General features: G+C 39.1%; 2 protein-coding genes across 8 annotated transcripts; both read left to right on the forward strand.

Annotated features, from left to right (window-relative positions):
- The first annotated feature begins 6617 nt into the window (after window positions 1-6617).
- Window positions 6618-29093, forward strand: il23r (interleukin 23 receptor). 7 transcript variants are annotated; one of them, XR_005281670.1, is made up of 19 exons: window positions 7084-7305; window positions 7394-7491; window positions 7572-7672; window positions 7790-7919; window positions 9403-9584; window positions 11615-11738; window positions 11828-11988; window positions 13589-13725; window positions 13806-13977; window positions 14054-14133; window positions 16417-16609; window positions 16695-16877; window positions 17334-17432; window positions 17528-17680; window positions 23768-23908; window positions 24072-24159; window positions 26704-26794; window positions 27593-28346; window positions 28480-29093. XR_005281670.1 is itself a non-coding variant. In XM_038295317.1 (18 exons), exons 3-18 carry the CDS (start codon window positions 7612-7614, stop codon window positions 28220-28222), a joined length of 2625 nt encoding a protein of 874 aa, XP_038151245.1. In that variant the 5' UTR covers window positions 6702-6719; window positions 7422-7491; window positions 7572-7611; the 3' UTR covers window positions 28223-29093. The 7 variants fall into 7 exon arrangements, 5 of the variants coding, with proteins under 5 accessions (XP_038151246.1, XP_038151245.1, XP_038151247.1 ...); XR_005281671.1 differs by having other exon boundaries at window positions 28483-29093; XM_038295317.1 differs by lacking the exon at window positions 7084-7305 and adding an exon at window positions 6702-6719 and having other exon boundaries at window positions 7422-7491; window positions 27593-29093.
- A 5299-nt stretch (window positions 29094-34392) lies between these two features.
- On the forward strand, window positions 34393-56844 carry il12rb2 (interleukin 12 receptor, beta 2a). Its single transcript, XM_038295325.1, has 16 exons — window positions 34393-34568; window positions 34703-34830; window positions 37901-38179; window positions 38560-38683; window positions 38771-38964; window positions 39226-39371; window positions 39834-39978; window positions 43337-43407; window positions 46870-47071; window positions 47215-47406; window positions 50221-50322; window positions 50471-50623; window positions 51483-51614; window positions 52585-52681; window positions 55267-55354; window positions 55440-56844. The coding sequence occupies exons 2-16, from the start codon at window positions 34764-34766 to the stop codon at window positions 55890-55892; spliced, it is 2445 nt and encodes an 814-aa protein (XP_038151253.1). The 5' UTR covers window positions 34393-34568; window positions 34703-34763; the 3' UTR covers window positions 55893-56844.
- Window positions 56845-72089: the final 15245 nt, after the last annotated feature.

A 72089-nucleotide genomic window follows, 5' to 3' on the forward strand; every position in this document is an offset into this window, starting at 1 on the left:
TTTTTGTATTTTCCAAAAATGAGCTCAAACATATATTTATTAAATGCTTTCCCATTGTTGAGAACACATGAGTACCACAATACAACAATATTTATATTGATAGGTAGTTAGACAGATGCCTTTTAGTGCATTATATATATATAAGGCCCAAAAACCTTAGTGTATAAAACAATAACAGCCGATTCCAATGCCGAAATCGATATATCATGCATCCCTAGAAGTACAATTTCAATTCCATCCATCCATCCAGAAATATATGGATATGCTGCATTTTAAATATAGAATATCATATTTTTTTCTTGTTAACTTTCTGATAAAACTTTTATTATTAGCTATATTTTATTGCATGTTGCATATCAACCACCTATTCACCTTTTAAATCTGCAGCTCTCCCCACTTGTCTTGGTGCACTCTTTAAAGAGATGAATGAACCTCTTTAATAATATAATGATGACAGAAAAAATGTTTAAGATATGTTAAAGCTCTGCAGCGTGATTCTGTCTGTACAATAAGAAAACGTGTATTAATTTTAACCTGTAACAGGCAGTCAAAGTCCTCTGCTTTTTAACAATTCATATATCGAAGTAGTTGCCGATTAAATTCACTGTGTGGTGCTGTATTTCTCTCCTCCTCCACATAGCTACTATGTGTTCAGCTAATAGCGACTGCAGATAATATTATGTCTCCAAGCGCCAGATGCGATGATGTTACACCGAGAGGCGGGACATGGGAGCAGCACAAGAGAGGAAAAACAACACTGACTCAAAACGCTCTGAACACAAATAGCTGCAGCCACCCTCAGTTACCTTTGGCTAAAGTAAATGAGTGAGGGGAAAAAAGTGGAAATTATTGGTGGGGACTGTCCCCAGGAGGCCAAAGTTGGTGGGGATATGTCCAAACCAGTCCTTCAAAAAGTTACGCCTGAGGTCTACACCCTCAACTGCAGCTTCCACTGCCTTCCTTCCACCAATTACCAGTTTTGGGCCCCTCCAGTAGATCCTATAGTGTCCCCTCCTGAAAGTCCTCCTCTTTTTGGAATCAGTATTCACTCACAAACAAAAAACTTATGTTCCCACATTCATCCTCTCCCCTTCAGAGACTCCAGTCCTGATGATCTGCTGACCCCGTCATCTTGTCATTATTTACTAAATAAGCCTTTTAAGAAACTTCACTGTGTCTGAGATTGGGCCTGCTTAAGAGTCAAATCCAGAATCATGTCACTTCCAAGCTTACCAGCAATATTTTGATATGGCAAATTCTGTGACAAGCATCTCCTTCTAAAGGTCCAATAAAACCTTTTCCTGTCTGCTTTTGCCGCTGCCAGACTCTGTCCCGCCTGTCTACACACCTTTGGCGATTCCAAAGTCAAACTGGACTCAAAGGTCTCCTCGCTCATCTACAAACTCAGCCGCTACACAGATGCAGATATCTCCTCCAAGCTTCATTCATCAAGTAAGCCAAGCCCTCTGGATTTAGGTACTATAGAGGCTGAGGCCTGGGATGAGTTGTGTAGCTGACCTTTTAAGGCCTTAGCTTTAAATTCTACCTGGGAGAGACAATTTAAAATCCTTCATAGGCTATATATCACACCTGAGATGAGACATACAATGTTTCCAGCGTTATCAAATCTTTATAACAAATGTCAGTCTGCTGTTGGTTCTTTGTTTCATTGCTTGTGGATTTGTCCTCATATTCTGCAATTCTGGGAAACTGTTATACACAAGTTACATTTAATATTTAGGTACCAACTGCCTGAACCAATGGTCTGAATGATGAACTGCCAGATAACTTTCGTAACAAAGAGCTTCTGCGTATATTGTTACACTCTGCTCGAAAGTGTATTATGGTGTCGTGGATTTCTGTTAGAGTTCCTTCTATAAACCAGTAGACACAGACTGTAATAAGTATTATTCCAATGGAGGCCTTTTCTACGGTGTTGAAAGACAAACCATTTCTTTATTACCGGACATGGGACCCTTTTTTGGACTCTTTGGGTGCATCTGCAGCTCAAAGAATGAGACTGGGTTTATTAGATTTAGCTTGGCAACAAGAGGACCATTTGTAGTTTTATGTTTGTTTTTTCTGCTTTTGGGCTCCCTTTATTTATTTATTTTTATTTTATTTTATTTTTTTATTCTTATATATGTGTATATCCTTCTCTTATGTATGTAGAGTGTTTAATTGTTGATGTTTTCCTGCTTTGCAAAAAAGTAAAAAAAAAATAAAAAATTAAGCCAAGCCCTCATTCATCACTTCATCCACTTTCAATTTTTATCAAACCTAAACTAACTTCTTCTCTCTTCTTAGTTGTTGCTGGAAGCTGCCTGACCCACTGATGACCCTCTGTTTCCAAGATTACCTTTTTATTAGAACTGTTGTAGTTGGTTAAGGGTTAAATCAGGAACTCTCAATATGAGAGTTGTTTAGTTTCCATAACCTAAGAGACATTTTGCTGAATCAAATTTAAATATTACATTTTTACAGTTATAATATTTTTTGTTATAAAATCTGAGCTGTTTTTATGCAATCAGTTGATCTTTAGTAAATGCAGAAAATGCAATCCCATAAGACAGATGAAGGGAATTTCCTCCAAGGGGAAGATTTGATCTGCCCTCAGGACAAAAATGGATAAAGCATAATGAGCTGACCCTGATTAGATCTGCAGAAAAGGATGTGGCAACAATTTTATTCCACCAAAGTTACCACACACTGTGAGACAAATAGTCGGCTCATTTTTTCTTACCTCAAACGTTGTGCCAAATGAGTAACTATTTCATAAACTAAATCCAAACATTAAAGTAACAGCTTTAAAGGAGTCCAGCCACATGTTGTTATTACTTGACGTAATTCTATACCACTAATTCACTTTAATCAAATACAAAAGATTAAATTATGGCATCCTGCTGGCTTTTATTTTATTTCTTCGTATACACTTAATTTTGTGCATATTTATTAGTAATCAATCAGTAAGCATTTTGAGCATTTTCCATAATAGTTATAGAGGTTACATATGCATGAAATGAGTAACAATGAAGTAAAGGAGCCAGGCAACTCCAAGGTAAAATATAAAGAGGAAAAATATAAAAAAGTGAAAGACTAAAAGAAAATATGGAATGCCAAGACGGATAAGACATGAGTAGTGCTCTAAAACCGATATGAAGGGTTGTCTTGCATTAATTTAGCTTTCAATCCCCTTTGCTCTGTTTCTGCACAGCCTGATTTTTCTGCACCTAACAAAATTTTTTCTTCTGGAAAAGAATGTCGGACATGCAAAATCCCTGGAGCCATCTTATGATTTGGTCCATGAATACCACCATGATCTACACACTGAACAAGAGAGAAAAATACTATCACTCTTGGGTGACACAAAGAGACACTGAAAGTTTTGGAAACAACTGTTTTATACACGATGTGTGGTGTTTGCACAGCTTAACACCAAAATTTAAAAATCCCTTAAAAATTTCTTCCATTTATGTTTTTATCTGCTTGTTTTTTGTTTGTTTTTCTATCAGAGAATAAACCTATGTACATAAAAAATGCAGTTAACTCTGTAGGACAGGAGCCTATCCAGATAAGTCATGCAAATCAAGAATTAAAAAAATATATTTTTTTTTATTTAACTCTTACAAGCTACATACATACACGATTGCTCCCTAACCTGTAGAATAAAAAAGTAACCTTTAAAACAATCGATATGAAACATGATGGATGCTACACCAAGGGTCTAACTTTGTAATGAAATTACAGATCAAAAAACTGGTAAGGAGTTAAATCATAGAGTGACCAAGCAAAATTACTCCAAATAGACTTTGTAATAGATACAGTAGAACATTATTTCTGCACTAAAAATCTAAAAAGTAAATGTTCAAAATGCTAAAGCTTAACCATACTTGGGTGATGAACCAGAAAAACTATAGGAATCATGCAAACATTGCCTAATTTAAATACAGTTAACTGATTCCCAACCAGCACCAGCAGATCCTTTTTGAAGTCAACTCCACTATCTATAATTTCTATTTGGTATAGATATTTCAACCTGGCGAGACTCACACAGAAAAAAACCTGCAATTAGAAAATATTCAATTTATTTATGCAGGTAGCACAATCACATTCTTAAACATATTTACATATTTCTATCGAAGAAAAAACAGCTGATTGAGAGGGCTCGTTGACTCCCTGCAATCCCTCACACTGCGTATGCAGTGTGAGGTAGAAGCTAGCGACCAATCCAAAATTTTTACACTAGTTGTTGTTAATGTACACACACAGCCCACCTCCATTAGTGGTACTGCTGAGTTCGCTGTTTCTGTTGGTGCGGTATAATGTGAGCCCCTCCAGGCTAACAGCATAGTCCGGTATGGATGAATGCAGCCACGACTTGGTCAGGATGATGCAGCAGCAGTTCCTAATCTGCTTTTTCGAAGAGAGTTCGAGTTGAAGATGATCAATTTTGTTATCCAGTAAGCGGATGTTGGAGAGCAGGATTGATGGGATTGATGATCTGTGGGGATTCTATCTTAGCTTCCCTGTTAGCCCCTCTCCACAACCCCTCTTTCGTGGTCTTGCACACTGCTTCATCATACACCTACTTCAACAAACCCAATGGTATTCAGATAAGGCAAGCAGCACTGCGAGGATCATAATTCAGTCTGACTGACTTTGTCAGAAACTCCAGAAATACCAGAAGAATTAGGTCGATACATTGACAATCGTTGAGATCAAAAACTACCTGACAAACAGACCGCAGCTTTTGGGACTGAAGAGTCTATGTACTGTCTAATTAGGTTGTAAGTAGCACAGAAGCACCATGGGGGAGGGTACTCTCACCATTTGTTTTTACTCTGTTTACCTCTGACTTCCAGTACCAGACAGAGTCCTGTCATCTGGAGAAATACTGGAATGACTCTGCAGTCATTGGTGCATCAAAGATGGACAAGAAGCTGATTACAGAAAGACAATTAACTGCTTTGTGGCATAGCATGTAAAATATAATTTGATCTTGAATGTCAATAAAATAAGGGAGAGGATTGTAGATTCCAGAAGAAACAGGAACAAGTTGAATCCTGTTAACATCATGATAGAATAATTAGAGGTGGTTAAAGAGTATAAATACCTTGGTGTTCACTTTGACAACAAACTAGACTGGAAACACAACTGTGAAGCCGCCTACAAGAAGGGACAGAACAGACTGGACTAAGGAAGCATAGGTTCTTCAGTGCTTGCAGCAAGATGCTGCATATCTTCTATCAGTCTGTTGTGGAGACCCTACTTTTAAGGGTAGATCTAAAACTTTCCTTTTTTATAAAGCTTATAGTTAGAGTGGCTCAAGTTATCCTGAGCTATCTCTATAGTTATGCTGCTATAGGCTTAGACTGCTGGAGGACATAGGGACCCCTACTTTATCATTCTGCTTCATTCTATCTCTATTCTCCCACTCTGCAAAATCTGTTAGTTCAATCTCTAACGTTCTGCTCTCTCTGCTTTTTCTCATAGTAGCTTCATCTGGTCTGTTGCTGTTTGGCTGTGACTCCATTTTGGATAGAAATATCAGCTGTGCTGCTGCCATCAACACCTTTTGTTATAGATGTTGGAGATCGGGGCTGTTTTTCAGTGTAGTCCTGTTTTTCTGACTGTGACTAACTGGATGTGCTCTCTTCATCCTCTGACATGGGGGCTGGCTTGTAGCTCATCTGCTAAGCTGTGTGTTTCCAGGACAGGGCCGCCTTTTACAGGTGCCTTTTGTATCTATGCTTCTTTTTCTATGTCTGCTTCTGTCTCCTTGAACCCCAGTCCGACTCAGCAGATGGCCACTCACACTGAGCCTGGTTCTGCTGGAGGTTTCTTCCTGTTAAAAGGGAGTTTTTCCTCTGCACTGTTGCTACAAGCATGCTTAGTGTGAGGGATTGCTGAAGAGTCAATGAATCTATGCAATCAACTGGTTGCCCTTGGATTGAAAACTAAAGTGCCTTGAGATGACGTGTTGCGAATTGATGCTATGTAAATAAACTGAACTGAAATGGAGTGTGATCTCTTGTAATGACTTGTAAAAGCTCAGTAATCTTATACAGAAGTCAGGCTCTGTTCTAGTAAATCCTGGTGATGAATTTACAAGAGGAATCCTTCATAAAATGAAGAATATTGCATGTTGCAAGCATGAGTATTCTCTTCACATATGCTGTTAGACATCTTCAGGTTGTCTTCAGTCAAGGCTTCCCATGTGTGATACTGATAACCTAACACCTTCCATACTTTAGTAATAAAAGCAAAGTAGAACAATGAGAAAAATCATTCCTGCAATTTGATTAAAATTGAAAAGATGCTAATTTCATTACTAATTTGAAAGGTACTAGGATGCCATCAAGAAACAAATTAATTCAATAATTTTACCTTTAGAAAGTAGCACATTTGCATGTTCTTCAACTGACTCTAACCTTTAGCATTTTTAACAGGGATAAATTACAGCCCACAACTTTGAGGTCCGTTTTATCTTTATGTGCAGACGTTCTGCTCATATTTTGGGTTTTCCTTGCAGTGCACTTGAGGTTAGAGGTGGAAAAAAATAGTAAAATTCACAAAAACAAGTGTAAGTTAAAAAAAAAAAGACTCACTATCACTTAAACAGTAGACAGACTGGCAAAACGACAAGCTACCAACATCAGCAAAGAGCTCGGCTGGAAAAGAACTATGATATCTCAAGTGAAGCCAACAAGACTTTCTATGTAAGTACGACTTGTGATTTAGATTTTTTTTCTTTTTGGGGATGCTTTCCTAAAGCCCAATTAATTCAGATTGTATGTGTATGCATTTAATATGACAGTGATCTTTGTGCATGCTGATAAGCCACTTTTCTGCTTAAGTTTAGAATCTTCTGTAGAAAAAAAAAAAAGCATTAGAACAGTAAGTCTTAACAGATACCAGAGAAGCTGGGTAGCAGTAAAGCATGGATCAGCAGGTTATTTGAACATAAAAAAAAAAGTCAATACTCTAGATTTTACGCTCAGTAATCAGCTAAAAGCAGCATGTTCATGTGAGCAGTAAGCGCTTTACGTCAACTCAGCCTTTGTGGTGATGAAAAACAAGCAACTCAAGTAGGGCGCACAAGTACTGAGACAAATGTTCAAAGTTTCTGCTCTGCCAGAATACCACCTAACTAGGTCAATGGCCTCTTTAAGATGTGACACTCTTGCAACAAAGATCAGTTTAGGCAGGCAAGTGGAGCTAAGCAGGTGTGAGGAAATGTTGCGCAAGAGAACGATGCTAAAAAACTTTGTCTTTGGATGGTGTCCTGATAAGAATGTCATTCTGGTAAGTTTATCTTGTTCCATCTCTTTAGTAAGATACGGAAAAATTCTAATCAGCTGAAAATGACGAATTATTAACAATGATCTTTAAGGAGATATAGACACTATTGCTATCAACAGGAAAAGGTGCAGTGAGAAAATGTTCTTGCTCTTCATTTGGCTGCCTTAAATCTGGACACAGATGGATGAGGTACAATCATTTTCTTCATGCCCCGAAGCCTTCAGGGTTCTTAAGCCGTGATCTTGATAACAGCATTTTCCTTCCCCCAGCTGCTGCATGGGTCCTCTGGTTTCAGAGAGATGAGCTGAGATGAATCTCTTGTTATCCAGTTGGAGATGCATTGTCATGCTGCTCTGTTTTTCCATCAGCGGTGAGTCCTACGCTCACATATCTGTCTGTGTGTTCTTTTCTTTTCTTTTTGATAGTCATACAACAAACTCAGTTAAGTTTCTGGATTTGAGAAATGGTTGCTGTGTCTCTTACACAGGCTTTCCTCTTCTCCCTGCCGACTGTATGGATATTATCCCTCTGGGTTATCTGACAGCGGAGCCAGGCACGCTGTTCCTCATGGGTTCAAATCTGACTGTCTACTGCCACGTCTTTAAATGTGAACCCAGGTAAGGACATTTGACTTCAATATCTCTATGGAAAATAATAAGAAACAGCACTTCTTCAGAAATGTCACACAGGCTCTCTGTTCTAGACCGTAGGACCCACTGTCGTTCATCTTATAGGTGTATCTTAGTTGCAACACACCCAACTTGGGTTGTTCCTAAGAATAAACTCGCTTTTTGGTTTATGATGACTTGTAAGTAGTGTTGCACCGATACCAGTATCGGACAGATACTGCCCTAAAATGGTGGTACCGGTATCTGCGAGTACCAAAAAATAGGGCACCAATACCATTCTGAGAGCCATAAGTTTATTCAACTATTGTCACCAATTCCAGATAGGCAATAAAAAGTTCTACTGGATTCACTTTGTATTAGATTTTTTCCTGCTTCACAAAGGTAGGCAGCAGCTCGACAAAGCCATGATGGCAATTATTTTACATTATTATGGTATCGGTATCGGCCGGTACTGCACAGCCAGGTATCGGGTATCGGTATCGGGGCCAAAAAATGGCATCGGCGCAACACTACTTGTAAGACTTAAACTAGTGTTACTGGTCAAGCAAAGAAATCAGACCTTATTTTACCTCCATAGGCCAGGACCTAAACCCATCACCATCCTGAGTGTCATTAGTTTAATCATTAATAGGACACTAACTCAGAGGTGGGTAGAAACTCATTACATTTACTTCAGTAATTTTTGGGAGAAGATAAAAATAGGAAAAAGTATCACCACTTTTATTTGCATAGATTTTTCTGGCTACTCTAACTAATGAGGGTTACTTCATTTGATGAAATAAAAAAAAACTTGTTTTAAACAAATTTCCATGAAGGAAAAACACTTTTTCTTTTTTTGTACTGAATGTACAAGTGAAAATACTGTAAAGAGTAGTACTATTTAAACTATTCTAACATACTGTAAGTATTGATTTTGTGAGTTTTTAACTCAAAAAACTATTATGCAGAGCGTTTATTCCAACGTTGTTATTGTGTAATTACTATATGTTTATTTTTTTTTATCTCACTCTTTGAAACACCAGCATTTCTGTATTACTTTAAATTTTGTTTAAACGTAACATCATTTTGTAAAGTATTTAAACAGTTGTTATAACATAATTAGTTAGTAGATCAATTACTTCCATCCTTTTTACCAAATATCTTTTAATTCTTACATGAGTAACTTCTTTAAAGGTGAATTTTTACTTTTATTTAAGTAAGAATATGATGATGAAGTAGTACTACTCTCACTTGTGTATAATTTTTAGATACTCTATTCACTTCCACACTAACTTCAATAGTACTGTCAATATTTAAAATCCCCAAACTCACTTTTTTTTTTTTTATTAAAGTGCTATTTGGATGCTTCCTGACAACTTTCAGGCCTGTGAATAAAGACATATCATCCATCCATTATCCATGTTTGGATAAAAAAGATGCATGGTTGGGTTTTATTACAAGAGAAGGTTGATTTAAACATTTCATCTTTCAGATGCACACTGTACCTGGAGCTGAACAATCGGGGAGTAACTCTGTCCAGAAATGTGAACTGCACCACCACAGTATTCTATCTGCGTGAGGTGTGGACGCAGCGGTCAAAGGTGGTCTGCACCATGGACTGCAAAAAGCAGTCTGTTCGGGAAGTTGTCAGTGGTCTGGACTTAAAGGCTGGATGTACGTACCTCTACACATTTATCGAAAAAATTATGCTTTTAGACTTTTTTCTAATACCTGTAATTATGATGCTGTTCCTGTTACAGCTGACATGATTTTCAAGATTAGAAAATTACATCAGAGCAATAAAAAATATATTTTTTTATGGGGTTAATGAAAAGCATATTTTCAAAAGGTACTTTTAGTGTCAAGTCAAATTTATTGAATATGACTATATATATATACATATATATATATATATAAAGTGGAATAATAACTGTTAAATAGCATTTTCCAACTATTTATTAAGTCATTGCAATACCTGATGATTTACATTCAGGAGAAGTTCAGTTCAAAGTTCAAATTAATACCAAGAGCTTAGATTACAACTGCTGCAAACTTAGATCTTTTTTTTTCCCTGTTTTTAAACAAGTTTGTCTTCCAAATGAGGGATGATCCCTAATTGATATTCAGTGTTTGTCTACAGGAACAAATAGGACACAGGATTATAGATGTGACTCAAAACAGAACATGTGCAGCATCTAAAAGATGGATCTAAGATCTGAGAAATAAATTTAAAAAACAGATGTAATGTTTATCTTTTTCTTTATCCAAGACTTCAGGTAGTACTGCAATGAGAAATCACTTTATTTTGGAGTTTTTCATGGATTAGAGAAACAGAAAAGGGAAAATAACTTTGAACAAACAAACAGCCAAAGACATAATTATTTTTAGAAAACCTATCAAAGTACAGATGAAGAAATCTACAGTATATTGCAGTATGTTCCTGCTTGATGAAAGTCTTATAAAAAAAAGATGGCTCACTTAGAATGCGCAACAACTTTCGGTTCTGGCATATAAGACAACCTTTATATGTAGGCTGAGGTTGGTTGGAGGCGATGGCCTCATTTTGCTGGAGGTTTCTCTTCCATTGAACGGAACGGTTCCTCTCCGCTTCCCCCTTGTCAGAATGGGGGATTGCTGAAAACCAATGACTTAGTGCAGACAGCTGGGCTTCCCTTACATAACCCAAACTATTTAGCCTTATCTGATCAGCTGCATTTGATTGTGCTGCATTACAATTAAAATGGATATGGTTGGCTTGTTACTGACCCTGATTAAACGCTGTATGTGGGTTACAGCTGTATGTGGGTTCTACACAACATGTCTGTTGTGTAGAATGTCTTCAGATGACACTTGCTGCCTGTTGATGCTGTATAAACTGAACTAAAGGGCTACATTTTGTTTGATTTTTTTTACATCAATTACTGCATCATTGGATTTTTGTTGTTAATCACTAGTGTTGGACCGATATAAGTATCGGGCAGGGCCCAGTTACTGATATCGGTCCAGTATCTGCACTAGAATGATGGTATCGGATACCATTTTGAGAGCCAAAAGTTTATTCAACTATTGCCACCCATTAGGGTGGGTAGGCAATAAAAAGTTCTACTGGATTAACTTTGTATTAGTCTTTTTCCTGCTTCAAAGGTAGGCAGCAGCTTGATAAAGCCATGATGGCAATTATTTTACATCCAAGTAGTATGCAGTTCTTCATTTTTATACACACACCAAAAAATGGCTTCAGCGCAACACTAGAAATCCCCCAATTAGCACTTTATTGATCTTTGCAAAGGTGTGAAAGAATAGAATATCAGCCATCTCAGCTCATTGTTCTGCCCTGTTCTGCCCGGACAGGGTTTTCATTCTCCACTTTAAATTCATGCAAAGAGCTGGGAGCTGATAGCTGCTGAATAAGCTTCAACCTGAGGGAATCTCACTCCTGTTCAGGCAAACAGGTGTCCATAAGGAAAACCTCAACACTCTAAATTGCAGGTGTGAGTCTATCTAAGCAAGGGATGCTGTGCAATAAATAGAATAAAAGGAGTAAAAATAGAGGAAGAGATGAAACGGTGGGAAATTATGAGTATTTTCCATTGCTCTCTTTATTTAGAGCTTATATTTGAAATGATTTTAATCCTGCAAAATAAGAAACTGATTATTTGTCCTTGTTTCCAAATGATTCAAAATGCTCCTTATTATCCTTACAGTTCCTCCTGATAAGCCTACAGATATTAGCTGTGAAACGACAAAGAGCTGGGACTCCATAAACTGCTCACTGAGGAGAGGACGAGACACATACCTCCATACTCTATTCAACATTTCAGTCCAAAGGTATGGAGTTGTAGCTCTGGGTTTTGTTGATTTCTAAGTCAGCATTTTTGCTAATGACCACATTTTACATTTTCTTTTTCTGTCTTTAGAGAGAATGAAACAATTTTCAATGTAACCCAGAATGGTGAGGAAATCAGCATACCACGATCAATCATGGATGAAAACACTGAATACACGCTGACCGCCACTGCTTACAACCACTTTGGAGCATCTCGCTCAGACCCCTTCATCTTTTCTGTGAAGGACATAGGTAACCCCTCAGCATGAACTCTAAGAATAAGAGCGCATTAATGCACCTTTTTCTTTATTCAACTATCTTTATTCTGATGTGGAGGGTTTAATCATCTGTGGAGTGTTTTCGGGTATTTTATCTTCTGATTGACTAATTTGACTTTCAGTAAAATGTGTCACAATGGAGCAATTTCCCTTCTCTTTCTTCTCTCTGCCCACTGCATTGTTTGAACTTTTGAGAGTTCAGTGACACAGGAGCTGTTTGATAGATCACAGACTCAGTCTTCAAACAACTTTATATGTCATTGGGTTTTATTCAGACTTTATATGAATTTTTAACACAAAGTGCTGCAAAAGTTTGGAAAGAAAACGATGCAGGGCTTTTAAATATTCATACAACTAACATCTTAAAGGAAAAGTCCTCAGCAAGGAATAATCAATGGATCATTATTTATACTTAAAACTAATACGTTTGCGGTGATTTAATGAATTTAGAGTTAATCAGTGAAATAATAATTTTTGTTGCGATCACTGAGTCTGGAAGCGGCCATTTTTGCCCAAATATAGTAACCCCTCCCTCCTGCCATCTTCCTGCAGTGACGTCACGGTGCGGTAAGCCTAGCGCCATTCTCCCCGCTTTACAAGCTAAATCAATGGGAACTACTAGACACATCTGCAATCAACAACAATTATTGAAGATTTCCAGAGGACTTCACCATTGAAATTCACCAGAGCTATAATTAAAGTGACAATGCCCACGTGCATGATAGTTAGAAAAAAAGAGTTATTTCCCCTTTCCCATTCGTGATTCTCCACGGACGGGTTGGTCGTTGGATCGCCAACTTGAAGAGGGAGGATTTGCCATCGAACTTCTGGCCAGAGAAAAAACAGGTAATATGTAGCCAACATTTGGAAGAAGAATGTTTTCAAGATGACTTGGATAATAGCGCGTTGTGACAAACACCAGATACAGCACTAGGACTTGATCAACAGCCGATACCGCACCGTGACGTCACAAACCAGTAGGTGGCAGTAGTGTTCTTTGACAAACATGGATGCCTCCAGTAAAGCACATTCACATGAAAATTACTCTTAATTAAAAATACATTTATTTAAAAGCATGTAATAACCTCATATTTAAAGTACTTTCAGAATTCTGAAAGTGAATTATGAATATGAGCGGACTTTTCCTTTAAAATGGGTCTGTGCATTTATATTGGGTAGAAAATTGATAGGGTTATATGCTAAACAGCTTAAGCTTAGTTAGAATACATGTAAAGGTTTTAAATATTAATGATCAGTTTGAATCTGGCCATAAGTTTCCTTTGCCCAATGGAAGGTTACGCCTACTCATAGTTTGAAGTCTTTTGCAGCATTTAAAAGGTTTGTTCCTTTCAGATACCCCGCCCAAATAGAAAGATCCTATCACATAATGTTTCCATGTTGCATCAAAAGAACAATATGCTGATTGATTCAGCTTCTTTTCTACACACAGAGAGTTTTACATGTGTGCAAAAGATAGTAGGTTTCTCCTCAGATAGCCTTCTACAACTTTTAGATCTTTCTTTTTTCAGCACCGTTGATTTTTCAGATGATGTTATCATTGTTTTGTATTTTAGTGATACCAGAGACCCCTCGTATAGTGAGGATGGAGTTTATGAATGACTCCACATCAGCAGAGCTACAGTGGGAATCTTCTGAGTCTTCAATGGACTTCATCTTCCAAATCAGGCTCCTTGCAAATAACAGCACCTCGGTAAAGTGACGTCAGGACAGCCATGTTGGCTTTATAGTATGAATTTGATCAGGCAATAACCACAAATGTGACTCTTTCAGGAGTACAGAGAGGTAGCAGAGTTTAGCGAGGGTCTGATACGACTGGAGAACCTACGACCTCTGACTGAATATCAGTTCCAGATCAAAACCTGCGCCTCAAAATCAAGACAGGCGCAAAGATCTCTCTGCAGCAAATGGAGCCCTTCTGTGAGGAAGAAGAGTCCAGGGAAAGGCAAGCGCATAACTCGGACTTAGGACTCATGTAATATCAAGCAAAGAGTCGTCATTCTTATGTGTTTTTCCATCAGGGCCATCTCAGCAGCTACATGTGTGGAGAATGATAGGAAAACAGACCAATGGGCTGAAGAATGTGACCGTTTTCTGGAAGGTAATACCATGATTGTCTTTCCTGGAAACTGGTGATATTTTGTGCTAATGGTCCTTAAAACATTTCTTTATCCCTTTAACAAGACTACAAATAGTAATTATTATCAGAGGTGTCAAAAGTACTAATGTTTATTACTACAGTAGAAGTATAAACCTACTGTTTAAAACACTTTTGTTGAAGTTAGAGAATCAACTAAAGGTTTTTACTCAAGTAAATGTGTAAAAGTACCATTTTTAAAACTATTTAAAGTATAAATGTAAAAGTTTGCAGGAAAAATGTTAAGGACAGAAGCTTTACTGCACTTCCCTATTAAAGGAACACTTTTCTATAATTCTGGATGGTAATTTCCTTAAACTTAGTTTTATAACTAATGGTAACAGTGTCAAATTTAACTTTTCATCATCTTGAAAAACTGTTTATTTTGGTTTGTGGTGAACAGCATGTTGGGGCAGCACTGAGTCCAACCACAAAGAAATTTATTGTCTGGATGAAACTAATTATTTAGATGTTTTTTAAATTTTTATTAAATACCAACAGGCCATAACGAAAATGAGCTTAAATGAAACAACACTAATTAGTCTATTGCATCGGTATATTTCATGTTTCTTGTGCAGAGAGATGTTGCTTTGCTTTGGATATCTATCCTAAAATCTCTGTGCAATTAGTTTCTTCAGCTGGAAAACATCTTCATACATGCAAGTGATATTGCATTACAGTAAACAACTTCCGTGGAATTAGTTTTCAGTTGATGAGAAATGGGACAATAGTAGAAAAATTTAAAGGCTATTTTATCTCTATTGATATTCATTTCGGTGCTTTTTTCCAGAATCCATTCCCAGGCATTTAAACTGAATTAACCCTTTTCTCCCTGTGCATTCACAGACATGGAGAAAAATAAAGTGAGGACAGAAAACTTTATTTACTGCCATGTGTAAAGTTTCTCTTAAGGACTGAGAGCTGTGCTCAAGCCTTAAATTGATAAAACGGAGGGGTTGAATGAGCTCACATTATTATACTCAGCTAAATAATAATGACTCCAGTAAGGTATAGATTATTACAATGAAATAATATTGTTATATTGCGCAATATTATCCTGACGTTTTTAAAAGTGACAGGGTTAAAACATTATAGTAAAGTTACATATGCATGATCAGATTTTTTGTTTTTGTTTTTTGTTAGTGTCCTGTCTGGCAATGTGGCAATAAGAATAATTGTCTTGAACAGATTTTGCTTTCAAAAGTGGAGCAGTACGGCTATCACCATGGTGTTCTGCTTGATTTATGCATGTAAATAGCTTTATCATAATTATGCAGGGGGTGTTACAAATTTATGGACAATGCAAGTAGAACAGGAAAGGAAACCAGGAAAAAGGGAAAAGATGAAAGAAAGAGGAGATAAAAGGGAAACACAGATAAAACATCTTGTCTGCTTCATCACCTGCAAAGAGATGTAAAAAAAGAACAGCACAACCAATGGATATAGTGAGAGATACAATAAAGTAACACCTAGATTCTATCACTGAAGTATAAATGGTATTAGGTATAAGTATTAGGAACAACTTTGATTATTATCCTGAATTTTTAAAAGAAACAGGGTTAAAACATTATAAATAAAGACATTTTTGTTGATCAGGTCCATAGCTGAACCCCGAAAGTTTGTAGTAAGAAAACCAGACCCTTAAGCTTGTTTATAAGATCTTATGATTTTGTATGGAAATAACTTTCTCCCAAGAAGGTTGTTTATCTCTCCAGCTTTGCATTTCGGTTTAATAAACGATTCTGAGCAGTTATGAGTTGCAGTGAGTGTTGCTGAAAGTAGGAAGGGTTTCAATTTTTTTGTTTTAATTCAAATTTAATATCTACTTTTTAAGTAGGAAGCGCTTTCATCAACATATGCTCAGAATATTTCTAGGTTTTGAATCTGTGGTAACATTGCCTGTTTTTATTCTATATGTGAATATATTTATATTGTGATGTGAAGCAGTTTGATATTCCGATAAAACTCATTCTTCAATATTTTATGAAATGTCCTCCATGTTTTTTTTTTTGCTCCACCTTCGTGGACCAAAGAGGTATCTAGACTTTTAATGTGAAGCAGAAATAAATCGGTTTGTAAAATATGAATTGATTTTTTCATTAAGTCTTAGATGCATCTTACCTTTTGAGATTCTGATGTTACATTTAATCTTTTCAAATATCACTAACAAAAAAATCAGAGCAATTCGATGAAATAAGAAAACCTGAATTAAACGAGTAAATGATTAATAAAAGCCTCCCTTCCTAGCCTCCGTCATTTGAGGATTACAGTGGCGAGTTGAAGATATACATCATCCATCTGGATAAAAGCCATAAAGAGTGTGCTGCTGTCTCCAACCATTGTTCAGTTCAGGCACCAGAGGGGCTTCGAGCTCTGAGCATCTCGGCTATAACCTCCTATGGGGCGTCTCCACCTGCAGTTGTAGACCTAAGACATGCAGGTAACAGAGATCGCAGCAAAGAGACTCAAATCATTCTTTCATTTTTGAAGTCTGTGGGAATCTCTAAAATGTTTTAATCATTTAGGTGCTTCTGGAGCCTCTTTGGGAAAGGTGGCGTCTACGGCAGACGGTAGCTCTGTTCATGTCTCCTGGTCTTCAACAGTTGGAAAGGATCTTCTGTATTTTATAGTAGAGTGGAAGAGCGAGCCTGCTGATGTGTTGCAGTGGAAAAAGGTGGACAAACATGTAAAAGACACAACAATCACAGGTAGAGTCGCCTGTTTATTTAATTTGCTGCTAAAACAAGTCAAAAAGATCAACTTTTTTATATAGATAGAGAGGAGGGGAGAGGACCTAAAATATTTACTCCAGTTAGAGTATAACTACTCTACTCTAACTGTAGTATAACTACATTAAAGTATATATAACCAAAATGTTTGCACCTCTGAGTAAGTATAACTAGTTAAGACCCATCTTTTTTATTTATGTTTATGCTCTTATCCCACCCCCACACCAGTGGGACTCATAACCCAACCCTTTTGAAAACTTTTTGAATTTTACTAGTAAGCAGAAAAACAGGTGTGGGCTCCATAAGATGTTGAACAGCGCCCCCGTGTGTTCATTATTTAAAAAAATTAATCCCACCACAGCTGTAAGGAACAAAGCTAATATTTAATGTACATAATTCAGTGGGGGGGTTGTTCACCTTCATGTTGTGTTTCAGGTTTGATGGCGGGTGTGATGTACAACCTCTCTTTGTATTCTGTGACCAGCAGAGGCGTCAGTGATCCAGCATCCAGACTGATCTACTCCAAAGAACTGAGTAAAAAAAATCAGCTTTTTCCTTCTTTTCTTCACAGCCTGTGCTACATTAACATCCAACGTCTGACTGTTCTGTCTCTGCGTTAATTGTTCCAGAACCACTTGCAGCTCCCATGTTCCACATGGAAGAAAAGAACGGACAGATTCTGGTCAGCTGGGACGAGCTGCCCTTACACCAGCAAAGGGGCTTCATCACCAAGTACACATTCTATTGGCAGACACCGGACTCCAACAGCAGAGAGCTCAGTGGTAAGCACTGAAAATACAGATATATTTACAAAGGCTTTTCATGCTTTGCTTGTCCCAAATAGACTTTCCTGCTTTCATTAAGCAGCACTTCTTGGATTTTACATTCTGTCACATGCCCAATTTAGTGTGGGATAGAAAAATAAGTCAATATCTTACCTTGAAAAAAATGTCATCCCTTCTGTTAAACATAGTAGAGGCTGTATCATACTGTGGAAATGTCAGAAAAGCTCTTCAAAGTTGAAGAGAAGATGGTTGGATGAAAACCTTAACAATGGATCTCCTGACAGAATAACAACTAAACTGTCAAGGTTGGTTGTGGTTTGGAGGACCCAAATGCAGAGGCAGAGGTGAATACTTGTAGTTTTAATGAAAATGGTTAACAAAGGCAGTCCAAAAATCCAACTAAAAATGTAACAGACCAGAACCAGGGAGACTTCAAGGGAAAACACGTAGAAGGAGCCGGGGAGAGACGAGGGGAGACGACTACAGCGATGACATGACCAGCAACAACAAGGAACCAACAAAGAGTGAGAGCAGAGGGAGAGCATATATAGCTGACAGAGACAAAGGGAGGGCTAACGAGGGAGCCAAGGGGAAAGGAACACACACACACACAACAGGGCAACAGAGGACAACATGAGAACTAACAAATCAAGAAATTACAACAAAATAGGAATTAAACCAATAAAAACAAGGAGCAAAGTAAAGCATAACATAACTTAACCAAAACCATGACATAAACGTGCAGCCAGAGCTATAGATCAAAGCATGATTATGTATTGCTGTGGCCTAGTCAAAGTCTAGTGCAGCTGGTATGGCCTGACCATTTCTGATCCCGTTAGAGAGTTAGAGCTATTTTACAAAGATATACGGATGAAAGCTGCAGTGGAAGGAATTGATTTAGGAAGATGGAATCTAATGTAAATGAAACTTTAGTTTATTAGATGTAAAACAGCTAAAAAAAAAACACAAAACCTATGGCTTTTTCCTTCTGCTTCCTGATATGCACCAATTTTTAAACTGTCACATTGATGACAAATAAAGGATGATGTTTCTGACTGTGAAACTTGGAGAAGCTAAAGGGGTTCTTACACTTGTTGGAAGGCAGCTGATGTATTTCATCGTCATTTGGAGAACCAACTAGATAAAGTACAGCAGTATCTTTTCAAATTTTCCCCACTTTACTTGATTGGCCCTTGGCTGATCCTTGGCTGGTCCTTGGCTGGTCCTTGGCTGCTCTCCTACAATAAATTTTCAAACATCTAAAATATTCTTTTTGTCATTATTTGGACATTAAAATCTAAAGAGAAGCATCCTCTCCTGGTCAGACCCATTAATTCAGTGAAAGGGTGGCTGGAAGTTGGAGGGGATTTTGTTGCCATTCGGCTGGCTTTTAAATGGAAGGGCCATTTTGAATGGCTACTACTTTAACAGCAGCTTCATGCATTTACAGGTTCATATTTATCAGTGACTTTGACCAGAAGAGTTATTGATCTGCTCCTAGTAGTCTTATGGCTTCATAACGTTTGTTAATGTCACAAAGGTTTGTATCTCACACATAGGACTTAGTCCTAATCACAGCCGCAAAATGTATGTTTGCAGTAAGCAAATCCATAACCAAGGTGTATTTTTAGCAAGTCAGTTAGGCTTTCATGGTGCTCTATGTCTCTTTAAGAATCCTACAATCATAGATCGTCACTTCTAGCTTCCTTTGTTGACTGTATCATCTGATCTCCCTGTTGCTGTCAAGGAAAACTCCAACTTGTATCCGTTCCTTCACCTTTTTCAGGGCCTCTTTGTGCTTGCACTTATAAACCTGAACCATGTTCTGAACCATCATTTTGAATCAGCTTTCTCCGATCTCTCTTCAGGTGTGATGTATTGTTCTATAACTTCCTCTGACAAACCTACATGACATCTCTTTTATCTTGTTCAGTCACATGGTTTTGGTATTTCAACCTAGTCGCACATTCTTTCTCTTTTTGCAGAGTTGCTACTTTGTTTTAAACTGTGGACATCTTTTTTTTAAGCTTCAGCAAGTATAGACATTTTCAGCGTTGTTATAGTATAGTTGTTACCGGGTTAAAATCCCTGTCAAATCTAATTTTACAGCCACTTCTTCTTTGTCCTTTTTTCAGATAATAAATTTAAACGTTTATATATCATGTTTCCTTTTCCAAACTCTTCCAGACCTGGAAATCTCTCAAATTAAACTGTATTCTTTAAAAGTCTGCAAGAGGAAACACTTTTAGTCTTTAATACTTTGGCTGGATTATTAAAAGCGAAGTGTTTTATAGCTTGTATTTACATGAATTTCAGCACGTTGGTCACATTAATTATTTTTGCACTTGAGAATCATTTTTCTTTGTTTGTCAGACTATTTTTAACTTCAAGAGCTACAAATATCTATTTCTGCAAGTACAACATGCAACGCCTACCTTGCACTATTGTCTATGGGAAACATTTACAAACCTAATTCAGTCTGCAATGAGCATCCTTTAGAAAAAAGACATACCTTAATATGTGGTTTTGCATCTGACAACTGAGCAAACGGAGCCATCAAAGAGTTTTGTGAGATGCGGGGAAGAAAATAGAGAGCCTCAGTGCATAGCATCCTCCAAACAAAGCTTTTAGCTCAAACACAACAGCTCTGTGCGAAAGCATGCAGCACTTTTCTTTACATTTTTTCATTACATCATCAGTGAGAGAATTTCTTTTTAACTTTAAAACCTGAGAAAAGTAACAATTCATTTTATTTCAGTCCCTTTTTAAACAGTGACATGAGGGATTCATCATTCCATTACAAAAATAGCAGAAGGTAGAGCTCCCCCATAATCTGATCCTTTAACCCCCTGAGGCCTGTTGATCCAAGTGTATGTTAATCTCAAAGGGCCAAACCTCTGTGTTTATTTACTAAATGCTGGTTAGCACACAATCAGTGCTGACATGGTAACCTTCTTATGTCATCAGTGACCATTAACTGTTACTAATTGCAATATACCTACATTTCAATTGAGTTTATTTATATAGTATCAATTCACAGCACGTCATCTCAAGGCACAGTTCACCAGATCATCCTGTCAAATTGATTCAAAGTTTTCTATTTAAGGAAAACCAGTTGATTGCATCGACTCATTGACTACAAGGCAATCCCTTACACTAAGAATGCTTGTAGCGACAGTGGAGAGAAAAAACTCCCTTTGAACAGGAAGTAACCTCCAGCAGAACCAGGCTCAGTGTGAGCGGCCATCTGCTGAGGCCAACTGGGGTTCAAGGAGACAGAAGCAGAGATACAAAAAGCAGCTGTAAAAGGCCTGTACAGGAAACACACAGCCAGGCAGACGAGCTCCGAGCCAAACTCAATGTCAGAGGATGCAAAGCACATCCAGTTAGTCACAGTCAGAGAAACAGGACTAGACTGAAAAACAGGCCAATCTCCAACATCTATAAACATTTTTCTGTACTTGGGGGCAAATAATTGTTTTATATGCATATTAGGGGTTAGGTTACGTCAGAAAGAAAGAGCCCTGCTCTGATCTCCTGTTAGCATTAGAAAGATCCCTCTGCTTGTTGGCTGCTTCAGTTGATAACCGTTAGTTAATGATTACTGCAAAATACATTTAAAGCTATGCATTTTATGTAATGTTGCACACACTATTATCGTAAAAAGGGCAGCAGTGCGGTTTAGAATTAGAAAGAATATAAAAATAGCTCAAATGTTAATATGTGACAAACAATGTCCAATCCTGAAGTTAATCCGAGTCTCTCATTCACATTCAAGCTCGATGTTGATTTGAAAGTGGGAGGAAACACAACATTGTAGTGAGCTTCCTGCTGATTTTCTCACTCAGCATCAGTTCTGCCTTTCTTGTTCTCCTTTAACAGCATTTTCTTGCATGTTTGTACTTTATCTCTGTTTCCAAGGCTTACTATAACACCTGCGAGCAGACACGTGTGGTAAACTATACATGCAACGGTATGCATTTGCTTCTCAGCACGAACCACACTTACATAATGGAAAGGGTGCAAGCGGCATTCCATTGATACTCCCCTCCTTCAAAGTTTCACAGCATCAGCAGGGTATTTCTAGCTCTGGCTTCCCGTAACAAAAAGAAATTCATATTCACCTTAAATGATCATTAATTTCTTCATGCTAATTGTTTATCTAAAAATGAAAATAGCATCAGAGCCGATACCTGCTCAGGAAACAGACATAACAATCAGATATTCACAAATCCTGTTTTTATAAAGTCCTGCAGTTTCCCATGTTTTTCTATGTGAGGAATTTGTGTGGTTGATGTTGGGAAGAAACTTGAGAGTCAAAGTTGACTTCATTTTCACAGCTTCTTTAGAGTTTTCTAGAAACCAGAAACAGGAAGAAGGTGGCCTCGTGCACACATGTGTTAGAAGAGGCTGTTACGAGCCAGCTATTTGTGGAAGCTGGCTATAAGAGCACCTCAGAGCTTACCTCTTCCTCTTTCTAAAGTGTCATGTGCTCCCTCAATAGCTGTTGTTTTCCTTTTCTGACTGAGTTTTGCTAAAGCCTTTGTAGTACAAAATGATCCTGATGTATTGCTTATGCTTATGACTGGTTGAAAAGCGGTTAGAGTTTAGAGCACTACCCACTTAATCTGATTTCTTTCTAAATGTTTTCTTCCCTTCATTTGTTTAAACACCACACTTGTTGATAAAACTATATAAAGCCCATTTCATCTCCTTCTGAATCTTATTTGCACTTTTTCTTCTGCCAGGTTCATTTTCAACTTTTAATTTGGCAAAGTGACTTTGACATGTCATCGTAAAGGACATGAAAACATGACTCTTGATAAAGTGTCTTATAATATAAGGACATCTGCTGCTTAAATCCTCCACTGATTCTCTTCTAAATTTAATGTTGAAACAAAAATAATTTTGTTTTTCTTAATTTTTTTAGTTGCTTCAAACTCTTAAATGTAATATAGAATTGAGAATGGATGTGCAAACAGAAACTGGCTCAGTCAGAATGCAGAAGCGTGCTGCTTTCCTAGCCTACAGCCTGTGTGTCACTGTTGACTGCAAATCTATATCTCTCCTGCATCTCATGTGAGTTTTAATATGAAACTCAAACTGCGTCAAACAGCAAAGGCACAGTGACACTGGCTGAATGCTGCTGACCACTAATTTAACAGTGCATTGTCAAAGTATTAATATTGTTGAAATTTTTTAGCTTTTTTGTCTCATTGCAGCAAAATTCCTGGTATTTTTGTGATCATCTAACAAAAAGGTCACAGTTGTAATAATTATAATAATAATTATTAAATTCAATTCAGTTTATTTCTATAGCGCCAATTCACAACACATGTCATCTTAAGGCACTTTCCATTTCACCAGATCATCCAGTCAGATTGATTCAAAGTTTTCTATCTAAGGAAAACCAGTTGATTGCATCGACTCATTGACTCGAAGGCAATCTATCACACTAAGCATGCTTGTAGCGACAGTGGAGAGGAAAAACTCCCTTTGAACAGGAAGAAACCTCCAGCAGAACCAGGCTCAGTGTGAGCGGCCATCTGCTGAGGCCGACTGGGGTTCAAGGAGACAGAAGCAGACATAGAAAAGAAGCATAGATACAAAAGGCAACTGTTAACCAGCTCCACAGGCGGCCCCGTCCTGGAAACACGCAGCCAGGCAGACGAGCTCCGAGCCAGCTCCCATGTCAGAGGATGAAAGAGAGCAAATCCAGTTAGTCACAGAGAAGCAGTACTACAATGAAAAACAAGTCGGGCTCCAACATCTATAAACAAAGGTGTTGTTGGCAGATGACAAAAAGCAGAGAGAACTTAACCTTAGAGATTGAACTAACAAATACACATGTACATCACAATTCTCAGGTTTTATTCAGAACATATTTGGAATATTTTCATGATTTTCCTTTTGCGTTGCAGTTGTTGGCGCATCAACAACGCAGACTTTCAGTTCAACAGGCTTTTCTGTCTGCTGAGATGTTTTCCCTGTCGAGCTGCAGGGGTTAATGCTGAACAACCCAAAAAAATGTATTAAGCTGCCTTGGAAATAAAAAAAAACTAACCTTCCTTTTATTCTGTATAGTGATGGTGTCTGGATCAAGCCAACGACAGATATGGCTGGACTGTCCAGGAGGACTTAAGGTCATACAGATGACAGCCTCAAACTCAGCTGGAGAAGGGCCTCAAAGAAAAGGGACCATTATTCCCCCTCCAGCAACAACTGGTCAGCAGTTTTTCTCCCTTTTAAGTTTTAAAAAATCACCATATATAAACTTTATGTTGTTTTAAATTAGGTCTCTTTCTATGTATAAAGGGAAATATCTGCTTAGAAGTAAAGATAGGTAAGAATTTGTCCAATTAATCACTTTTCCTTCATATCTCTTCAGTCCGCCTGGTGGTTGTGATTTTGTTCACCATGATCGTATTTGTAGCGATTGTGGCCAACCTGATGTGCTGGAGCTGCGTGAGGAAACGGTAATCATGTTTACTTATAAAGTTCAAATTTTAACATTTCCACAGAAAACCACATTCTGTCTACCCGACAACCGAACAAGTTGATTTTCGTCTCGTTGTCCTGCAACTTAATCTCAGCGCTGATAAGTTTTGTTTTACGAGTAAAAGGATGGATGACCCTGTGGTTAATTTTTAGTGAAAAACCACACTCGAGTAAAAACCCACTAGGTTATCATGAACAGAAACCTAAACCTCATTCTGATTTTGCTTTTTTGTTTATCTGCCTGCATTATTAGTCATGTCATTAGCATTGATGTGCGTTTTCCTGTGAAAGCATATGTAACACTTGCATTTCAATCATATATGATCAGGCCAAAACCACAAACTTCAGCGAGTTTTATTAGACACTTATGACTTTAAACCAACATTAAGTAGCAGTAAGTTACATTTTTGCTTCTTCTTTTTTTTTTTTTTTTTTAACACAGATTAGATTAGAATGAGAGGATATTTCAAGATCAGTCACGGCAACTTTCAATATGTTATCCACTGGGTTTGGCCTTTAACTGGGTTTTCTAACACATGAATAAGTTACGATTATGTTTTTGTAGCTCTAGCTGCAGTTTGAAACCCTTTGGAGTCTCTAACCTGTTTCTTCCAGGACATTAAGGTTTAGTTCCAACCGTCTTTCCATCAACTTTGACGAGCTTTCATATCCCTGCTAAGGAAAAGCATCTATGCAGTGTGATGCTGGCACTACCAGTTTTCAACCTGGGGATGCTGTTTGGTATATAGTAGTTTATATGCAGGCCAAGAACTTCAGCTTTTACCTCGTCTTAAAACAAGCACATTTTCCATGTTACATCCTTCTTCCAATCCTCTATAACTGCTATAATTTAGCTATGCCTATCATGCACAGTGAAAAGACCACTATTCGTAATACAGAAAACAGGACAGATAACCACACTGCTGAAAATTTAAACCTAAATAGGTAATTTTAAAAAGTGCATTTTTTGATTGAGGAGATAAGTGAGATACTTTGCCTTTGGAACAAGAACATTTGCATTTAAAATAGAAAAGAAACAATTGCATTGTCTGATTTCAAGTCCATATTATCTAATTATCTTATCTTAAGATTAAAAATATTCATTCCATGCATCTCTGCTTCTGTCTCCTTGAACACCAGTCGGCCTCAGCAGATGGCCGCTCACACTGAGCCTGGTTCTGCTGGAGGTTTCTTCCTGTTCAAAGGGAGTTTTTCCTCTCCACTCTTGCTACAAGCATGCTTAGTGTGAGGGATTACCTTAGAGTAAATGAGTCGATGCAATCAACTTAACAAAAGAGATGATTCTTTAAATCAATTTGACAGTATGGTCTGGTTGAACTGTAAAGTGCCTTGAGATGACGTGTTGTGAATTGGCGCTATAGAAATAAACTAAATTGAATTGAAACTAATTCCATTGGCAAGTCACCTTATTTACCTACCGGTACTCAAATTAAAAGTAAATATACTTCATTTAAGAAATGTTTACCTATTTCCTGATCGTTTTTGTAGTGCATGGGCATGCACATGGTCAGACCTAAAGGGAATTTAGAGTTGCAGGAATCTGGGGCTCAGAGAGAAGATCCATATCTGTAGAAGGAGGACAGAATGAAACTCCATGCAGAGAGACAGGAATTGGAACCAAGGAACTTGTTACTTGTGCTGTTAGATGATGTATCCTTTCAGTCGTCTTATCAATGCACGCATCAAGTTTCAAAAACATGGCTGCTGCACATTGTATTCTGGGTGGGTGGCCCTCCCCCTAGAAAGTGAGCCCCAAATTATTTGTTTACAATGTAAAATTATGCGTATAATCTGAAAAATGAGAAGTGTTTCCTCTTTTGTTTTTTTAAACATAAAATATGAGGTTAAAAAAAATGTTGTACGAGGAGATAATGCCACAGAAGATTTCAGCTTTAAAAGAATTCTGCTGAAACCTGAAAGTGACGTGGAGCCACGGTCATGGTGCCGCCAGTGTTTGCTGCTTCAGAAATGCGTATAAATGAACTCCCAATGCTGAAGGAAAGGCAGCAACCGCACAATTAGAGAAGTAAAACTGTTTAGTTGATCAGTTTCAACTTACTTTCGAGCATGAACGATTACGTTGGCTTCATTATGATTATTACAAGATAAACCTCAAGTTTGGCAAGTTTTAATTTCACAAATCTGCACCGGTCTGTTGTGGTAAAGAAAGAGCTGAGCCAAAAGGCAAAGCTCTCAATTTACCAGTTGATCTACGTTCCTGCCCTCATCTATGGTCATGAGCTTTGGGTCGTGACCGAAACAACAAGATCCCGGATTTATGCGGCTGAAATTAGTTTTCTTGGCGGATATTCAGTCCCTTCTGGTTTGGAAGCAGGCATATCTAAAATATGTTAAAGTTTGGTTGATTTAATGTGACTAAAGTAAAAATGTCTGATAAAAATCATTATCATCTTCATTAAGAGCGATGAAACAAACATGGCTGTTTTTTTTAAGCTTTTTTTGTCCAAAAATTAAAATATGTATAATATCTTTGGTTTCAGGATTAAACAGAAATGTATAGCATGGGGACCTAAATGGCTCATGGACAACTTGCCAAAACCGGGACACAGTAACGCCATCAGACTGCTGGAGGTAATAAACAATGGATGCACTGATGCCTGACATACAGTAGCCAATAGCTGCAGCAGATCATTTATTTAGCAGTACTTCCATATTTATATAAGTAAACCTGTTAAAGCATTTCAGGAACTGAAATAGTCTCTTTGTCTCAGAGTGATCTCACAGTTTTATTTAGCTGAGAACATAAAATGTAACCTGACAACAGCCAGATGCATGTCTCGCTCCGCCTAGCTCCACTCACATACATCTGGGAACCCGCTCATTGAAAGCGATTTCCCCAACCGAATTTATGGTCTGTCCAATCAGGACGCAGGGCGGGTGTGTCCTGGAGTGGAGATGCGACCGTGAGATTCTAACAACAATGGCGGCTTGCATTGATGCTGCTATTTCTTCTGTGTTGTCCAATCTATCTGATTTTGTTTCATTAAAAGAACATCAGAGAACGGCTTTGAAGGCTTTTGTTGGTGGAAACGATGTTTTCGCCCTTCTCCTGACCGGATTTGGCAAGAGCTTGATCTACCAAATGGCTCCTCCTCTCACAGCGTCATGGGTTAGCTTCGGTGTGAGTGGTTGAAATAGCACGTCAATAAAGATGACAGACAAGTGGCTTATCCAATCATATGCAAGGAGTTTTGATAAAGCCCAGCCCTCAGTAAAGGCAATTCCTATGGCGGGTTCCCAGATGTATGTGAGTGGAGCTAGGCGGAGCGAGACATGCATCTGGCTGTTGTCAGGTTACATAAAATGCACTTTTCTCCAACAAATATGTAAGAGTCTTCTTTCCTCTGATCATTTCCTTTCTTTCACTAGGATGACAGAAGTGAGCCACTTTTCTCCACCATCTATAGCGACCCTCCTCTTTCGCCGATCCTTGTGATCTCTGAGGAGGAGGAGGAGGAGCGGGATGAAGTTTACCCCGCCATCCATGTCGAAGAGTCCCTGGTTGGATCTGACCAGACACCCGATACCACAACAATCCTGGTTCAATACAGCAGCTACAAACCTCAGATAGCTGCCCTGGTTCCTCTTGAAGAGGAGGCGAACGATGCGGAGGAGGAACTAAGAGATGTTCAAGAAAACACAGAGGAAGATAGGTGTTTGCTTGGGTTTGAAGGATTACTGGGAGAGCTGTTGTCTGATAAGGATTTGGATTACTCCCATAATTCTCACCAGATCCCCCTTTGCTTTACTGGGGATCTTTTGCTGCCGAAAACCGCTGCAACATCTGCCCTTCAAGGAATCCACTTAAATGAGATGGGTGGCAAGGAGGAGGATGTGGAGAACAGTGTTTCTTCTGTGGACTTGCAGCAAGTTGAGAAAAAGACTCTTGATTCGGATGATAGCTCATCCTGCCCGTTTTCAGTTGACACAATCCAGAGCAGCGGCTACTTCCCCCAGGTAGCGCCTCTCAGCGCCATGACGGGGGAAACACTGAGGTAGCACGGATGTTGGACAGACAAGAATTGGGCTTTAAGTCCATTTTAAGAGCATTAAAAAAGCACAAAGTTTGGTGGAAAAGATACCATGGTACCAATGAACTGCACGAATAGTTGGGGACTTAACTGTGAGTTGGCTTCTTTCTTATCCTTATTAATGGATATACAGCCATATCTGCTTCACTGTGCAATTTCACTCAGCCCTGATTATAAAAGATAACAAGAGGCCCCTCTCCATTGCTTTTTCTGACTTCACTTCAGCAGACCCAACTGTGAAACTCCTGAGGTTCACAGATGACGTCTCCATCATTGTTCTGATCCAGGTCATAGATAAGGAGGAAACATCTGGAGTGCATCCCATTTGAGACAATGGAAATGCTGTTGGACTTTGAAAAGGAAATAAAAAACACCCCAACTACCTCAACTCAACTTCCTTAACAACATCTGCCCAAAGTGGATTACTGCTGCTCCCCTCAATGGGACCTGAGATGGTACGGCCCTGTACGCACTGTTAGGAAGTAACTATATGTCTACAATGAACCATTAGGATGAATATTTAGGGTCATGACCTGACCTTCCCTCCATCCAGGAGTTGGCCAGGTAAAGATTCAGATATGGGCAGCTAACATCTCCGCAGACCCCACACTCCCTGGACACAAAGACTTTTACCTTCAGGTCATCACTGTTTGCACTACCAGAGCCTGTATAGAATGATTATACACATGTATACATACATGTACGTACTCTGCCTTCATTTTTTTATTTTGTTTCCTCTGAAGTCGTAATAGCTGTGTTTATCATGTGATGTTTATGAAACTGAAGTCAGATTCCGTGTTTCTGCATAAGGTCTTAGCCAATAAAACTGATTTCGTTTATCCGGAAGAGCAGACTGTAAATTCTTTGTGCTTTTTAAACTCAAACTGTTCCTGCTGCTTTAGTTGAGTTTGGATTAGCATAAGTATTTCAAAACTAGAACATCAGAAAGAATTTGTGAATTTTACCCTTTTTTCATTATTAATCGGACCTTGGGACAGTAATTCAATTCCATTTATTTCTATAGCGGCAATTCACAACACATGTCATCTCAAGGCACTTTACAGTTCACCAGATCATCCAGTCAGATAGGGTTAGGGTCAGTTTTAACAGGAAGAAACCTCCAGCAGAACCAGGCTCAGTGTGAGCGGCCATCTGCTGAGGCCGACTGGGGTTCAAGGAGACAGAAGCAGAGATACAAAAGGCAACTGTAAAAGGTTCTTAGAAAATGTTAAAATGTTTGCCTATTACCTTAGAAAAGCAAGGTGCAACAGAGTCAGGTCTGTCGGCTGCATGTTCTCAAACACCCTTCAGATGTAACCCTGGGATTGCAACCGTGATTTATTGTGGGCAACTCAACAACATTGATATTTTCTTGAGTTATTACCCATTTGGAAGACCAAAGTGCCTGTGCTCTAGTTTCCAGCTAATGTCTCATTATGTTGCTTCAATAAACCACATAGTTTTCTTTTCATTCTGATACTACAACCCCCAATACTTGAAAGGGTGGTACTCTAAAGTTTGCAAAATTTTCATTTAAAGCTACAGTGTGTAATTTTCAGCGACATCTAGCGTCCAGACTGCAGACCGCAGCAACATGAACATCTCCCCCCCACCGCTTCTCCCCCTCAACAGTACGGCGAGCATTACGGGACAAAATTTCTTCCACGACGTCCGCATCACCTACCTTCTCAAGTGATGAGGTTTGTTTACATAGATAATTTTAATACTGCCATCTATTGTAATGGGCGATCTCGCAATCGCTAGTTTGTTGGCTCTGCGCTGCTGTAGCGCAAAGATGTCTGCCTCCATGGCTGCGAGACCCGCTCCTCTGTAATTATAAATAACGAATTCTAAGGCAACGCAAGTATTAAGGTTAAGAGGCTGAGCTCGTAGATGATGATAAATAACATAGTTATGTATAATATATTACATTTCTGACTGTATATCCCTGTAATTATTACACACTGTAGCTTTAACTGTAACAATGATCATTTGACCAACATTCGGGTTTTGTTTCATCTGACTAAAGGAATACCTCCCAAAGTATTTTTGCGAGCTGTAACCTGGAATTTTATGTTGCTGGTAATGCCTCCTAAACTCTCTCATTGCCAGGTGCATGGAATAGGCTACGCATTCCCCAGCGTTTCTACTCACATATAGTTTGATTAATTTTAATTTGAATTTAGTTTATTTATATTGCGCTAATTAACAACACATGTCATCTTAAGGCACTTTACAGAAACTATACAACCACATCATACAGTTTAAGTTAAAACAGATGAGAACAAAACGTTGGCATTTACAGTAGTAGCCATTCAAAATTTCCACACTTTCCTTGATGGCCCTTGGCTGGTCCCCTTCAATTCCTTTTTAAACATCAATATTTATACTAAAATATTCTTTCTGTCATGATTGTGGACATTAAGATCTAAAGAGAAGCTCGATCTTCTGGTAAGATACTTTAATTCAGTGAAAGGGTGGAGTCAGAAGAACAAATATGCAAGCCAAGGAGAATGAGGGGATCTCTACAGTGGCTGGAATTTGGAGGGATTTTGCTGCCATTCTGTTGCCTTTCGGCTGGCTTTTTTACCGTTAAGGGCAAATTTGAATGGCTATTACTGTAGCAAACAGAAATTTGTATTTGTTTATCCTAAGTGACCTAATACAGCAGTAAAGTCTGATTTTCTTGTCATATAGTGAGAAGAAATCTCTATGTATTGTGTGTGTGGACATCAGATGTTAACAGTTATTTTCTCCTATTATAAAAAAGCAGGTATTTTTCTCATTGTTGGATATTTCTGTTTTTTTCTCTGTAATACCTCAGTGGTAAAAACAGCCTTAAACTGATCTTTTTCTTATCTCTGAGATCTGTTTGTCACAGTAGGATCTGTTAAACCTGTTTTAGCTCATTTTCTACCACCATGAGCCTTTACTTCCATTTTATTTTTATTCACATCCAATGCTGTAAAAAGCTTTCAGTCATGTCTCAATGCTTTGCTTGCAGAACTGTAGTCATTTAAATTGGTCAGTATTTCTCTAGGGTTTCCAGAAGCCTTTGTAAAACCTAGTTGTGACTATAGAATGAACCCTGGATAAAGAAAGAACCTCTGCCAGATTGTTGATGGGTGTTTTGCTTCCCTTTTTTCCTAAAAACATGATTTCGAGATACTGTTAATCTGGAAGAACAGACACCTCTGTTTACCACATAGAGCATCCAAACTTGAAAATAGATCCTCAGAAGGTTGCGGCTGCTGCAAGTCACCACCGTTGCAAAATGCAACAGTGGTGACTTGCAGCAGCCGCTGCATGTAGACATATAAGAAGCTCACTCACTAGTAATAGCACCTTTCTCCAAGAAATCTCTCTCGATCCAAAAAGAAATACTAAACACCACGGTTTAGAAGCAACATCCTTCACATGACAGATGTGTGGGTTTTCTGTGACACCTTCACCATCATAGATGCATATCATAGCATTAACCTGAGGCAGGAAGGGATAAGTTGTGGACACCCACCAATTATCTTCCATTGCAATTGGTAACCATGGTGATTAATAAGCGGGTGGGTTGAGAGATATTGACAACCAGTAATAAGTACATTTCTTAGGCAACTCATGATAATATGAAGAAGAGAAATTCTAACTTCATGCAATTATACATGCAGAGCTTCTGAGGTGTTGCCACCTCTCTCATCTGCTATTTCTCTGAGATCCGATATATTCTGTAACCCATTAGTCATTTAGCCTGCTAATCACCAGTCTGGCACTAGGGAACACAGAGAGACAAAAGACATAGGTGTGCAAAATGCTGTTTTTTTTTTTTTTTTTTGTATATTTTTAAGAGAGATGATATGATAGCATGATTTTGTTTCTTTTTAATAATCCATTAATGTCAGGTATGCAAACTTGACAGTCGTTTGGCCAAAGATGTAGATGGCACAAAGTCAAAAAGTAAACTGTGAAAGATCTGTTCAAAAACCCTTAGATCTGCTGATAAAAAATGTTTAAAATGCCCCTTAAAAAGCAAATCATAAAATAAATGTGGGCTACGTTTGAGCTCGTTTTAAAGTTCCCTGAAAAAGAAAAAAACACAATTAAGAGCAATATGTTGTACAGAATAAGTTTAAATTTCTCCTGTTAAAAAAAGAATTTCACATACGTTTAATTTTACTCACAATGATGACATATAAAATACAGTTACATGAAAGAAATGTTGGGAAATCTGATTTTTTGTGTGTGTTTTACTTGAAATATCAGCATCATTTCAGTCAAAAACAGGTTAATTTATTAAAATATATGTTTTTCTCTGTTTTAAGAAAGTCCTATTTGCTTCTTAAGACTAGAAATCATTGCATCTTGCACTACTAACAATTAGAGATGTGAAAGTATTTGTCATATTGCCCTTTTTAAACTGGATCAAGCCATGCAGTTTTCCTCTATACTGTCACTTTAACACTGGGGCTTGACCTCTCCTTTTCTCCTGTGAAACCAACTACCAGTTTTAGTCTGTGAGGCAGACACCCTGTCTACTTTTAAGGCTAGGCTTAAAACTTTCCTTTTTGATAAAGCTTATAGATAGAGTGGCTCAGGTTATCCTGAGCTATCTCTATAGTTATGCTGCTATAGGCTTAGACTGCTGGAGGACATAGGGACCCCTTTTTCATCATTCTGCTTCATTCTATCTCTATTCTCCCACTCTGCAGAATCTGTTAGTTCAATCTCTAACGTTCTGCTCTCTCTGCTTTTTCTCATAGTAGCTTCGGCTCGTCTGTTCCTGTTTGGCTGTGACGTCATCCTGGAGAGAAACATCAGCTGTGCTGCTGCCATCAACTCATTGTTTTATAGATGTTGGAGATCTGTCTGTTTTTCAGTGTAGTCCTGTTTCTCTGACTGTAACTGTCTGGATGTGCTCTCTTCATCCTCTGACATGGGAGCTGGCTCGGAGCTCCTCTGCCTGGCTGTGTGTTTCCTTGATGGGGCCGAATTTTACAGTAGCCTTTTTGTATCTCTGCTTCTGTCTCCTTGAACCCCAGTGGGCCTCGGCAGATGGCCGCTCACACTGAGCCTGGTTCTGCTGGAGGTTTCTTCCTGTTAAAAGGGAGTTTTTCCTCTCCACAGTCGCTATAAGCATGCTTAGTGTGAGGGATAGTCAATGAGTCGATGCAATCAACTGGTTTTCCTTAGATAGAAAACTTTGAATCAATTTGACTGGATGATCTGGTTGAACTGTAAGGTGCCTTGAGATGACGTGTACTTTGAATTGGCGCTATAGAAATAAAACTGAATTGAATTGAAATCCTAGTGGCCCTTGAGGTTTTTGACCAATGAAGTGGCGCTAGGAGAGGAAATGATTCCAAAACACACCCAGGCAATAGTTAGTGAGGCTTCCCCTGCTAATACAGCGATGGTTTCCTGAACCCTCAGTCCTACAAACACCACCTGCAGCACTGTAGGTTTTTATCTCTTCCTGAGAGCTGTCTCACTTCCTCCTTCTCAATCAGATTTTCTTATGTGAGTAACTGACAAAGACAGCTGGCAGATTTTAGTCCTGCATTAAAAAGTCTGTCTGTCATGGTAGCTAATATTGCTTTTCATTCACCACAAGCTCTGAAGAAGTTCAGGTGGTGCGGGGGGAGTCCCAGGCTTCACCACATGGGCATGTCATTGTAAAAGCGACACTTGTAGGCTGGGTGGAAAATGTGAGGATGCATAGTTCTTCTGAGGTTCATGTTTGAAACAATCCAGACTGTGTAGGAAATAGAAATTAATAAATAAAAACACAGGATGTGACATACTTGAATCGCCTGTATTACCAAATACACAGCAGATAAATAGTGTTACAGACCATTATAAATATTAATATTGATGTTTAATTCTGGCAAATACTAAGAAATATATCAAATAAATGATTTCCATAAGGGCTGAAATTACATTAATCTGCTTCTGTATGCATAAAAAAAATCTATAATTCTCCTAAAACCAAGTAACTTTGGGACTTTGCCTGGCTTTGTGTGAGTATTTGCCCTGTGTAATTTTCAGATGGTGGGTTTTTGATGGTGAGGCTGGTTGTGCGCAGTGTTTGCTGGGTTTTTGATGGTGAGGCTGGTTGTGCGCAGTGTTTGCTGGGTTTTTGATGGTGAGGCTGGGTGTGCGCAGTGTTTGTGTCACCATCACTGATGCACTATGACGCACTGCACTTGGCTAAAGGTTGTCACTTCAGCAGAGGCAGCCTCTGAGTGAAGATGTGAACAAACAGTCAAGCTCCAGGAATCATTTAGTGGATCTAAAGGGGGACAGGAGGCTGGGATGCGACTCTGGTGAGTTTTAGAGATGATTTAATCCTCATTTCTGTCACCTTTCATTGGAGGAACACTTTAAATAAATCCACTTAACCTTTTAGAAAACGTGCTTATGTACCGCTTGTTTGAACTTTATTTTTCTTTATTTTAAGGTAAACTGTCGGGCTTCGCTGCAATGTGAGACTCATGTGTTTTTCCTGGTGACTTCAGTCGATGATGTTGTTCTTATGGTCCGTTATTGTCGCCGCGGTCGCCTTGCTGGGCGCGCGGCGCTGCGCAGGTAAACCAACATCCTCAGGAGTGTAAACACATTTCTCAGCTTATTGGTTTTTGGTTGTTTTTTCTTTCCTGTGAACTTTGACAAAACAGTTTCAATAAGTCAGAAACATGTAGAGCGTTTCCAGCGTTTGTTTCTGTTTATTTTTGTTATAAATGACTCAGTTACTGAAGCCCCAACGCAGTATCTCAGGAAATTATCATTTACAAAGCCCAAAAACGTTTGGTTTTATATATATATATATATATATATATATATATATATATATATATATATATATATATATATATATATATATAAAGAGTTCGCATTATGTCCTTATGACCATAACAATGCATTTTGCTCTCTTTGTATTTGACCAGAAGAGAGTAATCAGTACTCCATATGGGGGGGGGGGGGGGGGGGGGGGCGGGGCATCCCCCCCTTCTTAAAAGAATCTTAAAAATCATCCTCCTTCTTAATTGACCACCCCCCCCCATACCATCCCCTGTGACCTTTTATTTCTGAATGTGTAAAATTTCAATTATATATTAACAGTAATGGCAAAAATATTGCCCTTTCAACATTTGGCGGACTGAAGGCTAGTAGCAAGTAGCCTGAGCAAAATAGATAAAATCAAAGAAGTGTCTTACCATGACTATGGAGCTGATCCCAGTGGAAATGAGTCCCAGTGATAGCCATGCTAACTATATAAGGGCAGTGATAGCCATGCTAACTATGTAGGGGCAGTGATAGCCAGGCTAACTATGTAGGGGCAGTGATAGCCATGCTAACTATATAAGGGCAGTGATAGCCATGCTAACTATATAGGGGCAGTGATAGCCATGCTAACTATATAGGGGCAGTGATAGCCATGCTAACTATATAAGGGCAGTGATAGCCATGCTAACTATGTAGGGGCAGTGATAGCCAGGCTAACTATGTAGGGGCAGTGATAGCCATGCTAACTATATAAGGGCAGTGATAGCCATGCTAACTATATAGGGGCAGTGATAGCCATGCTAACTATGTAGGGGCAGTGATAGCCATGCTAACTATATAGGGGCAGTGAGATAGCCATGCTAACTATATAGGGGCAGTGATAGCCAGGCTAACTATATAGGGGCAGTGAGATAGCCATGCTAACTATATAGGGGCAGTGATAGCCAGGCTAACTATATAAGGGCAGTGATAGCCATGCTAACTATGTAGGGGCAGTGATAGCCAGGCTAACTATGTAGGGGCAGTGATAGCCATGCTAACTATATAAGGGCAGTGATAGCCATGCTAACTATATAGGGGCAGTGATAGCCATGCTAACTATGTAGGGGCAGTGATAGCCATGCTAACTATATAGGGGCAGTGAGATAGCCATGCTAACTATATAGGGGCAGTGATAGCCAGGCTAACTATGTAGGGGCAGTGATAGCCATGCTAACTATATAGGGGCAGTGAGATAGCCATGCTAACTATATAGGGGCAGTGATAGCCAGGCTAACTATGTAGGGGCAGTGATAGCCATGCTAACTATGTAGGGGCAGTGATAGCCATGCTAACTATGTAGGGGCAGTGATAGCCATGCTAACTATGTAGGGGCAGTGATAGCCAGGCTAACTATGTAGGGGCAGTGATAGCCATGCTAACTATGTAGGGGCAGTGATAGCCATGCTAACTATGTAGGGGCAGTGATAGCCATGCTAACTATGTAGGGGCAGTGATAGCCATGCTAACTATGTAGGGGCAGTGATAGCCATGCTAACTATGTAGGGGCAGTGATAGCCAGGCTAACTATGTAGGGGCAGTGATAGCCATGCTAACTATATACGGGCAGTGATAGCCATGCTGCTGACTGCAGTTCTACTGGAAGGTGCCTTGGTCAAGGTCAATGACCGACGTACCTGACATGTAACAACCAGACTATACACATTGCTTCAGGTTAATTGACTTAATTAATTAGGCTATGTATGCTTGGAAAAGGAAAATAAAAAATTCCACCATTCCCTTACTGTTTTTTTAAAACATAACTACTGACAGTAATCACTTGCTGAGGTTAGTCACAAAAATGGAAAAGTCCATTAATACTCTGTTCAGAAGAAAAATAATGCAACCGTTTTTGGGCATTTACTTAATTATATTTGATTACTTTAGGATAATTGTTTTCATGTTAGCATGGTAGGACATGAAATAGTTGTGTTAAAGTAACTAAATATGAATAAGTTATACTTAAAAATGTTGCATTGTTTTTTATTCAGCGCAGGAGTTTGGGAGGTGTCACTTTTCTAGTTATAATGTGTTAAGTGCCTTGTACAGTGACAGGAGGAAGCTGAACTTAAACCTACTGTATAACCATCCAAATTCAAGGCGACTGCATTACCCACTGAGCTGCAGTTACAATACCACAGGATCCACCACACGTATGTTTCCAGGACATGCATTGGCTACAACTGTCTCATTGCTTGTGTTTAACTGCACGCAAGAGACGTCAGAGGACCGTGACTTGACATACATTACAAAAAGTTCATTTGGCTTTGCCCTTGGAATTAAGATCCCAGAATGAGGTGATAAAGAGGTACAGATTAGTCCAGTGGGAAGTTTACTCTTTAAGTGATGGTTTAGGTATCCCTGTGTTTGTTTCCAAGTCAAATTCAGCATTTTCTACTGGAAAACTTAGAGTGGTTATCCTTCCATATCCCAAAATGTTTCATGGAGATGCAAAGGCACCAATGCATTTTTTCCAGAGGAGATATACTACTGTATGGGATGCATAAACCAGAAAACTTGACTAATGGGTTATACAATGCTCGTCTGCAATGAAACAGTAGCTGCACACTGCCCTGCACAGATGCAGCAATACATGCAAGAAAAAAAAAGGAACCTGACCATCTTCATTCAAAACAGATAGAAATAAAACCTAAAAAAAATATGTTTCTTAATGAATTGAATAAGCAAAAATAAATCTATCTTTTATGTCATTCTAATTTATTGAGATGCACCTATGTGATTTTAATTTTAGTTTTTTTCACATCTTGACTAAAATCTGTGAATCTTTACTTGCTCTAACGTAATCAGGAATAAAACATTTTTCTGGTTCCAGGCGAGTCATCCTGTGTGCTTTGGTCCAGTGCTGGAGACATGGTGCAACGAGGCTCCAGCTTTGAGGTCTACTGCACCTTCAACCCAACATGCAAGCGCTCCAGATCCATGCGGATGTGTGCCGACGGCTCCAGGGAAGAAGAAAAGCTGACTTACAAACAGTTCAATGAGACAACCATATTCCTGAGGGTGGAGAAGATCACAGAGAAGAGGACATATAGCTGTTTAGCTGACTGTAACCCCCCAAAGGACTCTTGTGGACTGGACATCTCAGCTGGATGTAAGTTGGAACATGTGCTCCTTTTGCAGGAGTTTTATTTTGCTGATTGTTTTAGACATGAAACTTCCTTATAAGACAAGTTTCCATATGAGACTGCAGGGTTGTGTCTCTCAGAGTTTACAGCTTTATTGCTGATGGGACAACTAATTGTGTTTCCTTTTTCTCTTGGGATAAAATTGAGAGAGCAGAACACTGTAATATTAAGTTTTCCTGACCTAAAGCGAGAACCAGCTTCAGGTTTAATAATTGTTAAAAATTAGCTAAAACTTGTTCTGCTTTCACTCCGCTGCCTAGTGACACTGTCTGCTCACAGCTAACTGCAAAGAGTGTGGTTGCTTTTCACACATGCAAATCATCAGTTTGTCCACTTTTCTGTCCAGATCCGCCAGAACGACCCAAAAACATTTCATGCATCTACAGGATCCTGACAAATGATACGGGAAGTGTGAATTGCTCCTGGCACAGAGGAAGGGTCACTTATCTTCGGGACCGCTTCACGTTGTGGTGAGCACATTCTCCTACACTACACTGCCCTTAAGTGTTAAAACCATGCAGATATTCTGAAGTGAAACTCTGCTCTGTGGGTTTAAGGGTACAAGCTGTGAGTGGAAACCACAGCGGAGGAGCGGTGCCGGCGTGCAATGTGTCCAATAAAGGAACTGATTTGCTGTCTGCCATTTTCACTTTGCCTACATCTGTCCGGTTCATGTCAGTCTGGGTTCAAGCCAGTAACCCTTTGGGTTCTATAGAATCCTCTGTCGTCAACTACACACTCAGGGATATCGGTAAGACTTGTTGCTAAGCTACACATCTGCACAGATGAATCACTGCATCTATATTCATTTGCATCAAAGGTGTCTTCGATGGAATTTTAGTTAAGTTCCATAAATCTCTGACGTCTCCAAGCCAAACGCCAACCTTTCATTCTCATTTCCAATCACTCATCCCACCAGCCGCTTTGAATGACCTTTGCATCACAATCCTGTAAACTTTGTTGTTACTTTTTATTCATAGCATATCCTTTTGCTTTGTTCTGATCCGCGCAGTGATGCCGTCAACGCCTGCTATTGATACAGTCGAGTGCTCTTCCAGGAACTGCACCATCAAAGTTGAGCAGCCTGTGAGAAAGCAGCATCTGCAGGTCCAGTACCGAGACGTGGAGCAGCAGGAGTGGAGAACATATGCAGAACCTGTAAGAGGCTAGAACTCCCCTGACTGTCTTATACCGTTTTTTTTTTTTAGGTAGGGGGGTGGGGGGATAGGGGCTTCAGGTGAGACTCCGATATTGCATAAGTCTTATTAAAGATCTTTGAAGATCGTTCTGAGCTTCTGCTGATTCAGAGCTGGAGGCAGATATGAGGTGCATGACACGATGTGTGAAGAAGTGAATGCATAATGACTCACCAGTCTCAGGAATAAGCTGAAATTTTGACCTTTCTGGCTCCTTTGTGCATTTATGCTGTTTGTTCATCAACACAGGTCCGTTTTGATTAACTGTCTCCTAAAAGAAATTTCCTTTAGTACTGAAATCTTTCAAAAACATCAAGCTTTTATATGAAATAAAGAAAATACAGGAAATTATGTGATAGAGCACAGATGTTAAGTAGAAGTGAAATGATTGCAATATTTTCCCACTAAAAATAATTTCCTGCAGGTCGGACTGATGATCCCATCTAAGACCAAGCATATCTCTTCCTTGGAGCCATGCAGTTTGTACAGTTTCCGGGTCAGGTCCAGATTCAGCACGGGCCTGTGGAGTCAGTGGAGCTCAAGCATCTCTAACCAGACAGAAGAAGAGGGTGAGTCTGCAGCCACCAGTAGAGCGCTGTTTAGATTTAATCAACATGTTTCCTTTAGTCTGGGTTTTTGAGGCTGCTATCAGATCACCACTGACTCTCTAAACAGCCATGAAGACAACAAGAAATTTTAGTTGTACAGAACAAAACCACCTTTGCTGATAAGGCAGCCAAGGCCTCACGTCCCAGCTGAGATTCGACTTAATGCTTCTTGCAAATTAAGTCTAACTAAACTAACTAAATTTGACATAACTCAAGCAAATAAGGCAGAGTTAAGAGGAAATCTAGGCTTTATAGGAAATGCTGCTGTGTATTTTGTAGTTCCGATGGTGTGAAGATATGGAGCTCTCTACAAACACATAATCTATGAATAATCTGAAGTGACAGATAATAAGTTTCCACTGAAGGCAAAAGGTATAGGTGTTCAGACATTTCTTTTAAGGTTGTGTAAGGGATTATTGAAAACATCAACTGCCACTTTTTATGGGTAAAGAAGGATAAGTTCTGACCTTTAACCTTTGGGGATGCCATTATTTTAAGCTGTATCAGCTTTTTTTCTCATTTCTTTAAATCAAGACCAAAGATAAATAGATTTACACAAGTTTTTTTGTTTTTGTTTCTTTGTTTCTTTGCAATGCTCTTTTAAGGTTATAAAAAAAAGACTTGTTGAATAGAACAAGACTGTAATCTATTTTAGGAAAAAAGGACAAAACAATTCTTACACCTCTCAGCTACTACAGCAAACATACACACTGCATATCCTGACTGGTTTTCCCTGTAAGGAGTGCAGGACTGGTAAATTACACATACGGTTTTTTCTTGTTTTTTTTTTTTTTTTTTTTTTGTTAATGCAAAAAAAATAATAAATAATAAATAAATAATAAGTGGGTGGGTTGTGGGTGATCTACAAAGACTGCAAAGCAAATGTTAAGATGTGCAGTTTATTTCTTCCCTATTAAAATGAGCTGATTGTGCGTTACCGGCAATTTTAAAGTGGTAATAAAAGAATGATGAGGTGCTAAGCCATGTAGTTACATTTAATAACAAAAACTCTTTAAATAAAAACAACGATAAAGCAAAGTATTATTTATGGTGATTTCAAAGGGCTATGAACAAAAGTAAAAAAAAAAAAACATAATTGAAAAAATACACCTTAAGTTAAATATAAAAAGTAAAAGATATCATAAAAGCCAGTGGTGGGAAGTAACAAAGTACATTTACTTGATTAAGTACTTTTTTGAGTATCTTTATTTTACCTGAGTCATTTTCCCTGAGTGATTAACTTTCACTTCACTCCATTTCTAGGAAGCTGCTTGTTCCTTTTGGGTCATCTTAGCTTTATAATCCGCCGTTGCTGTTTTTCTTTACTGAAATGCAAAAGCAGTTAGCAGCCCTTAGGACTGAATTTGGACACCACTGATTTAAAGATTTGATGACATTCTACATATGTAAGAAACTCAGAGCAGATATTATTTGTAGTTTATAAATGTTATTAAGGTGTCAGTTCTTGCTATGTGGCCAAGTTGTTCAGTAGGATGAATTTCCAAATAGATTTGCAGTTTCTTCATGGTAATAGATTCAACATTAAACCTCCATTCCATAGTGAAAATATGAGAAGAATAAAGACTCTTTTTTCCGTTCTGTTTTCTAGATAAGAAATAATAATCAAAATAGCTTTCCTTTTCTTGTGACTTTTTTATGCTGAAGTTCATTACACATGGTGTATAACCTGTAGCAGGTGGTTTTTCATATCAAGTGGTTTCTGAAAGTTACAAGTTTCTTTAAAATTACTCTGAAAATTACACAGAAATGAACTGATTTAAAAACATTTCATTAGCAGTTTTGAATTGTTCAGTACTTTTGGATGCAAGTACATTTGAAAAGTGAGTACTTTGGTACTTTAACTTGAGTAGATGTTTGACTGAGTAACTTTTACTTGTATTTGAGTAAGATTTTACCATGAGTATCAATACTTTCACTCAGGTACTATTGTTAAGTTCTTTGTCCACCACTGATAAAAGATGAGATGGTTGGCTGGTGATCACTGCTGTGACAGCTGGAACTTCTAGATATAACATTTAGATAGAGCCATTTTTCTTCTAACCTTTTTTGGAGTTGTGAGCAATCCACTGCAGGTTTTCAGATTTAGCCATAACCTGCCGTCTGTAGGTAACTGGTATTTTTCACCTGCTGTAAAGAGCTGTTTCAAATTAATTAGGGTAATCAGAAAGCTTAAAAACAGCAGATTCTTTGAGGAATGGTATAAAACCTTTGATTTTCCCCAAAATACACAGTCTGCAAGGGTAGGAATAATTTTGGTGTATGTTGTTTGCATGCAATCTTAACTCTATTGTAAATATTATAGCTCTTTTGCTCAGTGAAGTGTGACACTTTCACACACATCTATATGCTTTCTGGTGAGAATAATCATTTTGCTTTAAACAAAAGATTACTTTAAATTTAAATCTGAAAGGGTTATGGATAATTTTGGGCTTAACATAGGGTGACCCGATCTCAAATGAGCAAATAATGAAGAATGTCCGACAAACAGAACCAACTCAGGTTTTTCAGTTTTGCATTTACATCACCCTTTCCTTGTATGAAATTCTAAAATAACTTCAGCAATCTTAAAGTCGTACGGAAATCATTTTTATTTGTCAAATCATTCTGCCTTAAACATGTATATAAATGTACTCTTTATCAGACCATATTGTCCTAAAATTTAGAAAATGTCTGTTTTTTCTGGGTTTTTTTCGTTATCATATGCAGGCCAGTTAGTTATCCGTCAGCCTGAACACCTACAATTGGCCAATCATATATCAAAGGTCATGTGTCAATCAGAGTTTTTTGGTCGTTGCTTCGTGATTCATATGTCGCAGCTAATATACGGAATGGTTCAAATCAGAAATCAGAATAATTTCCTTTCCCATTGAGTTCCGTCCCAGTGTGACATGTGAGAAAGACAAAAAAAATGTCTATATACTGTCAGGTGTGGACCTTAACCTAAACTGCCCGAACTGAGAACGCAGATGTTGTAGCGGAGTACAAAGCAGTTTGGAGTGGAGTCAAACGCAGCTGCAAGCTGCCTTTGAGTGAAAGTACCCCTTCCTGTTTTCAAAGTTTCTACATGCACACAAGCATCTGCCATAAAAACGATAAACTACCAGAACCACCAGTGTAGGTACCAACCAGGTTATACAACACAAAGCAGCCTCACTGGAAAGCATCTCACGTTTCATCACTATTACAGCCTTTATTAAGAAACACATAACAAAAAGCAATATTTAAACATCATCTCAAATAGAAACTCACACCCAGTAGGTAAGACAATAATGACTTCCTGTGTTGTTTGCTTTAAAAGCTCCCACCCCAGCTCTGGATGTGTGGCTTGTCCCTGTTCCTGGTTTAAAGTCCATGAGAGTCTACTGGAAGGTAAGATTTAAAGTCCTCTTCGTTTCTACATATGTTTTTTGTTTTGTTTTTGCTAAATAATAAGTATTCTTAAAAATCTGTAGATAAATTATTAATTTGCCTTCAAATGTTTTATGGTACAGATATGACCAAAAGCATGAGGGAATTTAACCTAAAACCTTGTAGGTAGGAGTCCTGTGGTGAAGGCTGAGTGGGGCTCTAAGCAAAATAAAAGAACAACTCTGAAAAACCCAACCTCAGAAAGAAGGCTGACCCACTTCTCAAGATGACACGCTGTTTTTAAGGAGGCAGTTGTCAGCAGCAGGACAAGCACACAGACACATAAAAAAATCATTTTTGATGTAATTTATTCACAGTCTCAATGCCACAGCCTTTTTTCCTGTTTTGCTCCTGATACATATACAGATCCCATATTTACCTGCAGAACTTTTTCAATTCAATTCACTTTATTTCTATTCACAACACGTCATCTCAAGGGAATTTACAGTTCACCAGATCATCCAGTCAAATTGATTCAAAGTTTTCTAAGGAAAAACAGTTGATTGCATCGACTCATTGACTCGAATGCAATCCCTCACACTAAGCATGCTTGTAGCGACAGTGGAGAGGAAAAACTCCCTTTGAACAGGAAGAAACCCCCAGCAGAACCAGGCTCAGTGTGAGCGGCCATCTGTTGAGGCTGACTGGGGTTCAAGGAGACAGAAGCAGAGATACAGACAGAAACATGTAGAAGCATGAAGCAACTGTATTTGATTAGCCAACACAAAATGAAATAATTTTGAACTATAAGGAAAACATAAAAATTTACATTTTAGAACCTCTTTATTTAGAACATCTAGTAATGCCGTACCTATCTACTTTTGCCTGACTAGATGTTTTGGCCATTATTTGGTGGTAAATTGCTTGATCTCAGGCAGATTGGATGGAGACCACTGTAGACCAGCAATCTTCATGTTTAGCCTGAGATCGTAAGGTGTGGACCTTTAGACAATGATTTGATTTTTAGCTCTTTCTGTTTGTTAAGGGTTTTTGTCCTGGTGGAAAATGAATCTTCAAACTGTTTGTTCTGTATTTAGCTCCTCCACATTAACTCTGACTGGCTTCCCCAACCCTGCGTCCCCATCCATGATTCTGCCACCATCACATGAGTTGATCATATTAACATTTTGCAAACGTTTCATTTGATCATTGCACCTTTTTCCACATATTCCTTGTGTCTCCTGAATGCCAAGTGGAAACCCCTATATTGGACTTTAATAAATACTCTCTGTTTGCCACTTTAATGACCAAATCCATGTTCAGGTCTGACTGTCTTACAAAGGGCCTATTTGCTGCTTCCCTACTTATTTTTCTTTTCTTTTCTAAACAGCCTGTCAGTTTTGGTGGATGGCCATGTTTTGGTTGCTTTGCACTGGTACCATAATCACACCTTTTTTATATTTACTTCAAAGGTGGTGAAAATTATTGACTGTGTTCAAATGTTCTCCTGCAACAGTTATAGATCTCTGTCAGGGACCAAGCAGTCAGGCAAAGGGAAAAAGGCGTAGAAAAAATATCATGCATTTATTCTTCCATGGTAGAACAAACCAAAGTCTCGAAATTCAGTAAAAATTAGGTCAAAAGATTATATTAAGTAAGACAGATTTAACCAAGGATAACAAACCAGAGCTGACCTCTCCCAATGGACACAGGGGTATTTAAACACATAGGCTAACCTACAAACAACACGGAGGGGAGGGAGAAAAATAAAAAAAAACAATAAAAAAAAAGCTAGACAACTAAGTCAAACCTACAAATAATAATTAACTACAACACAAGTATGAAACTAAGACATTCAAACACCAAAATGTATATTAAAACAGTGGATCTTTGAGTGTTTGACAGCTTCTAAAGAGCCAATCTCCCACTATCAGCTGCTTGTTGGATTCCTCCACTTCCTTGTGTTACACCATATTTGCTCTCCCAACTAGTTCTTTCAACCTCAGCAAAAGAAAAACAGTTAGTGATCTTGAAATACTGTTCATAGGGGCTGTTTCTCAATTCACAAGAACGCAAGTATGGACTCGTGTGCTCGCCAAGTCTGTTCTTGAGAAGAACACAGGAAAGCATGGACTCTGGGAGAACGGGAGCACGCAGCATTAATATGGGTCGATTGGAACAGAAGCGTACTCGTGACGTCCCCACATGCTTGGCTCGTCTGGAGCTGCTTTTCACCTCATGTTATTAATAGTCTCTTGATAATATTAAATTTATTTTTTTTATTTAGTGGGGAACATATAATTAACACAGTCAGATAAACACAAATCAAATGAACATTTTTGTTACACATTAAATCGGTGAATAGGCCATATAGTGAAGCTTAAAAGTTTAATGATCTCGCCTCAAATGATCTAAAGAATACTTTTATTGAACAACAACAACAGAAAAGAGAACTTTTAACTTAATGCTCTAACCTGCCACAGTGCATGCTGGGACAGCTGTCAGTCTGCTCAGATGCATGCTGGGTAAAGAAGGAGGGGTGAGAACAACATCGGGGGACTTTGTCCGTTCTTGGCTGAGGCCGATGACGTTTCACGAGTACACGTTCACATGAGAATGCACAAGTACACAAATTGAGAAACAGCCAGGATGTTTACTAAATGTGTGTACCAATATTAGCAAACATCCTAAAATAAATATGCCGTGTGAAACAAACATTGAAATGCTGACACACTGACACTGAAATAGTTGAAGGAACCTCCACAATCTCCATAACCAGGTGTAGGAAGAAAACATCCCACACCATGGATCTACCACCACTGTGCCACACACACATATATGTATATATACCGTAATTTGATTAAGAGTGATGTATGTTTAATTTTGGAATTCACATTTAAAATGTACCAAGTTTATAGATGTATCCATTACAAATATGTAGCATTTTCTTTTCTTTTGTTTTTACTTCTTTATTTCTTGACCCTACATGAACTGTTGGTAATTAGTCAGTTAATAAAAGTAAAGTTGTTCTATATTTGGCCATCTTTCATATAAGACTGTATTGCGGTTTCATAAAACCAAGGCGTATCTTGTCTCCATCCGTCCCAGCATGCTCGCACATTTTCCTGCCTGCTCACAGGGTTATTACTCTCTCATCCTCATGTTTTCACGCTTTGTTTTGCTCAGACTAAAGGTCAAACCCTGACCACTTTGTATGACATCCTCATAAACACACACACATTAACACTGTTTACCAAATATTCAGCTACACACACAACCGGAGTATTTTAATGTCTCATACACACCCAGGGGTAACTGAAACCTGACAGTAGACACCGCAGTTTCAGTTTACAAGAAAAAGAGGAGCTGAACAGAAATGAGGTGTCTTACACACTCATCTTGCGGTGTGGCGACAGTAATCTCTCACTGAAGCAAAGAAAACATGCCACGAGAGCTAAAGTGAAGATCTTCCAAACGTTTCAGGTGTCCGTCATGGCCGTCTGCAGCAGGAGCATCACACAGTACAAGATCCAAGTTAACAGCAACGACAGTGTCGTCGCGAACGTTGGAGCTGATGTCAAGAACCGTTCTATCCCATTCTGCAGCAACTGTGAAGTGTCAGTGCAAGCTGTGAACTCCAAAGGCCTGTCGCCTCCTGCAACCATAACAACCCATCATACAGACGGTAATAAAGGAAAGAAATCTGTCTAACTAAACACTTTTTAGCTCAACATACTCTGATTGTTCCGAAGGTAGATTTCTGTTTTCTGTCTCAGCTCACCTCAATACAGTAAAGGCTTCCCTTTCTTATGTGTTTGTGCCCTGCAGATGTGCTTTTGGCCAAAACGGCACCTCTTGAAATTGAATCGAAAGCAGAGAATCACACTGTCACCATCTCCTGGAGGAAACCTCAAACTGCACCTGCCCACTATTTGGTGGAGTGGTTCTCAGAGGGGCTCATGTTGAACCAGCTCAGATGGGTTAGGCTGAACAGCACTGAAACCTTCATCAAAATCACAGGTAAGATGATAAAACCAAGTTAAAAAATAGAAAATTCTTGCTAAAAAGGTGATTCAAAAAATTAGTGCATATTGTAAGTTGCAGAGTAACCGCATGGTTTTAGTATTCACCAATCAGAGGATATTTCTCCAATGGTGGAAATGATATGGACTGACATTTAAACAGACTCTACATTTTTTACTTGGTTTGGGGTCAGCCTTTTCAATGTTGTGCATGAATGGGTTCAATGAATGCCGTTCAGCTGAAAGTTTTGAAGTAATGAACATGAACGAGAGCGACGTTCACTCTGAGAATAATGAGCGACGCACACAGCTCAAAAAATGTTAGAACTGTAACTTTACAGTCATTTTTACTATTTTTCAAGGATGAAATTTTAAAAAGATGAAATTGTCCAGTGAGCTGTTTCCAAACGAAAATTATTTTTGTTTTACACTTAAACAAAATAACAAATAAAATCTGTCTAAAGTCTAAAGCTCAGGTTGCGTTCAATTGATAACGACATTTTTCATTGGATAATGTCAGGTTTTACAGCACTTACAGCAAACAGCCTGACAGAACAGCATGTCTACTGCCAGTACTAGTCTGCTCCATTCAGACTCATCTGCTGGTATTTTTGATGCCAGTTTAGCAGAGCGCTTAGCAGAGTTTTATAAACTAACAATGGAAGACTGAGATTGAAAAAAGTCCTCTCTTTGTGCAAACTGTGCCCACCGGGACAAACAAGCCTGTATGTCAGCCACATCCACTTCAAATGCGACACATGGAGTTAAAGCATCCGAGGTATCATGGGAAATATCTGCTACTGAATGATGAACGTAAGAAATAATTTCGGATCTAGATACTTTCAGCAGAACCTGAATGTTCCTGTATGTTTCTGAAGTTTGGTGTAATTTGGCTAAATACAGTAGCAGCCATTCAAAATGGTCCTTTCCAGTCAAACGCCATCAGAATGGCAGCCCACTTCCCTCCAACTTCCAGCCACTGGAGTGACAAGCTTCTTCTCCTGGGGCTACATCCAGGGTTCATTCTACAGTCAGAACTAGGTTTTCCAAAGACGTCTGGAAACCCTGGAGAAATACTGACCAATTTAAATGTTACAACTCTGCAAGCAAAGCATAGAGAAATTGAAAAATGGAAGAAAAGTCTCATGGTGATAAAAAATTAGCTAAAACAGGTTTAACAGATACTCAAATCCTACTGTGACATGCAGATCTCAAAGATAAGACAAAGATAAGTTTAAGACTGGGCTGCTCAATGGCGCAGTGGGTAGGTTCTGGGTTCGATTCTCGGCCCGGGGTCTTTCTGCATGGAGTTTGCATGTTCTCCCTGAGCATGCGTGGGTTCACTCCGGGTACTCCAGCTTACTCCCACAGTCCGAAAAATTGTCCTTAGGTGTGGGTGTGTGCATGAATGGTTGTTTGTCATGTTTGTCTCTGTGTTGCACTGCAATGGACTGGAGACTTGTCCAAGATGTACCCCGCCTCTCGCCCACAGACAGCTGGAAATAGGCACCAGCACACATCGCAACCACACTTGGGAGTAAGTGTGTTAGAAAATGGATGGATGAATGGAAGTTTAAGACTAGATGACAATAAATTAGACTTCACTCCTGTTTTAGGTCACTTAAGATAAAGAAATACAAATTTCTGTTTGCTACAGTAGCAGCCATTTAAAATGGCCCATCCGAGTTAAAAGCCAGCCGAACTTCCAGCCACTGGCCTTCTCATGTTACTCTGACTCCCCCCTTTCACTGAATTACAGGGTCTTACCTGGAGATGAAGCTTCTCTTTAGGTCTTAATGTCCACAAATCATGACAGAAAGAATATTTTAGTACAAAGATTGATGTTTAAAAAGGAATTATAAGGGACCTGCCAAGGGCCCATCATGGAAAGTGGGAAAATTTTGAATGGCTACTACTGTAAAGGCTTCACTGCACATTTAGCATACCTTGACTTCTTCCGCTATTCTTCATTTCTTTCTATACATTATGATCACACTTATAAAGGGTGAAATAAGAGGTTCTATTGTGGAGGATTGTGGCTTTATTTTCCATATTAACTTAAAATGGTTAATTTATAGGTTTGTGAACTTGAACTATGAACTAGTTCATTTTAATCTATGTAAACTGAGCTTTGAGCTCATTCTTTTTAACTATGAAATGACACAGAATTGGGCTTTTCCAACATGTTACGCCTCTTTCCTCCATGCCAAAAAATGTTGTGATGCTTGTTTGGGATCGTTGTTCTGTTGGACCACCTATATTTGTCCATGTTTGACTAATTTACTTGTTTATTTAACCTGAAATGTTTACGGTAGTCCTCCATCTATAATAATCACTTCAATACAGCAGTAGGACCAGAAACACAACCAGCCCTCAGCATGATGCTGCCACCACCAGTAGATGGCAGTATTAGATGACAGAACAAACATGTTCAACAAAATCAACCAGATGAATTTTATAATGTATGATAAGAAGAGCAGAGAAACATCAAACCAGAATTCTTCAACACTCCTAATCATAACAGTTAAGGACTGTAGTTTCCTTGAAACATGCTGAGGTAACAATATCTAGATAATAATAATAATAATAATAATAAAGCATATTAAAAAAGGTTTTTAATGTTTTTCTAAATAATTTTATGCCTTTTTAAACAGAGAAACATTTCTCACAGTTTCAATGTGTGCCCCATATCTACATTTTTTTTAAACCATCACATTTTAGGGAAGGTTCAGAAAGTACATTAATCTGACATGTATATCAGTTCAAGGTATATTTAAGTGTTTTTTTTTTCTGTTTTTTTTTTATTTTGCAGATATGAACCCATATGAGTGTTATGAAGGAGCAGTTTATGTTTTCTACAACAAGAGCTCAGTGAGTAAGACCAGCTTTGGACGAATCGCCACTTTGGAGGCAGGTAGGTTACAACAATGCTACAGTATAACACTTTTACGTCTGTTTTTAAATGTAATCATCATCTAAAACCATCACAAAGAGATTTTACCTGTGTCAGCATTTTAACTTTTTCATTCAAGTGTCACAGGGTTCTGCTTTGTTGTTTCCAGCTCCAGAGATGGGTCCCTCAGTGCAGGAAAAGGTGGAGGGAAAACAGAGGAGGGTGACAGTTGTTTGGACAGAGCTTCCTAAGGCGCAGCGCAGGGGATGCATCACAAGCTTCACCATCTATCTGCAAAACAGGACAGGAGCCCCAAAGCTTTGTAAGACAACAATCATACTGAACCCTAACCTGACTCCGCCAGATGGATATGCTCCGCATATCCATCTGGAAACCTTCCATTGAAATAATTTTGGGAAGGGGCGAAAATACTGGTTAGCTGATTGGCCTATGTTGGTGATAGACGGGCCAAATAAACCAATCAGATCAACGAAGCATATGACGTAACAGAGTGACGACGAAAACACAACCACAAGCCAGGCTAACTCTTGCCAAAACCAGTTAGGAGAAGAGCAAAAACATCTTTTCCTCTGAGAAAAGCCTCCAGAGCAGTGTTTTGCTCTTCTTTCAGTGAAGAAATACTCTGTAATTCCGATAAAACTTGCTCGATAGCCACGCTAATGCTAGTTTCATCGGCTGAAGCCGCCATGTTCTTTAGACTGAACTGTCGCGCTTCTCGTTGCGTCACACCTCAACCCGCCTCAAAGCCAACGCTAATTGGACGTTCGTTTGGTGAACGACTCCAAATTTTCTTTAACGGAGAGTCTCCAGACTGATTAGCGAGTGAAATCTTGAAAGCTCGCGAGATCAGGATGGTCTCACGAGGCTAACTGAACCTGCCATGTGGCATTAAGCCTTTTAATTTCATTTGTTTCTGAGATCATTTTGGTGCACATAAAACAAAAGTGCAGCTAAATGGTGTTCACAGGTGTCAAAGCCTTTCAGCACATTGCTGCCAGTCTTGAATATTTACTGAACAGCATCCAATCCCTGTTTGGTACACATTTCTAGTTGTTTTATTGAATCTTTTGAGAATTAAACTGAAAATAAAAAATGAAATGAAGTTTTTCGATGGGTAGATGCATTACTTGACTTCTGCGTGTCTGTGAAATCCTCACCAGACTATGCACAAGCATCAGAGAGGGAGAAGACCATCGAAGGTCTTCATCCTGACTCCTACAGTCTATGGATGAGTGCTTCAACTTCCAAAGGAGAAGGTCCTCCAGGTCAGAAGATCAAGTTCTTTATTGAAGGTAAGCAACTTTTCAGTGTTTTATCAAAGTCTTATAAAGCACTATTCTCTCTTAATGGCACCGCTCTTAAAGATCTATTATTACAGCTTTATTACCAATAACATAGTCTTATTACACGGGTGGAATTTTTGAAATATTCAAGCTTTCATTTATTTAGCCGCAAGAGAAATCCTGCTCTTCATTTTAGAGTCAAGTAAATCTTTATTTAAAATCTGAGGTCAAATGCTCTCAAAACATTCCCTGAGGTACTTTCCCACATGTGCATCACATCATATTTATGCCCCTGGGAAGACGAGAGTCATAAAGAGATCCTCTTACCTCAGACTAGCTTAAGATTTAAAGCTTATTAAAGTAAGTCTCTATTTTTTCTATGAATAAACACTGAAATTAAAGGGTGTGTTAAGAATAAAAATAAAATGATTAGATGATGTCGAAAAAAATAAAAATTTATTGTAGTGTTTACACCTTTTCAGTGAAGGAGGGCCCATATTTATACATTAGCATTTCAGAAAATGCACTTTTTCTTTATCAGCTATTATATTCTGCAGCTTTATGCCGATATTAAACATGCCTTTTCATTATTGTCGTTTTTCTAGTGAGAATAAGTCCATGTGGGAAGCTGCAGAATAGAATCTAGACTGAATCTGGCCCCGTTAAAATCTGTTATACCAAACTCAAATAAATTAGAGGAAATACTTCACTTTTAGGAAACTGCAGCAAAGGATTAGTGAATTTAAAGCACTTTTTCAATCAAATCAGAAAACAGGTCTGGTGACACCCCTTACCAGTCAGCTGAAACCTGACCCACCCAGTGAGCAAGAAGTTTCCCTTCTCAATCTATGGCAAATCATTTGGCATTCTAATAAAGGAGGTTAGCTGACTGCCAATGCAAAGCTGAAAAAATGTTGCTTTAAGAAAATACATTTATGTGTCAGTGGTTTGACTTTCTGTTTTACTGATGCTGTTGCAGAAGACGACCATCTTTCCCCTCTGCTGATGATGTGTTTGCTCGTCACAGCGGTGGCGTTTACTTTGTGTCTGTGGAAGGGCACAGCGGTAAAGCATAGGTATGTATGGGACCCTGTCCAGATTTATAATTTAATTAAATTCAGTTTATTTATACAGCGCCAATTCACAACACATGTCATCTCAAGGCACTTTACAATTCAACCAGATCTTACAGTCAGATTGGTTAAAAGTTTTCCATCTAAGGAAAACCAGTTGATTGCATGGCCTCACACTAAGCATGCTTGTAGCAAGGGGGGGATTTACCATTAGGCAATACTAGGCAGGTGTCTAGGGTCCCCAAGTTCCTGACGGCCCCATAAAACTCGGTTTACATCAGGAGTCTCAAACTGGTTTTAGAAAGGGCCATGTGGCTGCAGGTTTTCTTTCCAACCAAGCAATTGCACACCACTCTCCAGTCATCTCATCAACTGAGTCCAATGTGAACATGATGACTTGATGAGATGACTGGAGTCTGGTGTGCTATTGCTTGGTTGGAAAGAAAACCTCATCAAGCAGCGAACTCTGCTCTCCAGAGCAAGTAGATTGGTAACCCCGCCTCCTGCTCTCCTCTATCTTGTCTGCTGTCATGATTCATGCAGCTATTATTTCATCCAAATGAAAAATGGAGAACAGATAAGCAGATCATGGCTTGTCTACAGTGAAAAGAAGGACTGGGTTATTTACTTTGGCCTTTTTGGAAACACAGGAAGGAGCAATCAGCTAAGAGAACCACTGAGCAGGCCGCTGTCTTGTGAGAACACTCGTCTTTGATTACCCTTTTTTAATATTCCACCTTGCTGAAGCTTTAAACAAACAATCTCTCAGACGCTTTTCATCTTTAGGTATGAACAAACTGTAGGTCTTACATGATCGGAATATGGCTACGGAGAGCGCCTGGAGAGCCACAGCTGAGCTGTCAAAGCTGTGCCTGTTAAAAATTCTCATTTGATTAGATTCAATTTCTTCTACAATTTGATCTCAGTATAAAAGCTTGTTGTTTGGCGGTGCTGGTCGGCCGTCATCTGCTGGTAGGAGCCTGACGTTTTTTATTGGGAACAGGTTGTTGTATGAATTCTTCCTTCTGGTAACATAATGACTTCATTCTCGTAATGTTATGACTTTATTCTCAAACTAAAAAGAATTTAAAAAATCTCTAGCCTGGCCCTAATACTAAAAGCTTGCAATCCAGCCTGAGTTTAAACTGTTTTGTAAGGAAAACTTTTTGTCCTTAAATGTCCAAAACCAGTGGAGGGAGAGACTGAAGCTGTAATTCATGTAGAAAATCAGTCTAGAAATGTTCAGCTGTGGTGGTGGGATCTATACAGATGTATCCCACATTACTGTCATTTTTTTTTTTTACTTTACAAGACGAGTCACATAAAATCCAAAACTGAATACGATGAACAATACCAATATCGATAACAAAAAATTACAATAACAAAATTACATCAACAATCTGTAGTGTGTAAAATGTTAAATACTTTAAGTAACGTTTTGTAAGGCGCAGCAGAAATGCGCACAGGAATATTTTTGGTAAAATGTACTTAAACTGAAGAAAATTATACTCAGACACATAAAATTTGGTTCCTCACCAGAATTAGGAAAACAATACTCTTTTAATTAAGCTGTTTTTCAAGAGGAATGCATTAAATTCCAAGATGGTTAGGTTTAAATAAATTAAACCTGCTCTGTGGTGCAGTGGGTTAGCACTGCTGCCTTGAAGCAAGAAGTTTGATTCCCGGCCCGGGGTCTACCTGCATGGAGTTTGTGTGTTCTCCCTGTGCATGTGTGGATTCTCTCCTGGTACTCCGGCTTCCTCCCACAGTCCAAAACATCACTATTAGGTTAATTGGCTTCTCTAAATTCTCCTTAGGTGTGTGTGAATGGTTGGTTGGCCTGGCTGTCTCTGTGTTGCCCTGCGATGGACTGGAGACCTGTCCAGGGTGGACCCCGCCTCTCGCCTGTAGACAGCTGGAGATCGGCACCAGCAGCCCTCGCAACTCCAGCAGGGATAAAGCGTGATGGAATATGGATGCATGGATTTTGTCATCTGTTTCTTTCAAAGCATCAGCATAGTTTTGATCAGAGAAATCTGAACCAATATGGTGGAAAAATCAGACCTTAACTTTCAATTAATCTCCACCCTCTAGATGGATTGTTCTGAAAATTTGATCGCACTTTTACTTAAAATATCACTCTTAACTCAAAGTTAAGCAAAAACAGCTCTTTTGCACACAGTAAAGGATTAATGAGTCATATCCCTTCCAATGTCTTATTATTTTATCATTAACCATGTTTCTATTTACACAATATTTAGAAGAAAGGACAATATAGAAATGGTTGATAGTTTATCTTTCAACAGAAATATCATAATCTGATTACATCAATAATACCTTCTTTGCTGTCCAGCATGTTTCCACTGGAATCTTTGAGGTTGAAAAGCCTTCATGCCATCACCCTAATTTTTATCTTTCTTCTAAGAATTTCCAGTCAATATTTTTGACTTCTTGAACACATTAATATTACTTGGAATAATCTTGAACATGTGTGCAAGATAATAATACTAATTAGTATATATAGAAGGAATGTGATGTTGGGCTGAAAAGTATCATGGCTGCTTGTAAACAGTTTTTACCAATTTCAGGTTCAGTGTGATTTTTCGGTGCCTGATGCCTGATGTGGTGCCAGACCCTGCAAACAGCAAGTGGGCAAGAGAATGCAGCAAAGAGAAGGTAAATATGTGAAACGCTAAAGGGAAGACAGATTGGTGAATCCTCCACAGTTCACATCTGACCATGTTCCCACTTCTCCACTTAGGGGATGATGAATCTGAAGCTCCCATCTCACGACTCCAGTTTTACTGATCCTGAAGACGAGACCATTCTGGTGGATGTGGAGGAGCTGTGCAGGCAGATCGGGGACCCTCCTGCACAAAGGAACAACCCTTTGAAATGTTCACCTGAGAGCACCACTGGCCAAGAGACCGAACTGTCTGCTCTGATGTATCCTCCTCTGACCACCTACATCAAAAGCCTCTCCCACGACTCAGACAGCTCGTGCCAGATCTCTTCAGACACCAGCACAATCATTGACTACATATCATCCCACGGGCAGGAGAATCTGGAAAACTATGATCAAGACGATGAGGAGTTTCCTGAGATGCAGTTCTTCCCCAGTCTCAGCCTCCTCATGGAGCCTGTGGGGTGTGGAGGGAAGCTTACTCTAGACGCAGTAAAAATTGACTGTAGCGACTTTTTTCAGAATGCTTAGAGTGACCCTGAAATGAGGACTCTGCTTAAAACTGAATTCTCAGCTGAGATGAACTACCTCCTTTGATTTTGGAAATCATAAAGAACTGCCTCCCTGAAAGCTAAGCTTCAGTTGAGCACACATCCTTTTACGCATTACATTGTATTTTAATGAAACGTCTTTGGACACACTAAGCAGATTTAAAAGAAATAGATATGTTGCATTTTGGATAAGAATTATTTTAGAGCGTTTCTCTGTAAAAGTTTTAAAAATCCACTGGACTTGGTTTCCAAGATTTAAAGACCTTTTGCCACCTCTCCAGGAAGCTTTCTCAATTCAAATGTCTGGATCCGCAGTGAGTTTGAGTCTTTATATAGACAAGGCCTTGTATTGCTTGGAAACATGCAAATAGAAACCGATGAGTGGGTCGTTTGGTTCCATTGTTAGCCTGTAATATCTGAAACCTGTCTATGATTGGTTTTTGGAAGCTTCCAAAATCTTACGATTCAGTTATAGAGATGATCCCTTCCAGATATCACCACACCCCCACCCCATCACAGAGGAACTAAGTACCTCCCCACTCCAGTCGGTGAACAACACTTCCTTAACAACCAACCCTAAACAATCATAGACAGGTTTCAGGTATTACAGGAGACAATCCCCCCCTTTAATGACAACCTTCAGAATCATGACTATGACCTGGATGACTGAGAATCTTCATCAGCATATTTCAGAGAGGTTAAATCTGAAAATAAAAGCTTTGACTCTTCTCATAAGAGGACAGTGACTGGAACTATAATCATCCACCAAGGCTTTTTGGATTCTCTGTTTTAAAATTCCTTTCATGTGTTTAGATATCTTATTTAAAAAGTCTATTTCACCCATGTTAAGAGATTGCTGTACATAAATTGCCATGCTTTAATTCTACCTCAATGTGAATGTAAAATTGCTCAAATTACCATCGAGTCATATATTTCTTTTGTCCATGTAGAATTCTTGTAACAGTGTGAGCATTTACTCAGTATAACTTGGGGGAGGGGGGGGCTATGCACTTGCACTTTTTGAAAAGTCCATTTTGGTCGCCTGCAATTTTTACAGTCCAAAAAACCAATGTTACTCTACAGTACCCCAACACTCGTCGAGCACTAGGACCAAGCGGGAAGCTCAATCTGAAGCCCGCTTTCATGAGTTCTGCCCACGAGCTCCTGATGGGACCTCCCTCTTTTCAATTCAATTCAGTTTATTTCTATAGCACAACACTTGTCATATCAAGGTACTTTACAGTTGACCAGATCATTCAGTCAGATTGATTCAAAGTTTTCTATCTAAGGAAAACCAGTTGATTGCATCGACTCATTGACTCGAAGGCAATCCCTTACACTAAGCATGCTTGTAGCGATGGTAGAGAGGAAAAACTCCCTTTTAACAGGTGAAAACTGCAGCAGAACCAAGCTCAGTGTGAACGGCCATCTGCTGAGGCCGACTGGGGTTCAAGGAGACAGAAGCAGACATAGAAAAAGAAGCACAGATACAAAAAGGCAATTGTCAACCAGCTCCACAGGCGGCCCCATCCACAGCCTTTCCTTGTATGATTGGCTGTTACCGCTGCCACTCCTGAGAAGCTCACTTTACAAACATCTGATGCGCCACTGAATCGGGTCTGTGATTGGACGGTCACAGCGCTGCTGAAGTTCTACATCACGGTATTGGAGAAGAACATGGGTCAGCAAACAGGCGGCGAGGGAATCTGCTACTTTAAGCTGGGCATTTTTCTTCATGTAATCATTGTAATATCAGCTGTATTGATTTACACAAATCTTTGAATTGGTCTCATGTGCGTGCTCGTGTTTGTGTGTTCGGTTATTAGACTCAGCCAGGATGTTTGAAAAGAAAGACATTAAGACTTCTTTAGAGTCAAAGTGTGGGTTACATTCAAAGAACTGTGTAAACCTCCTCCTAAAACACCTTCACTGGCTCCATAAAGCAGCAGATCCACTTCAAGATCCCTCCGCAGAATTAGAAAGCTTTCAATTACATCGTAAAGTGTATTTGTTTTCTTAAAAGTGCTGATAAATAATATTTATCATTGTTATATATAATATTATCATCAAAAAATGGGGAAAAAATACAATCTATGGATGTGATTTTATATATATTCAAGCTCATAGTAATATACATGGATTGTTGTACTCAAATAGTCCAATTGATCATGTCATGCATCCATATATTTTGTCAGGAGAGGATAGCAGAGATGCAAGAGAAAGTAGAGGAAACTCCTAACTTAACTTCTATATAAGAGTTATATTAAAAAATACTTGCGCACCCCCACCTATGAAATCAAAATTTCTTAGACTCAGACTAATACATTATTTATTGTCATTTTGAGTGTATACAAAGCTAAATTTCGTTTTGTACATCTTTCAGAACATTTTTATTCCATTAAGTGTAGCAGTGATTAAATGTAAAAAGTGTGGGAGAAAAAACTTGGTGCAAAATACACATTGATATGGAAGTTTAGAGCATTAAATATATACGGTGTATGCCGAGAAGTCTCTTTCCAGAGGGCAGCAGGGAGAACAGTCCATGGGGGGGGGGGGGGGGGGGGGAGGGGTCATTGATGATGTCACGGGTTCGGGACACGCAGCGCTGGGATGAAATGTCTTTAGTGGAGGGAAGAGGAGCCCCATGATCCTCTCTGCTGTTCTCACTTTCTTCCAGTCTGAGGCGCTGCAGCCTCCACACCACACAGTGAGACAGCTGGTCAGAACGCTCTCTATGGTGCTTCTGTAGAAGGTGCGGAGGATGGGTGGGGGCAGGTGGGCTCTCATCGTCCTCCAACAGGAAGTCCATTCCAGGTGAGGGTGTCTGTGATGTGCACCCCCAGGAATCTGGTGTTGTTGACCACCTCTACAGCTGAGCTGTTGATGTGGAGCGTGGTTAGGCCGGTTCTTCCTGAAGTCCAAGATGATCTCCTTTGTCTTCTCCATGTTCAGGATCAGGCTGTTATTATTGCACCAGTCCACCAGCTGCTCCACCTCCTCTCTGTAGTCCAGGTCGTTGTCGTCTCTGATGAGGCCCACCACCGTGGTGTCGTCTGCAAACTTCCCGATGTGATTGATGGTGAACCTTTGGACGCAGTCATGTGTCATCAGGGTGAACAGCAGGGGGGCTCAGGACGCAGCCCTGAGGGATGCCTGTGCCTAGGGTGATGACATCAGAGGTATGCTGTCCAACTGAGGACTGAGGTCTGTTTGTGAGAAGGTCTAGCAGCCAATTTCAAAGGATTGTATTGAAGCCCAGCTGTTTCAGTTTTCCAATCAGATGCTGTGGGATGATGGTGTTGAAAGCTGAACTGAAGTCCAGGAACAGCATCCACACGTGGGTGCGGATGTCATGTGTTCGTCAATGTCATCAGGTCCTAGTGCTCAGCATAGCGAGGACTCAAATATTTATACTTGTCATTTAAATGTAAGTACTCTATTGATCATGATCATCTTTCATTGGAAGCTTCTACCTTATATATTTTTGATAAAAAATTTTCTCCTGCATCAGATGGTTATAGAGTATAACAGGGCTTAGTGTTTGGGCAAGTTCAATTCAGCTTAATCGGAAAGTGCCAATTCACAACACATGTCATCTCCAGGCACTTTATAGACACAATTCAACCAGACCATCCAGTCAGATTGGTTCAAAGTTTCAATCCAAGGAGAACCAGCTGATTGCATCAAGTTTTTGAATTTGCATGCATCATTTCCTGGATCAGCATGTGGCAAGAGTAAATATTCGCTTGCATTGTGTCACCAACTCTCCAGCAATCTCCACCCCGAGCATGCATGCATTATCAGTGGAGAAGAAAACTCCCTATAACAGGAAGAAACGTCCAGCAAAACCAGGCTCAGTGTGAGCTGAGGCTGACTGGGGTTCAGGAAGACAGAAGCAGACATATAGAAAGAAGCTGAGATACAAAAGGTCATCTATAATTATCTAGATCCTTTATTTATAATTAAGTTCTATGTTAGAAAAATTAAATGTAAATTAGCTTCATAGGTGTTGACATTATGAATGTTTTTGTGCTCTCATTTGTTGTTGTTTTGATCATTATTGGATGATTGTTTGTCACATCACGTGACCTGTCTAATTTAACACACTCGTGTATAATAAAGGGTGTGTCCTTCAAACAAAGGAGGAACAACACGAAAACTGACTGAGTCTCATGCTGTCACGTTGAACGCTGTGCTGAAAAGTTGATTCTGCTAACAGGTTATGGGCCCAGAATGTCCAGAATCAATACAGAAACTGGTGAATGTCCAGACAGACAGTGAGCACCTGCTCTGTAAGTAAACAAGGAAAATGAACAGAAGAGAAAAAGACATGGCACACAGCCGCTGGTCAAGACTTCTCTTTGATGGAGACGAAAAAAATTATGAACTATGGGAAACAAAGTTTTTAGGACATCTTCAATTGCAAGGGCTGAAACAGACAATTTTGACAAGCCCCTCCGATGATGACAATGAAGAGGAAGATGCGACGAAAAACGCTGAGGCTTATGCAGAGCTCATTCAGTTTTTGGATGACAAAAGTCTATCACTTATCATGCATGACGCGGCAGACGACGGGCGTGCGGCGCTGGGAATCCTGCGGGCCCATTATGCTGGCAAAGGAAAGCCCAGAGTGATCAACCTGTATACTGAGCTGACTTAACTGCAGAAATCACCCTGTGAGTCGGTTACGGAGTACATCATCAGAGCTGAGACCGCGATCACCGCTTTAAGAAGTGCAGGTGAGGCGCTGAGCGACGGACTTCTGATCGCCATGATCCTGAAAGGACTTCCAGAGACATTTAAGCCATTCGCTATTTATATCACTCAGAGCGAAGATGGTGATAAGTTGACTTTTGCAGAGTTTAAAACTAAACTCAGAAGTTTTGAAGACGTTGAAAATATGCGTGCTACAGTATCTGAGGACAATGTGATGAAAGCTAAAGCACATTCTGGCTCGAAACGCGCACCAAGAGGTGTAAATGATCCTGGAGCAGAAAGTTCTGAGATCGTGTGCTTTAAATGTGGGATGAAAGGCCACATAAGCAGAAACTGCCAGCGGAAGCAGTGGTGCAGTTACTGTAAGAATAACAGCCACAGCAACGCAACCTGCAGACGGAGAAAACAACGGGACAACGCGCGGAAAGTAGCCGAAGAGACGGGCGACGCCAAAGAGTTTGCTTTCCGGGTGAGCGACGCGGACATGCGAATGGACGGCATCAAGAGGAGAGGTCTGATGGTGGACGCTGGTGCGACATCGCACATAATCACTGACATCAGGAAGTTTCGGAGGCTTGATGAAAGTTTCCAGGCCGAGACGCACTGCGTGGAATTGGCTGATGGATCCAGGCGTTTTGGGGTTGCTAAGCAACGAGGAGACGCGAAAGTGTGTTTGATCGACAGCAGAGGTCGACGTCTTAAAACAGTGCTGGGGAATGCATTGTACATCCCTTCATACCCGCAAGACATCTTCTCAGTGAAAGCTGCAACATCCACGGGGGCAACAGTGATCTTCAAAGAAGGAAAGAACGTTCTTCTCAGAGACGGAACCAAGTTCCCCATTCACGTATGTAACAAACTGTATTACTTACAAACAATGGACAATGAATGTGGTGATCAGTGTAAAAAATGTTATGACTTACAAAGTTGGCATGAGATTCTTGGACATTGCAATTACAGAGATGTACTGAAGCTAGAAAATGTTGTTCAGGGCATGGAAATTAAAGGGAGAGGTGACCCAATGCCATATTGTGAAGTCTGCACAAAAGGAAAATTTGTTCAAACTAGGAACAAGGAGCCAGATGCAAGAGCTAAAGAACCATTAGCAATGGTCCACACAGATTTAGCAGGACCTATAGACCCAATGTCCAAAGATGGTCACAGATATGCATTATCCTTCACAGATGATTATTCTAGTGCAGTCTTTGTATATTTTTTGAAAAACAAGAGTGACTCAGTACAAGCAACTGAAAAGTTTATTGCTGACATGGCCCCACATGGAAAGATTAAATGTATGAGGTCAGACAATGGTACAGAATTCACAGGAAAAGATTACCAGGCATTACTGAGCAGAAATGGTATCAGACATGAGACATCAGCACCATATTCTCCACATCAAAATGGTACGGCAGAACGAAACTGGAGAACTCTATTTGACATGGCTAGATGTATGTTAATCGATGCTGAGTTACCAAAAATGTTATGGCCATATGCAGTTCAGACAGCTGCTGTAGTGCGAAACAGATGTTTTAATAATCGCACAAAGCAAACGCCTTATTTCATGTTGACGGGCAGAAAACCTAACATTTCTAGGATGCACGAGTTTGGATGTGTTTGTTACACTTACAAACGAGAGAAAGGGAAGCTGGATTCAAGGTGTGAAAAAGGCATTTTTATAGGGTATGACAAGAATAGTCCAGCCTATATGGTCTACTATCCAAACAGCAGGAAAGTCCAGAAACACAGGCTTGTGGAATTTGTATCCAAAGAGAAAAATGAAATGGATGTAACTTTGGATGATGATGAGGATATGATTAGAATTTGTCCCAGAGCAACCAAAGCTTCAGATGCTGATCCAGTAAATGTTTCTGATCATAAACTGAAAACAGAAGAACCACAAATGGCGAGTACCAGTCACACAACCAAACAAGAAGAACCTGAGAAGCGATACCCTGTCAGAGAGAGAAAGAAACCAGGTTATTTAGATGACTATGTATGTAGCATTGATGAAGAGGAGATAGCCAACATTGATTATTGTTACAGACTGATAAGTGGAGTACCTCAAACCTACAAAGAAGCTGTAACATCTGTGAATGCAAAAGAGTGGGTTACAGCAATGGATGAGGAAATGGAGTCATTAAAGGACAATGTTACTTTTTCCCTGACCAACTTACCTGTAGGTAAAGCTGTAGTGGGGGGTAAATGGGTGTATGCAATTAAAAGGAATAGTGATGGATCAGACAAATATAAGGCTAGATATGTTGCTAAAGGATTCAGTCAAAAGAAAGGTGTGAACTATGATGAAACCTTTTCACCAACTGCTAGCATGACGAGCATCAGAGTGTTGATGCAAAAGGTGGCACAGGAGAACATGTTTGTTCACCAGATGGATGTAAAGACAGCATATTTACATGCCCCAATTGAGTGTGAACTTTATATTGAACAACCAGAGGGCTACAAGAAGGAATCTCAAGAAAATGAAAGACTGGTGTATAAACTGCAAAAATCTCTTTATGGACTTAAACAGTCGGGCAGAAACTGGAACAAAATGTTGCATGACTACCTATGTGAAATCAAGTTTGTTCAAAACCCTGCTGATCATTGTGTTTACACAAAGATTACTGATACTGAAACTGTGTTTATCATTATATGGGTTGATGATTTGATTATTGCTGCCAGTGATACAAATATCCTTAGAGATGTAAAAGAGAAACTTGCATCCAAATTTAGGATGAAGGACTTGGGAAAGTTGACACATTTTCTTGGCATTGACTTTGAGAGAGATGTTGACAGTATTAAAATGTCACAGTCAAAGTATGTGAGGAAAATACTGGAAAAGTTCAATATGGAGAACTGTAAGCCACGAACTACCCCTTGTGAGCAGAAACTTAACTATGCTGATAATGCAGAATTAATGAGTGATGTCAGAAAATACAGGGAGGCAGTAGGAAGCTTAATCTATTTGTCAACATGTACAAGACCAGATTTAAGCTATGTAGTAAGTAAACTGGCACAGTACTTTGCAAACCCAACCACAGAGCAGTGGAATACTGTAAAGCATGTTTTCCGGTATCTAAAAGGCACACAAGATAAAGAACTATGTTTTAAAAAGGGTGCCTGTGATGACATTATATATGCATACAGTGATGCTGATTGGGCAGGTGATGTATCAGATCGAAGAAGTACAACTGGTTATTGTATGAGTCTAAGTAAAGATGGTCCGTTAGTCTCATGGAAAACCAAAAGACAACCCACAGTAGCTCTATCTACATGTGAGGCAGAGTACATGGCACCAGCTGCTACTCTACAGGAATGCTTATACCTGAAACAACTGTTGTTCAACATGGATGGTTTGGATTATTTGGCTAAGATTTATGAGGACAATCAGGGTACCATATCCTTAGCCAAAAATCCTGTGTATAGACAAAGATGTAAACATATTGATATTAAATATCATTTTGTCAGATCAGTTGTAAATGAAGGAAAAGTCTTTCTAGAGTACTGTCCAACTAATGAAATGGTTGCAGATGTACTAACTAAACCAGCAACAAAGCTTAAGTTGAGGAAGTATGAAATGTTTATGTTTGGTGTATCATGAATGTATTTTGGTTGAAGTATTAAGAGTTAGAGGAAGTTACCCAAATATGAGCAAGTGGGGGTGTTGACATTATGAATGTTTTTGTGCTCTCATTTGTTGTTGTTTTGATCATTATTGGATGATTGTTTGTCACATCACGTGACCTGTCTAATTTAACACACTCGTGTATAATAAAGGGTGTGTCCTTCAAACAAAGGAGGAACAACACGAAAACTGACTGAGTCTCATGCTGTCACGTTGAACGCTGTGCTGAAAAGTTGATTCTGCTAACAATAGGTAAAAAAGAAGTCAAGAAAAAAAATGGTTAAGCAGACGAGCTCTGAGCAAGTTTTCTTTAGTCACGGTAAAAGCTAAGGCCATAGCTGTCTAGGAGAGAAACAGGACAAAATACTAATATCTTTTTTAAACAAAGCGCCGTGTGATGATGTCATCTGCACGTCTGACTTGAGTTGTAACAGGCAGCCCGGGCCACTGATGGCTACGCTCCACCCCTTCAATCAATGTGGCGAGCTAATCTGAATCGTTCAATTCCATTTGCAGAGCGAGATCATCTGTGGTAGCAGCACTAGACATCTTCCAGGCATGTGAGGAAAACTAGCAGCAGTTCAGCGGACAGGATGAATGAACTGTAGCCGGCGCGCGTGGATGACGTCATACACACGCCGCTTCTTTTTTTAAATATATAAATATAAAAAATATAACCGTGGATGTCTGGGGGACAGTGATTGGCCTACATGTTATGAATGCTGGCGTACCATAAAGAATAAATGATGAACAGTTTAGTTTGTGCCTTCAAGTCGTTGCCCATAGGAAGACGTTACTTGGATATAACCTAACGGAATATCTTCAGAACGGCTCCAAATAACACAAAACTCATATGGGTGAGTAGAACATGATGTAATAACGTAAAATCAAGGGCCAAATGTAAAAAAAAAACAGCGTTTCCCTTTAACAGTCTGGTGCAGGCGTTGAAAGGTGTTGTTTATGATGGATGGAAGCTTGGACAGCACCCTCCTCTCAGCCACTTCATTCAATAAGTCCAGAGTGCAGCTTAGGACAGAAAAGACCTTTCTCACCAGTTTGTTCAATTTCTTTCTGTTCCGCTCTTCACTGCCAGGGGCCCAGCAGACGCCAGCATAGAGGAGGGCTGAGGCCACCATAGAGCCATAGAAGGTTTTAAGCAGGAGCCTGCTCTCTCCAAAGGATCTTGGCCACCTCAGGTGGTGGAGGGGGTTCTAGCCCTTCTTCCATCTAACCACGTCTCAGTGAAGTACATGATACTAGCTGCATGGGCAGCGCCATCTCAGGGATGAAAAGTGGTCGCTGTGTCCTCCAGCAGCCTAAGCCTATAGCAGCATACCTTTAGCGATAGCTCGTGATAACCTGAGGCACTCTTGTATAAAATAATATAATTCATTGTTTCAGCCCCCTGGATTAGTAACCTTTTGTTCTATTGAAGTGTTCTCGGTGTAGTTTTAATTTATTCCACTAGATGGCCCACAGATTGCATTATTGAACAGATTTCAGTATTTTGCTGGTTGGAGAGAGATCAGCATGGCATAGACATTTTTTATTCTAGCCTGTTAACTGTGTGCATAATCCAGAAAAAAACACACAAACCATGGATAGATTTAATCTCATGATGTGACCTGTATCGAGGAATGTGGACGCCTTATTAAAGTTAAAAAGATCAATTCTGAACCTGAACATTCTGTTATGTCATCTCAACTCGCCTTAACATATAAAATTGATGTCCTGAACGGACACCCTGCAGTGATTGCTAAATTTTCTGTTTACTGATTACAGTCCTTGTTACAACTCTAACTATAAGCTTTAGAAAAAAAGTAATGTTTAAAGCCTAGTACTAAAATTAGACAGTGTGCCTGCCTCACGGACTAAAACTGGTAGTTGTTGTCCATCGGAGAGTCTTTCCTTAGATAGCCTCCCATTCTGTCTTACAAATTTCAGGAGCTACTACAAAACCTGCAGATTGAGAGTGAAGTACTTAGGAACAGAAAGTACAATCAGATCTCTGATAGAAGATAGAGCTTAGTTTTTAGGGCTTTATAAGTGAGGAGGAATTTAAAATGTTGAATTCTATTCTGGATTTAACAGGAAGCCAGTGAAGGGAAGCTAAGATAGAGGAAATAGATCTCTTTTTCATTTTCAGAACTCTGGCTGTAGCATTTTGGATCAGCTGAAGGTTTTTAACTAAAGTTTGTGTATTTCCTAATAGTAAAGCCGCATGTCGTCATGTCGCCGCATGTCGTCATTCAACCGCTGGTTGTCTAGGTGGTGCCCTGAAAACAACGTGGGCTACATTAATAATTGGCAATCCTTTTGGGGAAAGCCTGGTCTGATTCGGAGAGACGGCATCCATCCCACTTTGGATGGTGCAGCTCTTCTTTCTAGGAATCTGGCCACATTTATTAGTCCTCCAAAACCCTGACCACCCAGGGTGCAGACCAGGAAGCAGAGTTGTAGTTTAACACACATCTCTGCAGCTTCTCTACTGTTACCCACTCTTTACTCCATCCAGACAGTGTCTTGCCCACGACCAAAATCTAATAAATTAGCAAAGATTCCCAAAGGAGTAAATCATGATAATCTAATTAAAATCAAAATAACTCCAATTGGGGAAAAAGTTAAAACAATTAAATGCGGTCTGTTTAACATAAGATCGCTTTCCTCTAAAAGTCTACTAGTTAATGACTTGATTTGTGATAATCACATTGACTTGTTTTGCCTTACAGAAACCTGGCTGCAGCAAGAGGATTATGTGAGCATAAATGAGGCAACTCCTTCAAGCTATTTAAATTTTCACATCCCCAGAAGTTCTGGGCGAGGAGGAGGAGTAGCAACAATCTTCCAGTCTGACTTACTGATTACTCCCAAAACAATTAATACCTACAACTCTTTTGAACATTTAACCCTTAATTTCCCTGATCCAAATTTCAAGGCAAGAAAACCTCTTCTTTTTGTAACTTTGTATCGTCCACCAGGTCCTTACTCTGAATTTTTAGATGAGTTTTCAGAGTTCCTTTCTGATTTGGTATTAAATACTGACAGGGTCATCATAGTGGGAGATTTTAACATCCATGCTGACATTGAAGGCGATAGCTTAAGAGCAGCCTTTAATGCTATCTTAGACACTGTTGGCTTTGTTCAAAATGTGAATAGTCCCACGCATTCTCATCTTCATACTTTGGATCTTGTGCTGACATACGGCATAGAATGTGAAGAAATAACAGTATTTCCTCACAACCCTGTCCTCTCTGACCACTTTCTAATAACCTTCAGGATTACTTTAACAGAGTTCTCCTCCCCCAAAAGAAGGTTCAATTTTAGTAGATCTTTATCAGATAGTGCAGTTAAAAATTTTAAAGAATCTGCTTCACTTTCTCTCTCCTCTGTGTCACTGAGCAGTGCTGCAGAGTGCAAAAGCTTAGCTTATTCCCCTTCACAGGTTGATGATTTTGTTGATGGGGTTGCTAGTTCTCTGCGTATTGCCTTAGACAACGCAGCTCCTTTGAAAATGAAAACCGTTAAAAATAGAAAGCTTGCTCCTTGGTTTAATGCAGAGCTGCGTACTTTGAAGCAAAATGCTAGGAAACTGGAGAGAAAATATCGCTCCACAGGCCTGCGAGAGTCCTTCCTAGTCTGGAAAAATGGTTTACTGCTGTATAAGAGGACCCTTTGTAAAGCAAGAGCAGCATACTTCTCCTCATTAATAGAGGAGAATAAGAATAATCCTAGATTTCTTTTTAATACAGTTGCCAAACTCACCCAGAGCCATAGCTCTGTTGAACCGTCCATTCCACCTGCTCTTAGCAGCAATGATTTTATGGGATCTTTATAAATAAGATTGATCTTATTAAAAATAAGATCATAAGCACTCCTCTATCCGCGATTGTACCTGAGGTAGTCATGGAATCTGAACCGGGTTTAGACTGCTTTGATCCAGTTGAACTCTCTGAATTAGCAAAATTATTGTCTTCATCTAAGCCTTCAACTTGTATGTTAGATCCAGTTCCAACCAGGTTATTTAAGGAGGTATTCCCTTTGATCTCCTCCTCCATTTTAGATGTGATTAATCTATCTCTGTTACAGGGATATGTACCTAAAGCTTTTAAGGTTGCTGTAATTAAACCTCTGCTTAAGAAACCGTCTCTTGACCCAGATGACTTGGTCAATTATAGACCTATATCCAATCTTCCTTTCTTATCCAAAATTCTTGAGAAAGTAGTTGCCAAACAAGTTTGCGATCACTTACACCATAATGAACTTTTTGAAGAGTTTCAGTCTGGCTTTAGAGCTCATCATAGCACTGAAACAGCTCTGGTGAAAGTCACTAATGATATTCTCATGGCCTCAGATAATGGACTTGTATCTGTGCTCGTCCTGTTGGATCTTAGTGCTGCATTTGATACAGTTGACCATAATATTCTTTTAGAAAGACTTGAATATTTTGTTGGAATTAAAGGAACAGCACTAGACTGGTTTAAATCTTATCTATCTGATCGAATTCAGTTTGTTCATGTTAATGATAGATCTTCAACACGCTCAAAGGTTACCTGTGGAGTACCACAGGGATCAGTGCTAGGACCAATTCTCTTTACTTTATACATGCTCCCAATTGGTAGAATTATTAGACAGCATGGGATTAATTTCCACTGTTATGCTGATGATACCCAGCTATATCTGTCTATAAATCCAGATGAAGCTAACCCATTACATAGATTACAGGCATGTCTTGAAGACATAAAAACCTGGATGACTCTTAACTTTCTGCTTCTGAATGCAGATAAAACAGAAGTTATAGTCTTTGGACCAGAGTCTCTGAAAAAGAAACTGATTAGCCAGTCACTTCATTTGGATGGGATTAAACTGATTTCAGATAATAAAGTAAAAAATCTTGGTGTTATTTTTGATCAGGACCTGTCATTTAAATCCCATATCAAAGAGGTTTCTAGAATTTCCTTCTTTCATCTGAGGAACATTGCAAAAATTAGAAATATCCTGTCCAGGGGTGATGCTGAGAAACTAGTCCATGCATTTGTTACTTCAAGGCTGGACTATTGTAATTCTTTACTATCAGGAAGTCCACAAACTGTAGTTAAAAGCCTTCAGCTGATCCAAAATGCTGCAGCCAGGGTTCTGATGAAAATTAAAAAGAGAGATCATATCTCGCCTATCCTGGCTTCTCTTCATTGGCTTCCTGTTAAATCAAGAATAGAATTTAAAATCCTCCTTCTCACATATAAAGCCTTAAATGGCCAAGCACCATCTTATATCAGAGATCTGATTGTTCCTTATGTTCCTAACAGAGCACTTCGCTCTCAATCTGCAGGTTTACTAGTGGTTCCTAGAATTTCTAAAAGTAGAATGGGAGGCAGATCTTTTAGTTATCAGGCTCCTCTCCTGTGGAACCAACTACCAGTTTTAGTCCGTGAGGCAGACACCCTGTCTACTTTTAAGGCTAGGCTTAAAACTTTCCTTTTTGATAAAGCTTATAGTTAGGGTGGCTCAGGTTATCCTGAGCTATCTCTATAGTTATGCTGCTATAGGCCTAGACTGCTGGAGGACATAGGGACCCCTTTTCCATCATTCTGCTTCATTCTATCTCTATTCTCCCACTCTGCAGAATTTTTTTGTTCAATCTGTAACGTTCTGCTCTTTCTCATTTTAGCTTCATCTGGTCTGTTCCTGTTTGGCTGTGACTCCATCCTGGAGAGAAATATCAGCTGAGCTGCTGCCATCAACACCTTTGTTTATAGATGTTGGAGCTTGGCCTGTTTTTCAGTGTAGTCCTGTTTCTCTGACTGTCACTGGCTGGATGTGCTCTCTTCATCCTCTGACATGGAAGCTGGCTCGGAGCTCGTCTGCCTGGCTTGGACTTTTTCCTCTCCACTTTCGCTACAAGCATGCTTAGTGTGAGGGATTGCATTTGATTCGATGAGTCGATGCAATCAACTGGTTTTCCTTAGATAGAAAACTTTGAATCAATTTGAATAAAAACGACTTTGAATCGAACGATATGTTTTGAATTGGCACTATAGAAATAAACTGAAATGAATTGAAAAGATTAGATCTTATTTCACCCCATAAAACTTTTATTAATTGGCTCCCTGCTAAATAGAGAACATAGTTTCAAGTTTAAAGGAGCCATTTCATCATTGCAAACTACTTTTTAACCAAATGACATTAAAATACGGTGCCCATCTTTCCCTGATTGCACTTTGTTCTGATTTGGACCGGACCTGCCAACATGTAATCTGATCTAAATATGACTAGATAACTGGATAGACAGAACCATCATTTCAAATGAATTGGGTTCTTTATAAATGGAAATAAACTTGGTCTGTTTATCTGGTAAACTACCTTGAGATTAATTTTGATATAAATAATGCATAAACACATTTTAAAAAGCTGAATTCTTGTATAGTTGTCAAAATTTTTCATTAAGAACCAAGTTAGGAAACGCTGTAGGTCTGCTTGGTCATGCAGAAATGTGGTAGCAATATATTAATAATGCAGATCTCCACGAAGAAAATAGAAATTTCTTTACATCAATATAAAAACTTGATTGTCCAGAAAATCCCCAGACAAGATAGACCAGTTTCACCCAAACTTTATGACTTATAGCTTTTTCAGAAAACCTCCTCAGCTACTTCAAACATTAATTAAAAATTAACTCAGACTTATTGAGCCATTTATGGCATTCACTTCCATTGTGTAGTGCTAAAATAATCCATCAGATGGAACTGTAAATTTTAGGTTCTTATTCCATTTTGACCATGAAGTCAAAACACAATAATTGGAATCATTACACCAGTGATTCACCAGTAAGAAGGTATAGTTCTATTTTATTTATTTATTTACATGTTCTGATCATCACTTTACTAAACATAATTATCACCGTTGATGCAGCACAAAAACTGAAATTATGTTTAAAATGTTTTTCAAAAGGTTTTTGACCAAACAGTTGATCCGTCACCTCATGGTATGGATAGGAAATGTATTGTAATATAATTAAACTAATAACTTGATATAAAATCGACTCACTGAAACCATCTAGTGTAGCTGTTTCTGTTAACGTGATGTTTAAAGTGTTAGAACAGGATGAATATGCTGAAAGAACTTTTCATAGTGAATTAACAGTTTAATGATAAAGTTAGACATAATAGTAGTGCCCCTTTAACTAAAATATCATTAGCTTGTGTTCTAATGTTGGTTCCCCTGAAAGAAGTTGAGAGCTTTTAAATTCCTCTGGCCGTCGTACTTTGAAATCCTCAAGATTGATGCAGCTTTGATTAATAATTATGGAACTGCATCCCAGTTATCAGCCTAAGCTAGCAGAATATTCTACCAACATCTCTAATCCCATGAAGAGGAAGAGGTTGTTTCATGAAACAGATGAACAACCTCCTCATAAGAACTGCTGGAAAAGGTTATAATGAGCAAAGGTGAGGAATATGTTGTTCTGAAATGTTGGTATACCTGTACAAGTCCTTTGCTAAGTACGGGAGATTGGATATTTCTTGACTTGGATGCAAGCTTGACTCATGCATTTAAAATTCCCGGCCAGTCTAAAAAGGGACTCAACCAGAAATATATCTCTCAAAAGTTCTAACTGGCAGTCGCCCACAGCTTCACCAAAACTAATGAGGTAGTATCCAAAGTTGGCCGACCATCATTCATCAGCGCCTGTAAAAAAATAAAATAAATAAAAGCAAAATACACCCCAAGACCCTCATAATTGAAACCGTTGTCAGATGAGTGCAACGGTCATTTGGGACACTGGCTTCTTCACTGCAACAAGCAAGGACAATGCAACCTATGCCCAAAGGGTGTAGAAAGATG

This window comes from Cyprinodon tularosa, unplaced genomic scaffold, assembly GCF_016077235.1.
Source record: "Cyprinodon tularosa strain WSP-4 unplaced genomic scaffold, ASM1607723v1 ctg353, whole genome shotgun sequence".
NCBI lineage: Eukaryota > Metazoa > Chordata > Actinopteri > Cyprinodontiformes > Cyprinodontidae > Cyprinodon > Cyprinodon tularosa.

Coding starts and splice junctions, on each gene's coding strand:
- il12rb2 (XM_038295325.1), top strand. CDS start 34,764: ATGATGTTGTTCTTATGGTCCGTTATTGTCGCCGCGGTCGCCTTGCTG. Junction 38,965..39,225: donor CTACACACTCAGGGATATCG/GTAAGACTTGTT, acceptor TGATCCGCGCAG/TGATGCCGTCAACGCCTGCT. Junction 50,624..51,482: donor GACAGGAGCCCCAAAGCTTT/GTAAGACAACAA, acceptor AATCCTCACCAG/ACTATGCACAAGCATCAGAG.
- il23r (XM_038295318.1), top strand. CDS start 7,612: ATGAATCTCTTGTTATCCAGTTGGAGATGCATTGTCATGCTGCTCTGT. Junction 7,673..7,789: donor GCTCTGTTTTTCCATCAGCG/GTGAGTCCTACG, acceptor TCTCTTACACAG/GCTTTCCTCTTCTCCCTGCC. Junction 17,433..17,527: donor GATCTACTCCAAAGAACTGA/GTAAAAAAAATC, acceptor TAATTGTTCCAG/AACCACTTGCAGCTCCCATG.